This window comes from Ictalurus furcatus, chromosome 13, assembly GCF_023375685.1.
Source record: "Ictalurus furcatus strain D&B chromosome 13, Billie_1.0, whole genome shotgun sequence".
In the NCBI taxonomy this organism is placed as follows: Eukaryota; Metazoa; Chordata; class Actinopteri; order Siluriformes; family Ictaluridae; genus Ictalurus; species Ictalurus furcatus.
Window position 1 is genome coordinate 25,046,148 of NC_071267.1, and position 71,427 is coordinate 25,117,574.

General features: G+C 40.1%; 6 protein-coding genes across 6 annotated transcripts in view; 2 read left to right on the plus strand and 4 right to left on the minus strand.

Moving 5' to 3' along the window:
• Positions 1-672: 672 nt before the first annotated feature.
• btbd17a (BTB (POZ) domain containing 17a) lies at positions 673-6,161 on the minus strand. Its single transcript, XM_053639186.1, has 3 exons — positions 5,994-6,161; positions 2,585-2,946; positions 673-1,693 (listed from the first exon to the last, which is right to left on the minus strand). The coding sequence occupies exons 1-3, from the start codon at positions 6,159-6,161 to the stop codon at positions 673-675; spliced, it is 1,551 nt and encodes a 516-aa protein (XP_053495161.1).
• Positions 6,162-11,971: 5,810 nt separating this feature from the next.
• Positions 11,972-13,966, minus strand: LOC128617119 (uncharacterized). The gene is made up of 2 exons (XM_053640124.1): positions 12,343-13,966; positions 11,972-12,240 (listed from the first exon to the last, which is right to left on the minus strand). Exon 1 carries the CDS (start codon positions 13,964-13,966, stop codon positions 13,133-13,135), a length of 834 nt encoding a protein of 277 aa, XP_053496099.1. The 3' UTR covers positions 11,972-12,240; positions 12,343-13,132.
• A 3,862-nt stretch (positions 13,967-17,828) lies between these two features.
• Positions 17,829-34,109, minus strand: synpo2lb (synaptopodin 2-like b). Its single transcript, XM_053640123.1, has 4 exons — positions 33,909-34,109; positions 29,935-30,086; positions 27,525-28,246; positions 17,829-22,763 (listed from the first exon to the last, which is right to left on the minus strand). The coding sequence occupies exons 1-4, from the start codon at positions 34,008-34,010 to the stop codon at positions 20,128-20,130; spliced, it is 3,612 nt and encodes a 1,203-aa protein (XP_053496098.1). The 5' UTR covers positions 34,011-34,109; the 3' UTR covers positions 17,829-20,127.
• A 3,650-nt stretch (positions 34,110-37,759) lies between these two features.
• On the plus strand, positions 37,760-63,457 carry itgb3b (integrin beta 3b). The gene is made up of 15 exons (XM_053639757.1): positions 37,760-38,087; positions 40,479-40,564; positions 42,314-42,518; positions 44,409-44,661; positions 46,410-46,572; positions 46,671-46,832; positions 46,929-47,024; positions 48,039-48,128; positions 49,103-49,237; positions 51,849-52,275; positions 54,878-55,100; positions 57,055-57,155; positions 57,533-57,652; positions 60,279-60,445; positions 62,803-63,457. Exons 1-15 carry the CDS (start codon positions 38,003-38,005, stop codon positions 62,869-62,871), a joined length of 2,382 nt encoding a protein of 793 aa, XP_053495732.1. The 5' UTR covers positions 37,760-38,002; the 3' UTR covers positions 62,872-63,457.
• Positions 63,458-64,225: 768 nt separating this feature from the next.
• nat9 (N-acetyltransferase 9 (GCN5-related, putative)) lies at positions 64,226-70,019 on the plus strand. The gene is made up of 7 exons (XM_053639758.1): positions 64,226-64,736; positions 64,832-64,925; positions 66,307-66,416; positions 66,963-67,103; positions 67,656-67,715; positions 67,814-67,908; positions 68,614-70,019. Exons 2-7 carry the CDS (start codon positions 64,849-64,851, stop codon positions 68,785-68,787), a joined length of 657 nt encoding a protein of 218 aa, XP_053495733.1. The 5' UTR covers positions 64,226-64,736; positions 64,832-64,848; the 3' UTR covers positions 68,788-70,019.
• A 1,347-nt stretch (positions 70,020-71,366) lies between these two features.
• Positions 71,367-71,427, minus strand: part of lrrc59 (leucine rich repeat containing 59) — a 4,971-nt gene continuing 4,910 nt past the window's right edge. The window contains exon 8 of the mRNA XM_053640597.1: positions 71,367-71,427. This exon is cut by the window's right edge and continues 213 nt beyond it. Within this exon, the coding sequence (XP_053496572.1) occupies positions 71,378-71,427 (50 nt within the window). The 3' untranslated portion in view covers positions 71,367-71,377.

Genomic DNA, 71,427 nt, shown 5'->3' on the forward strand with positions numbered 1-71,427 from the left:
AGTGTGTGTATGTGTGATAGACTGGCACCCTGTCCAGTGTGTACCCTGCCTTGTGCCCGATGCTCCCTGAGATAGACTCCAGGTTCCCCACAACCTTGAAGGATAAACGGTATAGAAGATGGATGGACGGCTACATGGATGGCTGATGGTGTTTCTTCTGGGAAAAAAGAAAAAAGTTTATGTTGTTTATGTTAGAATCTAAGGTACATTAATCATGTCCCCAAAAATTTTAAGTCTCATTGACATCCGTCACAGTTTATTCTATCGTTTTCAATGCGGATGCTCGGAAATTTTGTATTTGTACATTTAAAAACATTATTTAATGAATGAATTACTATATTTTGTCATGGCATGAAAAACAATAGTGATTTGCTCTGTTCTTGTATATAAAGTCAAGTTTGTTGAGGAGAAATGAAAATATTAAGTAAAAACCTCAATAAGCTAATCTACGGTACATTCAGTTTATTATGTTTCATGAAAACATTTAGCTATCTCAAATTTATGAAGTAATTTTCTCAGGAAAACAATGTTTAACTGTCCTAAGACCTTTACAAATTTGCTGAGGGATCTCAAGAGAAACAGCATTTCTTACTTGCTGATTATCATGGGAAAACAGAGTAAATGAGACATGTAAATCATTCCATCGCTTGTATTTTTTATAGGAGACCATTTTTATTTTATTTTTGTGGAGATAAGTGTCTGATAGACGGGTTTGATAATAACGTGCAGGTGCAGCCAGCCGTCCACCAAATACTCAGAAGAGCTCTCATGTAGGTCGCTGTCAGTCAGGAAGTCACCGTTCTCTTCTGTGCTTTGGTGGAAGTTGTACACACGGCGTACCACCAGAAGCCCCTGCTGCCGCACACACACGATCACCGTCTTCTGGAAGATGACCCCGGCGAAGTCAGGGCTGGAGTTGGCAGGTGTGATTATGATACGTGGGTTACCATCAGAACGTGAGCGTGGTGAGAACAGTGCGTTCCAAATCACACGCTTGCTGGAGTCATGGGCACTCGGGCCCAGCTGTGTGTGGAAGGTGGCCGTGCGGTCGTCACGTGCTGGGTTGTTAATGAGCCACGCGCTGCCCCATGCTGATGCGAGGTAGTTGCGTGGGATGAACAGGCTGCAGTTCACATCAAAAAACTTGGCAAGCTGTGGTGGGGGTGCTGCATGGAACTGGTAGGCCATGTAGAGGAGATCACGCACTGACTCGTAGTAGCGCAAGAGCACCTGCGACTCACGCTGCAAGCGGAACAGCTCACGTGGTGGGATCATTGGGTAACGCACTGCACGCAGTACATTTTCCACTGTCACGTTGTCTGGCTCATTGTGCATCAGCCAGGTCTCGAGGGCCTTAAACAGCTCGAGCTCGCTGTACAGCACCAGATCAGAACGCTGCAGCAGCGCCATCAGCAGCTGGGAGCTGACCGATGGCCACTGCGAGCTCCGTAACACCGACGTCACGTTCCGCAACAGGAACTGCAGGCAGCTGGCACGAAGGCTGGCGTCGCCCTCTCCGGTTGCATACTCGTACCAGCGCACCACGTGACCGCCCAGAGAAGCACTGGCCAGATTCTGGATCATGTATTCAGTCAAGCCATGCTGGAGAACTGAGACACCGTATTTGGTGGCCAGCTCATGCAGAGCAGAGGTTTCATCCAAACGCAAATACAGTTCACCACAATACAAATACCTGCCGAGAGACAACACTGTGTTAAGACTCTGAAACAGGAATGCACCAAACACACTGTTTCAGCTGTTAATACAATACGAATATCAGAGTTCAGAGCACCCGAACCGACTCTTCCAGCTTATATTACCATGTCATGTGACCCATCGAAGGCTTTAAGACATGTGTCATAACACCTTCACCACATAAAATAGATCGTAGATGCAACTTACTATCAGTTTTGCATGTTTTTATATCTTGTTTTTGTATCTTGTTGGGGAACAAATGTTTCTGCAAATGTAGTTTTAATGTTGTGAGGGACATTTGGCTCATTTGTGTGGGTGGGTTAACCTCAAACCAAAATGTGGTCAATGTATATTTCTATTACCTGTTCCATTCTATTCATGTAAAAGAGAATATTATAGTTAGGAAAAATTGTTATTTTTTTTAAATAAACTGAATGGAAAAATGTACAAAAACTGATTGACTGAATAACTTTGTAATCAAACATAAACCTAATAAATCTAATCTAAGTTACGTTAAGGCTCTGGGTTACTGATCATAAGGTTGTGAGTTCAAGCACCAGCACTACCAAGCTGCCACTGTTGGGCCCTTGAGCAAGGCCTTTAACCCTCTCTGCCACAGGGGTGCCAAATCATGGCTGACCCTGCGCTCTGACCCCAGCTTCCTAACAAGCTGGGATATATGCAAAAAATTTCACTGTCCTGTAATTTATATGGGACAAATAAAGGGATATCAGATTCTCATCCTGGAGTTTAGTATCATACCTTCTTTAGCACACATGGCCAAGAAGGCCACAAATCTTTGTTTGTAAAGCCCTCCATGACCAAAGATGGACACTCCTAATCTATGTAAAACAGTAAATATTTTATTTGTCCTCTAACTTCCCTTCACCTGATAAACTTCTCGAAAACGGCGGTGCACTCTGGACTCTCTCTCAGCACCAGCGTGCTGCTGTTCCTCTTCTCAAGCAGCTTCAGGAAGGTACGGCTTTGCAGAGACAGCATGAGCTTGTGGGCTTGGATCACCTTCACCTCATCCCCGTCTGTCGTCTCCACACGCAGAGACACGTCGCTGTTGTTCCCGTGCAGCAGTAGAGCCTCCAGCTGTGCCTTTAAATGCTCAGAGTGACCGATCACGGAGACGCCGTTGTCCACTTCTTCGTCCAACCTCAACAGACCTGCATCGGATACAGAGCGATATGGCGAGTCTGTATCTGTTGAACTATACGGAATAGTACAGGTCCAAAAATGTGACTAGACCACTACTTCCTGTTTGTCATCTGAAATGAAAAGTAATATTAAACTAATAAAGCAAATAATGAAGAGCACTATGAGTAATGCATGATACATAATGCATACAGGATGTACTAAGAGTCAATAAAGTGATTGTTATTAGGATTAGACGAAAAGTATTTGCTCGAATTGAGAGTAACCTCTTCCAGCCAACCAGCAAGAAATACTAGATGGATTAAAAATATAGATCGTGAACAGTGAGATGAACAGGAAGAAACACCTTCGTACATAAACACTTATACGTGTAACTCTCCCCGTGTAAATATTTAAATAACGTTTGGACTTAAAGTCAGCCCACGGTGTCCACAAAAGTCATTTAATAAGCGGGAACCAGACAGCAATATTTCATTGAACAACATCCCATCCAGGGTGTATTCCCACTTTACGCCTGACCCTGGCTAGGATCAAGTTTTCACTGAAGATGAATTAAGGAATGGCTGTCTGAATGAAAAATGTGAGGTAGGTCATACAGTCAGGTCCATAAGTATTTGGACAGTGACAAAATTTTCATAATTCTGCCTGCTGTACACCACCTACACCACCATTCAAAATGGATTTGAAATGAAGCAATCAAGATGTCAGCGAAGTGTAGGCTTTCAGCTTTAATTCAAGGGGTTTTACAAAAATATTGCATTAACCGTTTAGGAATTTCAGCGATATTTTTACAGAGTCCCTCCATTTTCACAGACTCAAAAGTAATTGGACAATTGCCTGATAAGCAGTTTCATGGCCAGGTGTGACCTGTTTCCTCATTATTTCACTACAAATGAAGGAGTTAAAAAGGTCTGGAGTTGATTCTAAGTGTTGAATTTGCATTTGGTAGCTGTTCAAGGGAACTCTCAATATGCGGTCCAAAGAGGTGTCGATGCAAGTGAAGGAAGCCATCATTAGGCTGAAAATATACATGCAAAATAAACAGACCTATCAGACAGACAGCAGAAACTTTTGGAGTGGCCAAATCAACAATTTGGTACATTCTTAAAAAGAAGAAATGCACTGGCCAACACCGAAATGCCTGGAGTAAGTGTACAATTGTGTCACTGTCCAAATACTTATGGACCTGGCTGTATAAATAGCTACAGTACAGCTCTCCAGGAGTCAAGGTTAATACTGCTATTCAAAAACATGCAAAGTACAAAATACTATAGTTAAAATTAAATTAAGTTAAAATGATAGGTAAAATTTAATATTAAGTTTAAATTAGTTAAAATAAGATTGTTAACTAATTTAGCTAGCCTTCCAGTAAATAATCTCACACTCATGTCTAGGACAAACACGAGCTAATTTACTAGTAGCCAACATAACATTAGTGATGAAGAAAATAAAAAATGTATTTTGACAGATTTGACTACTGTTAAATCAAAAAAAAAAAAAAAAAAAAAAAAATCACTAAGAACATGACAATGCAAATCAAGCGTTTGATACTTGCTCGTGTCTATCTGTGACAAATGCTAGTGGTTAGCTAGCTGGCTAGGTACGTTAGCTAGTATTAATGATGCTAGGTTTAACATTGCCACAGAGAACACTAGATCTTTCAATACAGATTATGTATACTCTACACTGTGTGAAGAGATTATATTAAATGTAATTTGCTTTGTTTTTCTTAATCAGATATTTTGTATTTAAATCCAAATTGTTGTCAGTGTAATTGTTTTGTATTATTTGAAAAACAGCATAAGAGGTTAACGTCATAAATGCTGTGGATCAGGTGGTAGAGTGGGTGGTCCACTAATCATACGGTTGGCGGTTCGATTCCCGGCCCACGTGACTCCACATACCGAAGTGTCCTTGGGCAAGACACTGAACCCCAAGTTGCTCCCGATGGCAAGTTAGCTCCTTGCATGGCAGCTCTGCTACCATTGGTGTGTGTGTGTGTGTGAATGGGTGAATGAGAACCAGTGTAAAGCGCTTTGGAACCACTAAGGTTAAAAAAGCGCTATATAAGTGCAGACCATTTACCATAATAATGACACTCACAACAATATAATTAAATTGTCTAAGCCACAATGAATGTTCAGTGTGTCCTGCCTGCCCTTACTGATTTTCATAATTAAAATTACATGCTTGAGTGAACACGCTTCAGGCTGACTAGATTGATTTCTCTGTGCTGTGCATGAAGTTTCGAAGTTGTGCACTGGGGTGTGTTAATAGAAATTGGCTCTACCCATGGTGCACTTGTATGTGTGTGTGTGTGTGTGTGTGTGTGTGTGGTACCACACCCATGTGAGCAAACCTAGTGTGTCCTAGTTACCATTCACCTGTTATAAATAATCATATGATCATGAAATAACCACATGGTGTATCATAAACTAATCAGCACCAGCAAAAGGCAAACAGATTAAATAAATGTCCGTTTCTCACGTCACATAAAGTTTAGTCAAAGGAGTAAAATAAAAAATTCTATAACTTTCTATAGTTCTATAAAAATCGAAAGGAATATATTCTGCTTTAATATCTTAGACACACACTACTCACTGCAGATGGTAAGAGTAGCAGTGGTTGCTCAGTGGTTGCAAAAACAGTCAAAATTGAAAAAAAAAATCATTTAAAAAACCCTTTGCTTCTATTTTTTTTTTTTTTTGCACCATAGCTACAAGTCTAATGTAGCTAGCAAGTAAGAGGAGCATATAGCTACAAATTTATCATTGTGCAAGCTCCTACTAAAGCAGATCTTTTGGGGGGTTTTGCGACAACTTGTATATTAATCTTAATAATTAACACGTGGTCTTCAGTGTTGTCCGAGATTGACTTTGTAATGAAATCCTGAGGTGACTTTTGTTGTTGTTGTTTAAACTTCTTGCACTGACTGTTGTCACTTCTTTAAGGTTTACTACTTTACACACAATGCCATTCAACTACCTCCTAATAGTGGTGCAATGACATTTAGCCCTCTAGCTAAAGAGAGCAATGCAGCGGCGCTTTAGTCTTTTACTCTGTCCAGCTCTTTCACCTCCTCATCTGTACACTTTACTCAAACAGATCAGCTTCTAAACCTTCAACTTTCATACTTTTATGCTTATACTCTTATACTTTTCAACTTTCATGCCACTAGCAATGCCGTCCCGCTCGTCATCTTGCGGACGTAAATGAGTTGAGTCTCTGCCGTAACTCAGCGCAGCTGTGCCATATAGTTGCATGGCATTCTGGGACTTTGAGTCCAGCGTCTGCACCAACATCTCCACTACTTCTATGCTGGATTTCTCATTAATACGATGTTGAGCATCAGTGGAAAATGTTGCGTGGGGAAATAAATAACTATAAATAACATCAACTGGAATCTAATGCCATTTTAATGAAAATGGGCGGGAAGTTCAGAAATAATAATTAAAAAAAAAACGCTCTGGCTGATATATTGTGGCTAATTTGACTTTTTAAAGGTTTTTCTTAAAATAAATGTGTAAATCTGTACCAAGGGGGACATTTGTAAAAAAAAAAAATATATATATATATATATATATATATATATATATATATATATATATATATATATATATATATATAATTACTATTATTATTATTATTATTATTATTAAAATTAAAGGGGTCCCTGAATGTAAAGAGTATGAGAACCTCTGACATAATAAATATGAAATATGACCTTTTAAATATGAAAAAAACCACCAGATCAGCCCATATGCCTTCTTTCACAGGCAGATGATTACCATCAGAAAAAAGTAGACAAGCCACAGGAAGCATTACGATCAAAATGTTCCACTGTCTCACTACAGACCACCAGAAACTCATTAAAAACAGTTAGAACCACTACAAATCTCTGAAAAACTAATCGATTTTGCAGTACGGTAGATAAATTGTAGGTATTACGGTGTACTTTGATAGGTTTGATAGGCTAATGTTAACAAGAAAAAAGCTATAAGAATGTAATGCAAATTGAGCCGTCGATGCCGAAATCTGTTCGTATCAACATGCAACAAATGGTAGCAGTTAACTAGTTAGCTACTGTAAGTGATATTAGGCTATTTAGATAGCAGGTAGACATGGGGGAAGTTTTAGAAATTGCACATTCATGTACTGTATATTCTTTCTATTAAAGTTGTTGTTTTTATTTTGTTGCAGTCTTGGAAAACACAACCAGCTATTATTAAAGTTATTATATATTTTGTTTTATTGAGCACTTACAGTAGTACAGTAGTTATTAACCATGTTTGACATGTTACTTGAAACCTTAATACCTCAGAAATAAATCAGCTGGAATCTAATCACACTTTTAATAAATAATGTGCTCCATGGCGGAACGTTCAGGAATAGAAAGTTCTAGAGCTTTAATAAGTAGCCAAAATATTATTAGAGCGCTTTCCTTTTTTAAAAATCTATCTCCTTTTGTTTGATTGACGAAATGCCACACGGGAACTGGTAGGATCCTCTTACCTCCGCACAGAGGCCTGATGTAGTGCCACATGGACATCAGCAGGAACAACAGGTAGATGCGTGAATAGAGTCCAGGTCCAAACACACACATCATTCCTCTGTCTTTCATGCAATCTCTTACTTCTTACACACAAACTCTTGTTGTTTTTGCCCTGGCTGGAGGTTTGATGGCACCAAACAGTGCTATCACTTTTGGATGCTCTGGATTAATTGGGTCAGCCGTTCCAATGCACCAGTCCAGTGTTTGAGCCTCCACTGATGAGCAGATCTGAAAGTTACTGACAGTTACCATAGATTTGGACTTTTTCTGCCTGTCGGCATTGTACAATATCGATCAGTAGAGGCAGCAGCTGTGAAGAGGAAGTAGCATCAGAGGTCACTGTGTGTGTGTGTGTGTGTGTGTGTGTGTGTGTGTGTGTGTGTGTGTGTGTGTAGCAGTGTAGTATGTGTGCAAACACAAGAGAACATCATATCAGCATCAATAGTCAAATGGATCACCACTTATTTCAAAATGATTTAAAGAACACTGCATAAAGTGCCATCTCCGGTTGTGTTTTCATTTACACTATCTCTGACGGTGTAGTTTCATCTACTCACACAAGATAAGAGTTTTGTTTTGGGGTTTTTTTGCTGTTTTTTTACAATACTGTGGTATAATAAGTTGTCTCTCTGTCTTCATTAACCTGTTTAAGGCTCTGGATTACTGATCAGAAGGTTGGGGGTTCAAGCCCCAGCACCGCCAAGCTGCCACTGCTGGGCCTGTGATAACAAGCTGGGATATGCAAAGAAAAGAATTTCACTGCGCTGTAATGTACATGTGACCAATATTTTTGGCTCTAGATGACAAATTTCTCCTCACACACTTCCGGATGAAAAAAAAAAAATGAAGTCTGGGTATGTCGTACAGAAAAGTAGTGGAACTGACAGTCTTAGAGTAAATTAAATTAAATAACACTTACTATTTACTTACTGCAATACTGGGGGGTGGAGGGTTGCATTATGGGGGGGGGGGGGAAATTTGTTACAAAATATGATCGGGAAAAAAAATTTGTTACAAAATAGATCTGAAATTTTTTCCAATGTTCTGATAGACTGGGAAAAGTTCTTTCCTATTGTATAGCTCTACAAGAGCAGAAGTGTAGAAAACTTAACTTTTTTATTTATTTAATTATTTATATATATATATATATATATATATATATATATATATATATATATATATATATATATTTCCCCCTTTTAAACCTTTTTTTTTCTACCTGAGAAAACAAACTTCCTCTCACCCAGGAGTAATAACACAATTTCCGATCATTCTTGCTTGTAACTTATCTATCTTAAATCTGGGGTTAAGATAGATAGATAGGTTATTTATTTATTTATTTATTTTCCGAATAAAAAACAGGAAGTCATATGTTACATTTTAATTTATGCAATTTTACATTTGTGCATTATAACTGTCTGGTAGTTGTTATCGCAGACATTGTGATTTTGTTTTTTGGTTGTTGTTTTTTTTGTACTGTGCCACGACACATGGTGTCCATCGCTGTGCTATTTTAAGCGTTAAGCTTATGTGGGCAGGTGGAGAGTCAGAGCTGAGCCAGTGTAATATCCATTTCCCCAGTCCAGTGTGCGTAAGGATCTTTAGCTCCTTTTCATCTAGTCAAGCTGAAAGGACAGCAGCTGGAGGAAGCCCCTCTCTAGACGTGGAGCTTATGTTACTTGGTTACTGCCAGCTAGAGGATCAGAGACATGTGCTGAGTAGAAGACAGCTACGACACACACCGGAGAGAGAGTGAGGGAGAATAAAGAGTGAAATGCTCTGAGGTAAATGATGTGAGAAGGATCCTCACTGTCAGGCGCAGTCTGATCCTAATCTAAAGAGACACATTTAGACAACATCCTCTTTCCTGTTGTTCCACTAGTCAGTGATGTGAATATATGAGCACCGATTTAAATTTCCCTGACATGGCGTTCAGGCAGCGTCGAGGTCCAGGGTTATGTTTGTGTGTGTTTATATATTTGTGCATGGCATAATATTAGATAAGATTTACGTAAAATACAGTTTAGCACTGAACCTGATAGTGAGTCAAATGAAAACTTTATTTTTTTTATTTTGCATTGTTTATTGCAAATAGGTGCCACAAAAGTGTCATTTTTCTACAAAATCTACATTACGTTCAGTGTCACACTTTTAAGGTTTTTATTTGACTCACCCTTTATATAGAGAATTGATGCAATAGGAGGTGCACTTTATTTTTCTTTTAGGGTGTTTTCACATGTAGTTCGTTTTAAAAGAACCAAACCCAATTCACTTAAAATGAACCAGAAAGGGAACCAGCTGAAAGCGACCTCAGGGCTTTTGGTGTTCACAATATAGTGGACTCAAAAGAGAACCCGGTTCTTTTTTTGGTCATCTTCAGCAATGAAGTGATCTCAGACCCGTTCTTGTTCACACCACAACTTCATAAGAACTCAGACGTGAGCTCGAACCCAAAATTTCATCCGAGTCGAGACCACACGACCAAGCCACCTGACATGGTGAAAAGTTTTGTGTTGTTTTCAGCAGTGATGGAACATGGCTGCAGGTACGGCAAGCCTCCAGGTACACATGTCGAATCGAAAAGCAAAGCGGACCGGGATCTCGTTGCTTTCACATATCACGAAGAAATCGAACCACAAACGGACGCACAAACGAACCTCGGGAGGTGGTCAGAGTAAGGCGAGGCTTCGGTGGATTCAGGCGCCATGTCGTGGAGACACTTTGTGTTTCAGTGCAAAAGCAAAAACCCTTTGTTTAGCGTTCAAAAAAATGGACGAAATTAGGAATCAGTGGTTACTGTTTATTTATAACGCTGTTCCTGAGCAGTACAATCCAAACGTTTGCTTGTGCACAGCACATTTTACGGAGGACAGCTTCCTGAACCTGGGCGAGTACAAGGCAGGCTACACACAAAGGCTACTCCTGAGAAGTGTGGTGATTTTCTTTTTGCTCGGACAATCTTGTGCTTCTGAATCAGAACCTGTAAGTGTATTTGATTATTTTATGACGTATCTGCTGTTCAAATGCGGAGTTTTGTGTTGTGGCTCAGTTGTAGACCTCTGCTAACGTGCTAGCTAAAGTTTGCTAAGTTGCCCCAGTTTTGTAAGTGTTTGTTTGTATGTTAGTGGTCTGACAGAGACGCTGATTGTAGCTGTTGTTGTTGCGATTGTATTTTGAAACGGTTTATATCAATCGAATCAGAAGAATCTTAGCTTTCCAAAGGTATATCGCACGAGTACCTACGTACACACAGAAGCTGTGTATATAGCAAAGTTTAGCAGACCGCCGGAGGGGTGTCAGAATTTACATCGTATCTGAAAGGTGAGAGAGTTAGAAAATAAAAACTTAGCACTGTGAAACGTTCTGCTCAAGTCGTGCTTGCAAAGTTGGTTCCACTTGATCATCCATATTTTCTGACTCGGGCTCGAACTGATACGGTAAATCCAACAACATGTTGCTTAGGAGCGTAGAATTGCTTTAGAAGCTTTGGAGGCTACAGCTGAGCCAACGTGCGTTACATTTCCACCTCACTCGTGAGGCTTTTAGCCAATCAATACGCAATGGGTCAGCTGGCCAATTGGAGCTCTCTGGGCTTTTCAGAAGGAGGGGCTTTGGAGAAATCAGAGCGTTTCAGACAGCCTAGGAATAGAGGTACTGCAATAATGTACATTATTTGACAAATGATGTATGTTTTGAACATTAAAGCACATTAACCTATTCTATTACACCCAATAAAGAAGATAATTAACGTTTAAAAACATTTAAAAATCATATGACTCCTTTAAAGGACCATCTGTTGCAGGACTCCTTCTTGTTCTTGTGGCTGTAGATGGTTCTTGATTACTCTAAATGTTTGGACTGATTGTCATGGGGGATGTTAGTGGGAGAGGCGGGTGTTGGATGTCAAGTGTATGTTCAGACATCGGCATCCAGTCATAATTTGTTTCAGAAAAAAGTGTGAAAACTCGTTAAAATCACATTTGCAGTGGCCTTTTTGTATGATTGTATTACAGAACAACAATAATTATAATATTACATTGCTTTGCTATTGCTATCTTTTATTTATTATTGTTGTTGTTATTATTAAATATAAAAGTAGCAAGGCAATGAGGCAGGAAATAACCCAAAGTATAGGTAATATTTAACCCAGCAAGAGAGTTCATTTCACTCGTTGGTTGGGCCGAATGAAACCCCCCAGAATTTTGGGTTAAATGGTAAAACCCAGCATGCGTTCTGTATGATTCACTGGTAAAATATGAAGCTACAACTGGATTAGTAATCAGTTCTTTGCAACAAGATGCAATTTAACGTAAGTCTAATATGCCAAATAATTCTTATATTATTGGTCAATATGTTATGTGTGTGCGTGTGAGACAGAGAGAGAGAGAGAGAGAGAGAGAGAGAGAGAGAGAGAGATAACACAGATGTATATAAAAGTCCACAGTAAGGATATACTGTATAATAATATTACTGTGTTTTGTATGCAGTTCCCAATTTTCCTAAAATAGTAATAATAATATTCCACAAGAGGGCAGTGTTTACCCAGGTGAGATTGGGCAATATAACAGTACCACAAAAATGCAGACTGCTAATTTGGGTATAAAAACAACCCTCAGTGACCCTTTTTAACAACAACAACAACAACAACAACAACAATAATAATAAGTGGGAAAACAAGAAGAACATGAAAATATATTCATTTATTTGTTTTGTTGGTTCATTCATTAGGTGGGAGAGTTGTTCAGCAGGTAATGTTGTCTCCTCACAGCAGTCATCCAGGGTGTATTCCCCCAGAGTGTTCCCAGGATAAGCTCCGGATAAAGCGCTTACTAAAAGTGAGGGAGGGGGTATTTATTAATTAGAGATGATGTTAGTGTTAGCTCAGTATAGTGCACAGTAGAGGGAAAAAGAGAGCCTCAAATCAAACAAACCTGCTGGGCTTCACTCCTTCCCTCTGCAGCTGGATCCTGGACCTCCTGACTAAATGACCACACTGTTCAGATCGGATGGGACACTTCCTGCACGGTCATACTGAGCACTGGCACACCTCAGGTCTCCGTGCTCAACCAAGTGCTGTTCACACTGAAGACACTCACACAAACACACTGGTAGATTTTACTACAGTCAAAGTATTTGGGGGCGCACGTGCTTAGTGGTTAGCACGTTCGCCTCACACCTCCAGGGTCGGGGGTTCGATTCGCACCGTGGCCCTGTGTGTGCGGAGTTTGCATGTTCTCCCCGTGCTGCGGGGGTTTCCTCCGGGTACTCCGGTTTCCTCCCCCAGTCCAAAGACATGCATGGTAGGCTGATTGGCGTGTCCAAAGTGTCCGTAGTGTATGAATGGGTGTGTGAGTGTGTATGTGATTGTGCCCTGCGATGGATTGGCACCCTGTCCAGGGTGTACCCCGCCTTGTGCCCGATGCTCCCTGGGATGGACTCCAGGTTCCCCGTGACCCTGAAGAGGATTAAGCGGTATAGAAGATGGATGGATGGATGGATGGAAAGTATTTTGGGTCGTCAGATCCAGGCTTCTGCTCTAAGTTCAGTTCCTGGAAAGGCTGCGCTTTTCTTTTTAACAGCTGTCCTCTTTTCCTCCTCCACTGTTTTTCCTGGAAAAGATAATCATTCTTCCATCTCTGCATCCTTCCTCCTAATGATCTCTCTCTCTCTCTCTCTCTCTCGCCCTCTTTCTCTGTTATCATTGAAGAATCAAGTTAGTAGTTACGCAGTACAATCAGCAGTACGGAAAGGCACTCTAAGCTCCTCCACACTGTCCAGGATGACCTCAGTGCACGTGATGGCCAGGCTTTCTTCACAGCTGAATGGCAGTAAAACGGAGAAAATAAAGAAGAGCATGAAGATCAGTGTGAGGGCGAAGCAGCACACTGTAACCAGCATGCCATTCACTCTGGACTGTCTCACTTCACTCTGAACTGTCTTCACTGGAGCTGGAGGAGTCTTCTTCCACTTCACCTTGCATGCCTGTACGTCCCGCACGCGCAAAGGCTCCTTTACCTCGCGCTCCCTGACCGCGCGCACCGCTTTTTCTGCATCCTCGATGCGCGCTGCGATTTCCTCCGCGTGCACAGAGCAGTCCTTGAGAAAGGCGAATAGTTCCACTAACTCTGCGTCTTTCCTCCTGATGATCTCATCTCTCTCGTCGAGGCTGATCTGCATGTCCTCCACGCAACATTTGGCTGTGAGCACCTCTCGCTTGAGAGTCACTAATTTTATTTGCCTAGGCTTTTCAGATCTCAGGATGTACGTCAGATCCGCGAGCGCGTCCTCGATACACTCGTTCTCCCTCTCCTCCTCTTTCAAGCGCTCCTTCACGTTCGGCTCTCTCACGCAGGACTGATGGAGAGCCTCCAGCATGGTGCGCTTCTCTTCTTCAAAATGTGGGACGTCGGACAGTAAGATCTGCAGACGCTCCACGTGACTCTTCAGCGCTTTATTCTCCTGGCGCAGCTGCGCGTTCATGGAGCTCGCGCGCAGTTCATCGGACTCCTCCGACTCCGACTCCGACACGTAACCACCGTGTGTGTGTCTAATCATCCTGATTGACGGTAGCACTAATAATAATAATAATAATAATAATAATAATAATAAACAACTAATCGAGTAGTATCCGTAGTCGAGCTTAAACCAAATACAGAAAGTGCAGTGGAAAGGGGGTCAGCCGTTCCATTTCGAACTAGTCTGTGACGTCACAGCGGTGGCTATGGCAACATCACAAAAGTGATTTTTTTTTCTTCTAATACTATTACTACTACTAATAATGTCACTTTACATTTAGTCATGGCTGAAGTGTTTAATCTATTTGAACTGTCTCACTATCTCTTTCTTTCTCTTTCCCTCTGGATTTCCATTTAAAAGTATATAATTACAATAACTATACAAGTATAATTATACATTTCATACAATCTGTAAGGATATACAATAAGATATATAATAATATTGCTGTGTTTTGTATGCATGCTCCCAATTTTTTTAAATTAAGGCAACATTCCACAAGAGGGCAGTGTTTACCCAGGTGAGATTGGGAAATAAAACAGTACCTCAAAAATGCAGAGACTGCTAATTTGGGTACGAAAACAGCTGTAGCTGACCCTTGTACTACTACTACTACTACTACTACTACTACTACTACTACTACTAATAATAATAATAATAATAATAAAAAGAACAAGGGTGTACGATGGCTTCGTGGTTAGCACGTTCGCCTCACACGTCGGGGGTTCGATTCCCACCGTGGCCCTGTGTGTGTGGAGTTTGCATGTTCTCCCTGTGCAGTGGGGGTTTCCTCCCCCAGTCCAAAGACATGCATGGTAGGCTGATTGGCATACCACTTATCCTTTTCTTCAGGGTCACAGGGAATCTGGAGCCTATCCCAGGGATCATCGGGCACAAGGCGGGGTACACCCTGGACAGGGTGCCAATCCATCGCAGGGTACAATCACATACACATTCACACACCCATTCATACACTACGGACACTTTAGACATGCCAATCAGCCTACCATGCATGTCTTTGGACAGGGGGAGGAAACCGGAGTACCCGGAGGAAACCCCCGCAGCACGGGGAGAACATGCAAACTCCGCACACACAGGACCACGGTGGGAATCAAACCCCCGACCCTGGAGGTGTGAGGCAAATGTGCGAACCACTAAGCCACCGTGCGCTCGAAAAAGGACTTAATTTTTTAAACTGATGTGTAAATAATTGAAGAAGCTAGAAGGTGATTTGACTCTAACTCTTTTGAATACTTTTAATAACGTTAAAATAGTCATTCCCTACAGCGAAGTAGATTTGTCACGTAATGGAGGCTGAGACGGAAGCAAGTGCAGGTATGGCAGTTTAATAGAGCAATACGAAGAACAAAGGAACAGGCAGAAAACAAAGTCCAAGGCAGGCTAGGATCAAACGATCAGTGAAACAGGCAAAACTAGGCAGAACAGGGAATCGAGGTCAACAGGGTAAACAAAGTCCATAACCAGAAAAGCAACCACGGGATAAGGCTTGGAAATACGACATACTAAGCAACTGAGCGCAATACTTCGCAAAGTCCTTGTGTAGAACCACTCTCTCGTATGTGTGGTTGTGAGTGCTGTGAATAGGATGCAGGTGTGCGTGATTAGAGTGAACGTGAGTGTTCTGGGAATTGCAGCCCATGGCGGCAATGTTTGTAGACCGCAGTGCAGGATGGGAAATGTAGTCACTGGTTTGCTGTGATATGACAAGATTAACATCACTAGAATGTTTTATTCCTCTTATACCACAGTAATTTTCCAACATTAACAATTTTCTTTATGTGTTAATAAAATGACCATTTTTAAAAAAAATCAATTTATAGACCTTTAATGTTGTGCAATAAACTCAGCTACTGAAAAAAAATGTGTTAGTGATTTGTAATTCTTTTTTTTTTTACCAAGGTAAAAATATAATATATGTAAATAAATAAATAAATGTATAATATAATTCTATATTCATAATTCTAATAATCTAATTCATATACAGTATATAACCCCAGTTAAGCCCATTTTTAAGTCCCAGGTAGTAACATTACAAAATGTGGAAAAGGTTTTGTTTTTTTTTTTGGTAATGAAGTACATGATATACTGTATATTCAATCAATTTGTGCATTCAGAATGAAAATCTAAAATAAGTGCTGATAAATGAACACATTTATGAAATTGTTGATTCAGAATGCAGCAGCATGCCTCATATTCAACCAGCCCAAGAGAACCCATGTCACACCCCTCTTCATCTCCCTCCACTGGCTTCCTGTAGCCGCCCGCATCAAATTCAAGGCCTTGATGCTCACCTACAAGACCTTGTCTGGAACAGCGCCCCCGTACCTCAATACTCTCCTGAAGGCTTACGTTCCCTCACGCAATCTGCGATCAATCAATGACCGACGCTCAGTAGTGCCTACTCAGCGTGGCTCAAGGTCCCTTTCCAGAACCTTCACACTAATTGTCCCTCAGTAGTGCAATGAACTTCCAACCTCAATCCGGACCGCAGAATCTCTCACCATCTTCAAAAAACAGCTAAAGACCCACCTCTTCCGTGAACACCTAACCAACTCATAAAATAAATACATAAATACATAAAAACAGCTACTCTGGCACTTACACCGCCACTCTGTGCACTTTGCTTCTTCTAGAACTCAATTAAAAGATCTTGTATGGTAGCCCTACTTGTATTGTTCTCTGCTTGATATATCACTTTGCTTGTGTTTCCTCATTTGTAAGTCGCTTTGGATAAAAGCGTCTGCTAAATGAATAAATGTAAATGTTGATGTGATATTGGTCTAATAAACGGATCCTCTCTTTTTTGTGCTGGCCCACTTCACATTGAATTCATTTCCTGTTAACCTAAAATGAGTTTGACGCTCCTGCTCTTAAGGTTTATAGGTCTGTGAGGCTGTCTTACTGGACAAGCAAATGTGCTCAGCACACCTTTAGGGAGACGCCAGTGCCCAAAAATGGTTCTCAATTAATGTTTTTTAAAGACAGGGTCTCTCTGAACTTTGATGCAGAAATAGACATGAGTGTATAGTTACTTTTAGATGGCAATTGGATGTGGATATCCATGTAGATATGATACATGATTGTGTTTCAATAAAGTTCATTGGTATGGAGACAATGAAAGTGAATGTATTAATAAACTGACAAGAAACATGGATTATTATTATTATTATTATTATTTTATTTTATTGCTCTGCTAGAGATTTAGTGTCTCATCTAAACATGAAAGCAGTTGCTAAATGGCCAGACACAGAATACAATATCCAGAGCTTTCATATTTCTCTTAAACAAGCTCTCTTGCTGTGCTTTATTCACAGCAAAAGCTGTTGTTATGCAATTATAACAAAGCAAATATTTACCCTTAATACATATTTTAAAAGAAAACTAAAGGCAGATAATACAACAGGAAAATGAACATCTTGTAACATCTTATCTTGAATTGTAGGACACAAACACATCAATGTCAGTGTCCTACAAGCCAAAATAAAATAAAATAAAAATGAGGGACTACTACAATGGATGCTCTCAGCAATATAGCCAACAAGCAACTACCAAACCTCGGAGGAGAAATGGCACCAACCACAGATTTTGATTTTAGCTGACTATAATGCTTGTAATGCTATGCTGGTGAGACACAGTTATTTGTATGGGGGTTAGAATTGTTTCATAATTCCAAATAAATAGATTACGATCCACAAATAAATGTAGTAAGATTTACAAAAAAAAACACATTCACAAATGCATTCAATGAGATCCAGAAATATATGTTAATAGTTTCACACACAAAAAAAAATCATCAAATTGACAAATAAATAAAATGAGATTTGCAAATAAAAACGCTGCTCTTATGCTTCTGTTCTGTTTCCGCTTTGCTTTGTGTTTTCTTTGTTTTGTGCATTTTGGCACCGTGGTCGCTTAACTATTTCTGTTTTTGTTTCCTTCTTGCCGGCGTTCAAGCTTGCTCGTTGTTTGTTTGTTTGTTTTGTGTTTTCCAGTTATATAATTTGTTACTACTGCTGCTTGTGATGTTTGTTTGCTTGTGGGTTTAGCTGCTTTGTTGGTTATGTTATGTATTTGTTTTATTACCATTAATATTGGTTTTCGTCTTGTGCCCGTTGCTCCCTGGGATAGGCTCCAGGTTCCCCGTGACCCTGAAAAGGAGTAAGCAGTAGGAGATGAATGGATGGATGGATTATTGGTTTTCCCTTCAATCCTGGGGGGTGGGGTCCATGGGTCACTATTTGCACTCGTCTAGACTGCATTTTTGGTATCCGAGTGGATTGAATTTATTTCTGTGGTGCCACTAACTATTGGAGGTTGATATCCTCAGGTTTGAGTGTTAGTCTTCTCTTGTCTTTAATCGGTGCTGATTATAAGATTACTTTTCTGTGAGAAATTTTCTTAAATTTTGTTTTGATTCATTTGAGTGCTTTATTTTTGTATTGTGTAATTGATTTTGTTTTGGGGGGGGTTTTTCTTTTGTCTTCTTAGGAGCTGGGGGCCCAGAGTGGGCAGGCTAGGTGTCCCCGTGTGGTGCTGTGTATAGATCTTTGCAGTGGATCTCATTGGAGTGTGTGAATTTGATTTGGTGCACGTGTGGGCCTTTACTAGTGTAGACAACATTAAAGTCCTGTATCTAGTCTGCCTCGCTACTGGTAAGCCCCAGCTCAGTGTTATTTTGTAAATCTATGTTTTGCTTTGTTTTTCATTATATCACAGCATCTTGGCGCTGTTTGCCTTTATTGGCATTTTGTTCCTGCTAGATTACATTGCAGGCTCTTTTCCTCTTTTAAATTATTTATTGTGATTTAATAAAGATAAATATTTTTGGTATAAACATATCCATGTCTCATTGCCTCTCGGTGAGAAATACTGAAACTGTGTGTCCTTATTCGGTATTTCCCTGGGTAATTAAACCAGGTTGGCATATTCGCTACTTGTTGTGGAGGTAAACATCCTTAGTGGTGTACCATCTGGGAACCTCCTGAAACCCCTTGATCTGCTCGTGTATGCCACACTACAGTCTATACACTCAGGAAAAAATGACTAAGCTGTACCTATCTATATCACTGGGGTATGTATCTTACATGTCAAAGCATTTTAAAAATCTAACTTGAAAACTGATTTAAGTGGATTTGGATTTTAAGGACACTCTTGTAATTATTTTTTAGAGTAAATATTTAATGGTACAACACATGCACTATTCCAAGTAAAAGATGCACACTAAAGGTACAAAAGATGTATGCTTGAAGTCACCACCCCAGGGACAAGGAAATGTACTGAGTCTGTATCTACATACAAAGCAGCAGTTGATGGTGTTTAAAAATGACACAGGTTTTTTTTTCTTCCAAACCTGTCATGCAATCATCTCACCTCTCACAGGTGAAATCACATGCATTGCATATTGTAGAAGAAGGCAGCGGCAAGCGATTGGCAGGCTGAGTCAGCAACAGATGCAGATGTGCACATGCATCAAGTAGCCAAACTGATTTGTATCCAGATATGAGCAACTCTGGTTTGTACCATCTCTCCTGGTGAGGATGTCAATCGTGTTTCCACACAGAATCCTTCAAGCATCTTTCCTATATCTCTTTTGTCACAATAACTGTGTCTTGCTGTCCATCACTTCTTCGAATATATCCACGTTCTTTATAACATCCGATGACAAGTTTGACACATGTATACAAACCTTCTGGAGTCCTTGAGTCAGTCGCAGACAGTCCATAACTCTTTTGAAACTATCGGAACAGCAAGCTTCATCTTTCAAAGTTCCATCCATCTTTTTAATCTGTCAACCTTTTTTTTTTGTAGTGCTGCCATTTTCGACAGCTTAACCAATGTCCCTCGTTGTTCCTTCTCCTGATAGATACAGTTAATAAAATAGCATTAGAGCATTTGGTTGTTATTTAGCTGAGAAATTTCCCAGTATTAAGATTATACATCATTTTTGTGCATCACACATTCATAACATTAATAACAAGTGAAACAAGAGGAAATTTGCAGATCAAAGCTGCAGCTATTTAAAGTGATACACAAATGTTTGACAAATCATCTTCTGAAGAAATCATGTAATCAGTGTCTTGATCCTATTGTTGTGGTAAATGATTCACAATCAAAATGCAGCGTAATACATCCGCTTTAGGCAGGGTCTCTGATGGTGGCATTTGTTTATCACAGTGTATTGCTTAATAGAGCATGGAGCCTGGCCTCCACACATTGGGTTGCAGCCCCATACTAGAGGTGCTAAAGCGTGGTCTAGGTGCTTGCAGATTTTGGCTACTTGCAGACACTGCTGAGCGCATACCACTTGGGGAGAGGGGACTCAGATCCGGGGCACTTTTAAACTGCTTGGCTGCCTGAAAAGGTGCACTAGGTTGCATAGGAATGGGTCCCGGGATATGTGTTGCATTTGGTACAGGGGCAGTGGAAAGATTGGGGAGTGCTGGCAGGGCCCCTGTAGGGGCAGGAGGTGGTGGGGAGAAGGGTGCAGCAGAACGTGGAGTAAAAGGAGGAGGTGAAACAATGTCAGAACGCCACAGGGGCTCAGCCAGAGTGGTGGCAGAGCGTGGAACAATCACAGTGGGGTTCAGGGCTGTAGGTGCTGACATTGGGGTGGGAGTGGAAAAGCGCTTGATCTCATATATACGTGGTGCTTTGACAGGCACTTGTTTTGGTGAGGTTAGGGTTGTGCCAACTACCCCAACTCCATTTGACATGGGTGGCTGCTGCTGCTGTTGTTGGTAGGTGGTGATAGTCTGGGGAACACCTCCACCATAACTGAACAAGGAGGAATTGAGCTGATATGGCTGTCTGCTTAAGAAGTCCAGAGCTTTGATTCCTTGTTTGTGCTGACCAGGGTTCGACTTTATTCCACTTCTAGCAGCTTCATTGGCCTTACTACCTCGTTGGGCCACTAGGGGGCAGGAGGGGGACAGCAATGGGTTGTAGCTGATAGGTGGAGGGGCACGAACATTGGAGGAATATTTCCAGTGAGCTGGAAGAGATGGAGTGGGTGAGGGCTCTCGTGGCTTGGCTGGAGACTTAGGTTGCTTGTCCACCACGTATCGATCCATACGGCTCTGTCGACGAGCAAACAGATCTGCTCCTTTTCCTCCCATCTGGGGGATATCAATTGTGTTATTTGCTGGCTTAGGAGCGACCAGTGGAGGTATCTTGCTCCTTTGAGCCTGCATGAAGTTGCAAGCCTCAGCACCCAGGTTGAGGTAATCTTCCTCTGGACCTGACTCAAATCCAGGCTCTGCCCCAGGACGGGACCTCTCATCCAGGTTCTGCACTAGAGACAGTAGCTCAGGGTTGTAGGACACCGGTTTCTTCTCTTCAATTTTACTGAACATGGGCTTTTTAGTGCCATGGCGACGGGCTTCCTGCAGGATGCCTGTTCGGGCAGCAGGTACGGCGATCCGCTGCTCTCGAGAAGAAATCCCTGTACTTGAATTGGAAAGGGGATACTGATGGACTATGGGAGACTCTATTGTTCCAGATGTTGTGGTTGCCACTGAGATATATGGGTTGAAAGAAACTTTGTGAGGTGATGGTGGTGGTTGCATGTTTGAGCCCTGAGAGGCCGGTGCGGGTACTTGAACAGGGGCAGGGGCTGGGACATGGGGAAGGGATGGGCTAGGGGTATAAGTGGATAAAAATGACTGTGATGACACAGAGGGTAGTGGTGGTGGTTGAGCAATGATATGAGGTGGGCTAAAGGACATATTTGGTGGTGCAGAAAAAGACTGGCAACTCATAGCTGGGGCTAGATTAAAAGGTGGTGTAGAGGCAGCTGGAGGAGAGTGATAAGCAGGCATGCCTGAACTCTGTGATGTGAAAGGTGTAGCATTTGAAGAAGCCAGGGAAAATGGAGCAGAGGCTACAGAGGAGGATGGAGACAAGATAGAGGTGGGGACACTGACAGTGGATGGTCTTAGGGGGATGTACAGGGATGTACTGGCAATTGCTCTCTTCCCATCAGAACTAATAGGAGAGAAAGAAGCTGGTACTGTTGCCACAGACACTGCTTGGGCCTGAAGTGGGGGCTTCTTGGTGGTATTGGTCTTGAAGATGACTGGGGCTGTTGCAGCTCTGTGGCTGACACAGCCTGGGGCAAAAGGCCTTGCAGTTCTGTTGAGAACCAAGCTTCCAGAGCAAGCATCTGACTGCTCTGGAAAGGTTCCTGACATAGTGGGCATGGGAGTCTGGCCTGGTGAAGACAACACTACGCTGGTTCTGCTCACCACCATAGGCTCCCCATTCACCATGCTGCTATTGTGAGAGGAGACTGGGGTCATTGGAGTAATGGATGTGTAGGTCAACACAGTGTCAGGCTGTTGCTGGGGCATGGAGGTAAGTGTAGGAGTAATGGGTGTTGGTATATGTTTCTCAGTCTTCTTCCTCTGCTGCTCAAAGAGCTGTGCCCCTCTCCCTGAAGTGCCACTCAAGCCCAAGCTAGCCTCTGCTTCCCCATCAGACGACACACACGCTGATGTCCTTTTCTCTAAAACATCCAGATAGCCACTGTCCCAAGTAGGGTCTGGTGCTCCAGAAAGGCTGTCCTCATCAATGTCTGACTCACTGCCAAGGAAAAGGCTCTCGTCCTCCGTCTCTCCGTCTGTGTTGCTGCAGCTCTCGTTGTCAACACTGCCGAAACAGGTGAGTGTGTATTTTTTGGCCCTCTGTCGGCGCTTTTTGAACATAAGCACACCTTTAGAGTGAGGATTGGGAGCGTCTGTCAGCAAAGAGGCAATGGTGCGACACTTGGATCGAGCCTCCTTCACCTGCTTGTCCTGCACGCTCTCACTTCTGTGCAATCCTAAGGATGAAAAGAGACAGAGTTTCTACTACAGTCAAAACAAAGTCAAACTTATATTATATATATTTGAATATATTTATAGATAGATATAGATACGAAGTGAGACCACTCCCAGAATTTCCAAATGACAGATGCCTTCCTATAATGGCACAGGAAGCTTTAAATGCAAAACATCACTTCAACAGAATATATGGGTTTTGTGAACAGAGATACTTAATACTAAGCATCAGGCTAAAGTTTAGTAAAATTAATGCCTGGCAATCAGAGTTTTCATTGACCAGATGAATAGACAAAATTCCATTCAACTATTTATTGAAAAAATATATACGATTTAAAAAAATTTTAAACATTTGTTTTCACTACTGCTGAAAATGATTTAAATATCAAGTGTAATAAGAGAGCTGAAATAGAACATTGTAATGTGGTGAAGTAGTTGTTGAGAGCATGTCTGGCAAAGATATGCCTATGATAAATCTATGAGCTCACTCTTTACTACAAATAGCCCTACACATTCTAACAGTAGGAGAGCATGACCTCTAAAGAGAAAAACTGACAGTCTTCACAGTCAACAAAACTTTAACTATAATTTCCATAGATAAATAGGCTCGGCATGTGCTGCAACAGACATTTTTTTTTTTTTATACTTTCATATAATGTCTCACGCTGAAAATGTGAGGATAAGACAGACAGACTGTATTCTATATTCACTGAGATGCACACAGTGGCGATAAAGTAATCAAAACTTCTAACTGTATAAGACATCGATTCAGTTTTCAAACAACGTCTGATCCGTTATAATCTGAACGAGCAAAAAAGGTTCATCCAAACAACTCAGTAACCAAAAACTCAGGAGATAAAATATTTTGCCGTGTGCTTAAATTCTGTCCAAAAACCTTCCTTCCATTTTTTGTTTTGCTTTGGATTAAAACATAAGTCCCCATCCTAAAGTATGCCAGGATACTCAAAGTTATAAAAGAGCTCAGTTTTTACCTGTGTAGACAGTGGGTGCTACATGCGCAAGCTCGGAAAGTGATCTGAGGTTCTTCATGATGTGTTTGTTCTCCTACCTTCCCAATGTCAGTTTCGAATGGAATGACACACACACTCACATGCTAGTAGAGAGCAGGCAGTAGTCGGTGGAAACTCTGTCCACATCACCCCCAAAATCCTTCTGCCTATAGTCTGGGTTGAGACCTTTTAAAGAGCAATCATCTACCCACAAGATCCTGCCACAGGCCCAATGAAACCCCATTATGTCATTGAAACTATTTCAGTCGGTGAGTAGTGCTGAGGAACACTATCCACCTGTCTGGGCATACCACTGAGCACTGTCTGCCATGACTGCTTAGTAATACCCCATTGGCTTTAAGCATTGTTTGATTCACAGAGTTGTGAAGAATGAACTGCTCATGATTGCCATCATCATTCATTACTGTCGTCATCGGTGTCTGTGCTGACACATAACACCGTGCTGCGATGCACAGTTTCGTGCACCCTGTACCAGTCCTTGTAAACCATTATGAGACTAGCAATAAGAGAAGGATGTCTTTGAAAGCAAAAGGCTTAACATTATTTCTTGTCAACATCATTTGGCCATCTTATTATTTTCAGATGGACTAGTCTAATAATAATGCTTTAGACAATCTCCATCCTCACTTGGGACGCTATATTTCATTGTACCAACTACCGTAGCAAATTCCACCAAGGGTATTGATCAGCATTATTCCCTAATGCTGCTCCCAAATCACATTCTGTCTATTCACTATTAAATCTGACAATAAAGAGCTCCCAAACCTCCCAAATTGTTCTCACTTTGTGTTTTTTAAAAGAGCACAATTATACAAATGAGAATTTGAGAGAAAGTGACCCTGTATAAACCTACTGCATGACTGTCTAAACAGGGTTGGGGTTACAAATCTGTATAAAATTCTCTGAAGTAGTCTTTGACAGCAAGGTGACCTTCCATGATTAGATATGGCGCTGTACCCTGTACTGAGAGCCCGAACATTTCAGAGATAAGAGTTAGCACCTCATCATAGAAGGATACTAAATACACAGTATTAACCCCCGCATAATGGCTTCACATAGTTTAATCTAGTTCTTGTTTCTAAAGTATTATGGTCAAATCCAATCAACACTGACCGCACAGAAACAGTTAGCTTTGTGGATGTTTTTCGGAAAATTAGATTTTCTGGAGAAAAAAAAATCTACTCAGTGAATCTGTTCAGCACACATATTACACCTGTTTTTGTCTACCTTTAGGATATCTGTTTACACGGTGATCTAAATATACCTTGTGCAGATTTTACTGAAATGTGCCAAGCAAAGGAAATAACAAAACCTTGGGGACAGAAATTGATATAATATAGATAGATAATATGCAAAAAATACATATATATATAAAAGTCTGTCGTGCGTCTCTAGAAGATAAATATGAAAGTGGCCCAAAACAGAACAACACATGAAACAAAATCAGTGACAGAGGTGAAGCTCTTAAAACGTGCAACAGACACAGAGGAGCAACTGGACATGCCATTCCAGGCATGCAACAGAAGTACTTGCATTATTAGACTGAGTCAGATGGAAAATATAGCCTCAGGTTCTTCCTCTCTCCCTCCCGCCTTTCTCCTACTGCCTGTCACCATGAAGCTAATTCAATAGGGTTATGGAAGAACCCCCACTGCCACATATAAGAGCTCACCACTCCGCTATACTCCAGTTACAAAGTCACAGCACAGGAACTTATAGGGCAACCACTTCCTAGTGTACAGGTACTCTAAACTATATACCATAAGAGTATGTTTTTTATTAGTTTTTGTATGTATTATGTTTCACTTGTAAGGATAGTTATATGTATCTGAACTCTTTTGGAGTATAATATTAGTAATGGCAAACATGTCAGCACTATTGCATTATTATAACACTATCCAGGTCTAGATAAGTGCTAGTGATTTAGTCTGAAATTCATGGCTGCTCCTGCAAAATTATACTCAACTTTCAAAAAGTGGCCACTGGGGGACAACATGAGAACTGCTTGTTTCTAATTATAGTGTATGAGGTAAGACAGGAAAAGGCCTTAGAGGGGGGAAAAAGCAGCCATCAGCCCTTTTTAGATATATCTAAAAATCTCAAAAGAATTTTTGGTAGTGTTGCAAACCAGACCGCTAGCTTTTACTGAAGAGTTGGGTATGTTCCACCAATAAATGTGGCCAAGAATTGCCTACATGTACAGCTTAAGCCAGGTTCATTAACACTGCAAGAATCCAACTATAGGTACTCTTGACTGTCTTTAGCAGAAGCCAACATTCAAGATTCTGAAGGTTGTGGCCAGAAAAGTGTACAAATCATATGAATCATTTAAGGACTGATATACTGAATAGTGCCACAAAAATGTGTATATATTCAGCATGTGTACAAGGTATGTGCAGTGCTGTGAAAAAGTATTTGTCTAATAAAAGTTATTTATTGAAGCAAAAAAGTTATCCAATACCAACTGGGCCTGTGTGAAAATGTATTTGCCCCCATAGTTACTAATTCCCCATATCTATGAAACTGCATTCATAAAGGGGTTCAGCTGGACTAGACGCACCCAGGCCTGATTACTGCAAACCCTGTTCAATCAAATCAACACTTAAATAGAACTTTTTCAAAAGCATGAAGTTGGCTAAAAGGTCTTACTCAGTAACACACTATGCCAATGGTGAAGGAAATTCCAGAAATGATGAGGAAGGTGATTGAAATACATCAGTCTGGGAAGGGTTATAAAGCTATTTCAAAGGCTCTGGGACTCCAGATAACCACAATGAGAGCCGTTATCCCCAAATGGAAAAACTCAGCACAGTAGTGAACCTTCCCAGACGTGGCTGACCTTCCAAAATTCCAAAATTCCTCCAAGAGCACAGCGATGACTCATCCAGGAATTCACAAAAGAGCCAAGGGCAACATCAAAGGAACTACAGGTCTCTCTTGCATCCATAAAGGCCACTGTTCATGACTCCACTATCAGAAAGACACTGGGCAAAAATGGCACCCATGGAAGAGTGGCGAGGTGCTGACACTGCTAACCCAGAAGAACATTAAGGCTCATCTGAATTTTTCCAAAACACACCTTGATGATCCTCAAACCTTTTGGGAGAATGTTCTGTGGACTGATGAGTCCAAAGTGGAACTATTTGGAAGACAGGGATCCCGTTACATCTGGCATAAACCAAAGACAGAAATTCCACAAAAAGAACATCATACCTACGGTCAAGCATGGTGGAGGCAGTGTGATGGTGTGGGGATGCTTTGCTGCTTCAGGGCCTGGGCAACTTGAATTCTGTGCTTTACCAGAAAATCCTAAAGGAGAATGTCTAGTCTTCAGTTTGTAAGTTGAAACTCAAGCGCAACTGGATTATGCAGCAATACAATGATCCAAAGCGTAGGAGTAAATCCTAGTACAAGAAGTAAGTGAAAGACTGATCTCCAGTTATCAGAAGAGTTTGGTTGCAATTATTGTTGCTAAAGGTGGCACTACCAGATTTTAAGTTTAAGGGTGCAATTAGTTTTTCACATTGGTGATAGGTGATGGATAACTTTTTTTGCTTCAATAAAAAATAATAATAAATAAATAATGTATTGTGTGTTTACTCAGGTTGCCTTTATTTTATGTTGTATTTCGTTTGAAGATCTAAAACTATTTAGTATGAGATATAAACAGAAACAGAAGAAATCAGTATCAAATACTTTTTCACAGCAACGTACTGTGGTTTAGGTACTCACTGGCTTCCTTGGCTTTATCCATATATGTCATGGTGAGCTCTTCATCTACAGGATTATCCACAGGACCCACCATTGGCACAAGCTGTGTGTAGGATGTGCGCTTGAGTGCCTCTTTGGCCCGCACTGGGGACACAAGTGGAACTGTAGGGGGTTCCTGGAAACCACTATCCACCTCTACAGCGCCTGGTGGGCTTTGATCAGAGTTTTCGGAAGAGTGCTCAGCCTGAAGAGACCACTCCACCCCGTTGGGCTGGTAAACCACCTCTCGTCGTGCCACTCCAGGTAAACTCTTCTGCTGTGGAGGCTCCACCCCATCATATGTACCATTAGGAATGGCCCAGGATTGAGTCTGGGAGTATGCAGACATATCAGATGTGCTCTCACAGCCACTCATCTCAGAGTTGTCATCCTGATGGGGTGAGCTTCGGCCAAGGGCTTTGGCTGGGGAGCTGCTGGGACTGCGACGCCTCTGCTTGCGCTGTCTGTCCTGAGCTGCAACATCTGCATCACTGTCCGTCTCACCATAATATGCTTCACTCTCAGGAGGGGATCTCAGCCATTCTGGGCCATTGGTGGGTGACATGAGTGATCCTCTATGGACAGATGACACTTTCGAGGACACTGGAGGAGACAAAGCTCTGAGTGCTGCCCGGTATTCTTTATCGATGCGAGGAGACGGGGCTCGATCCAGTAGGACTACTGATGGGAACCCCACAGGGGCCCTGAAATGAAAATAAATGTTTAAAAATGGTCAATTAAATATAGAGAATGGTAGCTGTCGCATAACACTTTTTTTTTTAAAGCACTAAATTGTACAATTGCTTATCACTAATGGAGATAGAAATGAACGGATTCATTACTCAAGTAGAAGTGCAAATGCTCCTCTAACCAACATTTTTAAAAAAATACCACAAAAGAGAAAGGACTTGACTCTTTAAATCATGCCGATCATGATTTTAATTACTGAAAAGAAATGAACAAGAAATGTAGCAAAACATTTGCCAAGGCTGACTACCAACAGATTGATCTCTTAAATATTAACTAGCATGATGCAAACTATGGTAATAGCTAGCTGTGTTCCATCTTAGAGTGTTGTCACATTTCAGATTTGTTAACGGTTTGTGATCAACCGATTGAAGCTATCTAATGTCATTATACCTTAAAAATGTAAAGATTATAGAGAAATATGATGTTTGGAAATGCAATAAGTGGTAAGTATTGGGGGTTTTTTTAAGTAGTAAGTAAAAGTATTAAGTAAAAGAAACTCAAGTGAAGTACAGATGCTTGGAAACCGTACTTTTAGTACACTAATCAAGTAAATGTACTTTGATACTTCCCAGCTCTGGTCACTAGGGTATTATTATATAAACTAATTTATATAATCAGATCGTATATAATCAGTATCTATTGATGTGACAACCTTTGCTCGAGATGTCAATAAATGTGGCCAAGAATTACCTTCTGAGAAAAATCTTGGTTGTCTGACCCTCCAAACATCCAACTATGTGTATGCTTGAAATGCTGTGCACTTTTGCCAGCCTAGTGACTATATACAGTGCTGTGAAAAAGTATGTGCCTGATCCTGATTTCTGTTGTTTTTGTGTATATCTCACACTAGATTGCGTCAGAAATTAAAACAAAATCTAAGATAAAAACAAAGGCAACCTGAGTAAACACCAAATATAGTTTTTAAATAATAATGACATTTATTGAAGTTATCCAATACCAACTGGGCCTGTGTAGAAATTTACACACTTTATACATTTTTATTATTACAGATTTATACTTAAATTTACATACTTTTTCACAGCACCATATTCCTCTAAAAAGATCATCCTTTCATGTTTTTCAGAAGTTTGTTTTTAAGCATATGGAAAGTGTAGCGTGACAGTCAAAATTCACCCTTCATGATTCTGAAGCTTGTGGCCTGAAAAGTGTACAAAAGATATCAGACCTGCCGTGAGCTATGGACAATGCATTTGAGAACTGATACTACTTGAAGCTGTTTCATGCTAAAACATTATATTATAATGTGTTATTAAAAATATAGTGTTTGGTAATGTAGTGAATAGAAGGTATAGATTTCTTTTGTGAAAGTAAATATGCTTGAAAGTCATACTTTAGTATAGTAAATAAGTAATCCTATGTAGTATTGTAATACTTCCCAGGTAGGGTAGGTTGGTACCCTCTAGGGAACATCTTCTGTGTATAAATTAACTTATGGTCTATAATTTGCCTTTAATGACTATTGTTGTACTTTAAATAAGTAAAGCTACACTATATATTAACTTTTGTGGGCGAAAGGTACTAAAGGTATAAAGAAAATCCCATGGACAAGAAAGTACAGTTTGGTACCTTTTTCTGAAAGTGACGCCAGCTTTTTTTAATCATGTTTTAGACAAACATATACCTTTTAATCCGTAAATGAAGGGTTCCCCGGCCACTGTCGATCAGATTCATGGCCTCAGCGTGAGACAGTTCACCACAAAACACATCATTAATCGACACCAGTTCATCAGACTCCCGTAGACCTGCCCGACAAGCCTTACTGCGCTTCCTCACCTACACCAGCAGAGGGAGACAGTGTCAACACAAATAACACCTCGCACACAAAAGTCACACATTTTCAGCAAGTCATGAGGTCATGTGTTTTAATGAGGTCGCTCATTAAAACACATCCTCTTAAAAATATATGTAACAACAGATATTCACACGAAAGTCAAGTTACTTTGAGCAGAATATGTTGGCTCAGCTGATTTCTTCACCAAAGCACCACACGCGCTTCATTTTTAAAGCTATAATCAGCAGCTCTCTGTGCAAGTACACTCGAATCTAAATCTGTTACCTGTAATCATTAGACTCTGTCACCCAGCAGGGGACATAGTGAGGATGGAATCAATCCAAGCGTAACATAAAGTAATTTCAGCAAGTTCACACTAACGCTATTGTCAACTATCAGCTTTATTAGCTATATAAATAAAAGAAAAATGTCAATTTGAAGGTAAAATTTAGCATAAAATAACACACACAAAAGCAGTGTCATGTTTTTGAAAGCACAATGCTTCAAAAGTACATGTTCAAAACATGAACATGTTTCTACAGCTGTCTAAGTTTGTTTATCTACTTTCATGTAATTATTTGTTTGTTTGTTTATTACTTCCTCTCTTTCTTCCTTCAATTTCTTTCTGTCTACTATATGTAAATGGTGTGACTGCGTAAATCAGTAAATGCGCTAATGCTTAGGCTGTGTTCATACTCACACTTTGCTCCAAAGTTATAATATATTAATCAAATGATGTAATTCTCAGTTTCAAACGGCTGCCCTTACAGTTTTTATATGGATTTTTTTCCCCTCAGTAAAAGTGGGGCAGTGGACAGTTACGCACTGCCAAGCTGCCATTGTTGGGCCCTTGAGCAAAGCCCTTAATCTTTTCTGCTCCAGTGGCGTTGTATCATGGCTGACCCTGTACTCTGACACCTGCTTCCTTACAAGCTGGGATATGCAAGAAAAAAAAAAAAAAGCATTTCACTGTGCTGTAATATATATATATATATATGTGTGTGTGTGTGTGTGTGTGTGTGTGTGTGTGTGTGTGTGTGTGTGTGTGTGTGTGTGACATATAAAGGTTTCTTCTTCTTCATTAATGGTGATCATAAGATTTACATTTTAGCAATAGTTTTTAGTAAGTCCAAACCCAAAGAAGTAACAGACATGCCTCAGACATCATTTACATTTGTGATTATTCTAACACAAGTGAAATTGATCAAATTCAAATGAGCTCATTCTGTGACCGGAAACAATCTGTTATAGATTAATTCTCCTAAAAAGCAAGGACATACAATAACCTTTAGATTACAGCTCTTGGCTCTGTGTTCTCGTTTGCCATGACGTGCTAGAATCCACCTGTCAGATAGGAGCATGTTGTTCTATCACCCACTTCACCAGCACATGCCAGCTTTATCCGTTCACCCTGATATTAGTATCTGCTTCCAACAGTAGGGATTTTCCTTTTACAAAGTGCAGCAGTGTGGTTGATCATCTATAAATAACACAGTTCTTAGTACAGAAGTATTTCTAGATGCTTCTCAAACAAATGTGATGTCCAATAGTATTGTGTATTTGAGAATAATAAGAATGTGTTCATAATACACACAATACTCCAAAATGAGATCAGAATCAAACCAGGGATACTTTCTGTACGTATACTCTCACTGGCCACTTTAATAAGTACCCATGAACATTCAAGCCAATCACGTGGCAGCAATTCAGTGCTACGCTTGATGCAAGTTACTGTTAACATCAAATGTCAGATTGAGGGAAAAATGTGATCTCAGTGACGTTGACCATGGCATTGCTGTTGGTTGGCTTGAGTGATTACAAAAGTGTGGATCTCCTGAGATTTCCACCCAGAATAGTGTAGAGTTTACACAGAAGGGTGTGAAAAAACAACAACAAAAAAAAACATCGGTGAGTCGCGGTTCTACAGGCCGAAATGCCACGTTGATGAGAGAGATCCGAGGAAAATGGTCAGACTGCTTTGAGCTGACAGGAAGGCTACAGTAACTCAAATCACCACTCTTTATGACTGTGGTGAGCTGAAAAGCATCTCATATTGCACAACACATCGAACCTTGAAGGGGATGGGCTACAACAGCAGACGACCACATCAAGTTCCACACCTGTCAGTCTCACAGAATCTGGACAGATGAAGATTGGAATAACACTGCCTTTTCCCAGTTTTGGTGAGATTGTGCCCACTCTGGTTTCAGATTCCTTTTTTAACTTTTCCATTCGTGAGCAATTTGCACACCATATAACACCTTATATGAAGTCATTCACATTCCAGTTCTCAAAATCATGAACATACACTTCTAATTGGAAGCAAAAAGCTAAACGTTTAACGATGATTCACCTTGGCTTGATATTTAGTTTTATCTAATGGGCAAAGAATGTGGATTAAATAAACAACACACACACCTAGAGCCAGGGCAGCTGTTCCTTCTCTGCATGGGGCATGTCATGAATTTACCATGTGTTCCCCAAAGAGCCTAAATAAAGTACTCAGCATTTTGTCAGGAGGCAGTTGTCAATCGGCTACACCGGGTTCTTTTTGACAGTGCACTGCAGCTTGTGGTTTGAGTTGAGACCAGGGACTAACATCAAATCATGAAGTATGTAGGAGGAGGTGACATTGTTTTTGACTAGCTGTGGCTCACTGGAAGGTTTCAAAGACTAAATGTCACCAAGGTTGTTCCACATGTCTATGTTAAAAGAGACAATCAGGACAGCTGGAGGATCTGAATATTTCATTTAGAAACAGTACTGGCAGTGGGGGGGGGAAAAGGTCATGCCACAAGTGGAAAGACATAGGCAGAGGTGACCTTGTGTCTAACAGAAGAGACTAAAAGTGGAATGGTTTTTTTAAATATATATATATATATATATATATATATATATATATATATATATATATATATAAAATTGTCATAAAACTGGGATCATAAGAGCATGAACACACACTACCATTTATTAACCTACAAGTGCAGACTAGACCATATACCCAACTATGGCTCATCACTCCAAAATAGCTCCTAGATCAGGGAAAATGTACCACACATCATCTAAGTCATCGTTTAGCAGATGTGCCATGGTGTATAAATATACAAAAGCAAATATAAATCTGAGGCTGTAATTTTACTCAGTCCTGAGATAACATCCGCATTTAGACAAGCCATTGGAAAGTTTTGGGTTTCAGAGAACGCCAAATAAAAAGCTGACAATGTGATAAGAGCAAAGAGATATGCTGTAAAGGGCCTGGTTGATCTGGTGCACACAAACTCTCTGACCTTAGATCAAGAGTGTATCTAAAGTTGAATGGAAACTTGTAAATAAATCTGGCATCACATAAGACTACACATATGACTATCCAAATCTGTGGTTCTTCTAATAGTTCTATAATAGTAATTGTAGTAGTAATAATAGCCTATGATACACCATTTTATTTTCTTTAATAGCTAATCACTGTGTTCTTTTACATTCTTTATCATAGTCATGACCAAATGAGTGGTTAAATGTTCAGCAAAATCACAGACACTGATGGATCAACTGAAAAATACCCTCATCTTCCCTGAAGGTAATACCTAGAGCATGAGTTTGAAGATTAAACCTATTAAGCTCCATAGATTCATTTGAATGGTGTGGGCCTCAATGGTTTGGCTCGCTCTCTCTCTATCTCTCTCTCCCACACACACATACACACACACACACACACATGCACACAGAAGACCAAATTTAGCATCCTGAAACAGGATCTACATGCAATAGAACTGTAAATACGTTTACAGTAGTGAAAAGGAGATCATCAATATTGAATGGCCTCTCACCTTAGATACTTGAAGGGGTTGCTTCTGCTCTGTTCCTCCTTGCAGTCGAAACCCCCAAGGAGCTCCACCTGAGAGGGTGACCACTACTTCTTCTGCCACCATTTTGCCAGTATTCGTCTGAATGCGCGCCTCTCTGATCACGCTCAGTCTTCACGTCCCATCCCTGGAACCGTGGCCGTAATCAGTGGCCCTGTGTGCTGCGCTTCTGCCGGTTCAGTTCATTATCAGTGTGAGAAGGTTGGGCAAAATGAGAGGGGGGTAATGGAGTGGGGTGGGGGGGTAATGAAGGATTTCCATGACTGCTCTCTCTCTCTCTCTCTCTCTCTCTCTCTCTCTCTTCTCTGGAATGCCATGTTGGAGGGTGGGCTGTTGGGGAACATGGTGTGGATCCAGTCCCTCGTTCATGGCCACACTTGTCCTGTCAATCCACAGCTAGAGGATGCTGATAGACCCTCTAAAGATAGCCTAAAGGCCACCTAAAAGGCTTTGGGTTTTGTCTATGATAGCCCTGAGTTAGCAACTGCGATAAGTATATGTGTTTCAAAAGGCCATGGAGTGAAAACATTTTTTGAACTAATATAATACATGTTTTATACAGTTGTTTCTCACATTTTTTTCTCACTTGTTCACTAACTTCTTTTTACAGTGCCTTATATAAATAGCCGATAATATTGAAGTGGGGGGGTGGGGGGGTGGGGGTGAAGCTAACATGGACATAGTCATGGTCATAGCATGGACACTCCATAAAACCAGGCTTTAGCGTGTTATTGAAGGGCGAGAAGACTTTTTTGGCTTTGTCGCAAAGCACTTTGTTTGATAAAAACCAAACACTGTTCATCACACTGAGAACAGCATCCTCACGATGAAGCACAGTGGTGGTAGCATAATGTTGTGGGCAAGCTTTTCATTAGTAGTGACTGGGAAACTGGTGAGGGTCGAGGGCAAGATGGATGGAGCTCAGTACATGGCAAATCCTACAACCCCAATTCCAAAAAAGTTGGGACGCTGTGTAAAATGTAAATAAAAACAGAATGCATTGATTTATAAATCTCATAAACCCATATGTTATTCACAATAGAAGATAGAAAACATATCAAATGTTTAAACTGAGGAAATGTACCATTTGAAGGGAAAAATCAAGGTAATTTTGAATGTGATGGCCACAACACATCTCAAAAATGTTGGAACGGGGGCAACAAAAGGCCAGAAAAGTAAGTGTTACTAAAAAGAACATTTCCTCAGTTTAAACATTTGATATGTTTCCTATGTTCTATTATGAATAACATATGGGTTTATGTGATTTGCAAGTCAGTGCATTCTGTTTTTATTTACATTTTACGCAGTGTCCCAACTTTTTTGGTATTGTGGTACTTGTCCATTTAATCTTGACACATCTGTTAAACCCCAAATATCACACACGCCGCTTTTTCAGATCAGGTCTGGAGACATGGAGTCATGGCAAATCTTTTGAAAACTATTTTCCCATTTAATTTTTTTTTAGGTCTAGTTGCAGGATGCATCCACACCTATAATTTTCTTTTCTATGCTGTGAGTGCATTGTCCATTTTCTTTTGCCCAGAAATGACTGTGGACGCAAACGTTTGCCCCTACATGTAATCTATTGTTATGCAGTCATAACTGTCTAACATTCCTCCTGCACGTGTACTTTTGGGTTAGAATTTATTATATATTTTTTTAATTAATGAGTACTGTTAGAGCATGGAAGACACTAAAATGTGACAAGCAGAAAACTCATCTTAAAGGTTTAAAAATAGTTTTTAAAACTCTGTCAAAACTGTGGTTTGCAATATTGCCATGCAGTGGCTCTCGCTTCCCAATTTCCCCAAAAATTACCCCACCCAGAACAGGGGTGACATAGCAACTCTGGTTGCTTGGGGAAGTAACAAGTCTGTTCCATGTTTTTATTGCAACAGAGAGTTCTAAAAGTTACAAACCATTCCTTTAGAATATGAATGTTCTGTACATATTCAGTAACCTGCATATCACAGGCATGACTTATATTCAACAAGTAATGATTTGAAAATTATTATTATAATTCATTTATTCATTTTCAGTAAGTGCTTTATCCTGGTCAGGGTCGTGGTGGATCTGGACTCTATCCCGAGAACAATGGGAATGGGAAAGGAATACACCCTGGAGGAGACGCCAGTCCACCTCAAGGCACCATGCATACATACATTCACACTTTTACTCACATCTAGGGGAAAGTTCAAGTAGCCAATTCTGTCTGTATTCTGATTTAAACCTGAAGTGAGCATGGTCTTAACTTTTTTAAATTAAATATGAACATTACCGCGGGGGTTTCCTCCGGGTACTCCGGTTTCCTCCCCCAGTCCAAAGACATGCATGGTAGGCTGATTGTCGTGTCCAAAGTGTCCGTAGTGTATGACTGGGTGTGTGAGTGTGCCCTGCGATGGATTGGCACCCTGTCCAGGGTGTACCCCACCTTGTGCCTGATGCTCCCTGGGATTGGCTCCAGGTTCCTCCGCGACCCTGAAGAAGGAGTAAGCGGTAGAAGATGGACGGATGGATGGATATGAACATTACCACTATGCCCATGGTCACTGGAAAACATTGAGGTAAAAACCCAGATGTGGAAATGTCAACTTGGTGTGTGAATCCTCTGACAGTTCCTCAAACTCAGCTACATCATTCATCCATCCATCTTCTACCACTTACTCACGGGGAACCTGGAGCCTATCCCAGGGAGCATACACATTCACACACTACAGACACTTTAGACACACCAGTCAGCCTACCATGCATGTCTTTGGACTGGGGAGGAAACCCCCGCATCACAGGGAGAACTCCGCAGACACATGGCCCCGGCAGGACTCGAACGCCGGACCCTGGAGGTGTGAGGCGAACGTGCTAACCACTAAGCTACTGTGCACCCCAGCTACATCATTCCAGTCCATAATTGCTCGCAACTGCACAGAACTAGGTTTTTTTTTTTTGTGCTTGCACACTTATTATTTTTGTTTGTACATACCTGTGCACCAACAGACTTATTTGGTTCTATTTCCCACAATATAACAATTAGCCTGATTTAAACCTCTGAGACCCTGACCAGGCAGCTACTAAAGATGCTGTAAATGCATCATGCAATGCTTCACGTTCATGGTGGTCTTTCTTCATCCTGGATGAAAGTAAAAACCACTTATTGCAACAACAATGTGCAGCTCCTACTCATATCCTTTTAGAGCACTTTCCAAATCATCTGTATTTGAGTTCAGGATCAAGCCTGGAGTTGTGAGGAGGCAATGACAAACGAATGATCTGTAAGGCATTCGGTGAGAACCAGTGGCGTAGTGGTTCGCATGTTCGCCTCACACCTCCAGGGTCGGGGGTTCGATTCTTGCCGCTGCCCTGTGTCTGCAGAGTTTCCACGTTCTCCCTGTGCTGCGGGGGTTTCCTCCGGGTACTCCGGTTTCCTCCCCCAATCCAAAGACGTGGTAGGCTGATTGGCATGTCCAAAGTGTCCGTAGTGTATGAATGTGAGTGTGTATTGGATTGGACTGGCACCCTGTCCAGGGTGTACCCCACCTTGTGCCTGATGCTCCCTGTAGGATAAGTGGTACAGAAAATAGATGAATGTGAAATTAATTAGAGTTAATTAATTATAGTTAGCTATAATAATAATAATAATAATAATAATAATAAGTATGCTAGTCCATGTGTGTGTGTGTGCTTTTCCATTACAAATAGTCATTTATGCCACTAGAGGGAAGAAAATAATAAAAACAACAATGCCAGGCTGAAATGCTCGAGCTGTGCCAATGAACTGACGTTAGAAAACCAGTCACTCCCTAATCCTAATCCACACACTTTCTGTGCGTTATCCTGTGGTTCTCTGTTCACTTACTAAAACCTGAACGAGCAGTTGATGTACAGTTGATGGAGTCTCTGTCTCTCTCTTTCTACACGCCCCACCTCGCGTTTTCATAAAAGAAACGACAGCTTTACTCCACTTTCCAGCTGTTTTTTTGGCTGTTCCTCTCTGCCACAGCTCGGTCAGAGGAGCTGCGCGTTCAGGACGCCAGGTGCGGAAGATTTACGCAAAAAGGACCAAAATGGCAAAAACTCCGACATTCCTCGCGTCACATTTACGGATTTATTATCTCCTTTTATTCTATTTGATATCAAACCACGTGCTTGGTGAGTCCTACGAACTTTATCCCACACTGTGTTAATTGAGCATTTCCACTTTCACTTATTTTTTATTTCATTTGAATATTATCATTCATAAAGGTTTTTTAAACATACAGGACATTTGAATGACCAGAAAGGTGATTGGACAAGGTGTTCATCATCATCAACATTATGTCCATCATCTTTCCCTATACCCATGTCATTCAGATACATTCATGTATATTAAAAATTGATCCAAATTCACTGCATATGTATACTTGGAATGGAGTGGACTAAGTCAAGTATAAGTCAATTATGCCTATTGTTTACTCTAGAAATACTATTATACCAAAGAGAAGTAAACTAAGTGCGAAGTCAATTCTGTTTTCTAATGTTATATGTAATAGCAGTAATGAAGAACCTTCAAGGGTGCCATAAACTTTTTTAAAATGAATAAAGATTATATATATATATATATATATATATATATATATATATATATATATATATATATATATATATATATATATATATAAACTTTTTTTTTTTAATAAAAAATTGTAAATATTATTTGGACAAGAAATTTGGATGAGCTAATTAGTGAACTAATGATATCAATTTTTCAAATATCAAAACTATTTAATGCAAACTTCAGAATTCATCCAAAACTTTTGAAACCAGTCTACGAGCCCCCAAGTGGTGATCAGACCATGTTAGCTCATGTCGAAAGAATCGGTGTGTTGAATTGTGCTGTGATGCTATATGAGCAGCAGTGTAAAAAGATGCAGGGGCTTCATATGTCTCAGAGGAAGAATCCTCACACTCTCAGATTGGTAGATTTCACTTAAAGTGTAAAAGGTGTACACTCAATGCAGTCGTTAGAGAATTCATCAGCTTAATGTGCACTTTCGAGTTAAATCCAGTCTTACAGTCTCATACAATAACTTTTGAACCTGTAAGGCATCATCGGTTTGCCCCACCCTTCTTCGGGTGGCTCTATGTAGAACTCTACTGCAGTGTGTTTTCTTTTTAGAGATTGTTTAAAGTAGAATCATTTTATAAAACTAAAAAAAAACTACCCAAACAGCCTTTGAAGAACTCCTTTTGCTCCATATTGTAACTATGTACTAATAGCTTCAAAGTGTCCTCCAGAATAAATAAATAAAAATATATGAAATGATGAAAAACATGAAGTTCCTTTATTAATTCATGCTTCATTTTTGTCCCAATTAAGCCTGTAGCAAATATAATACATCAGTACATGGAAAATATAGTACATAGATAGTGTATCCTTTCAGTATGCTATCATAGGCTATTTAAGGAATAAAACACTCGGTCTCATACTGTTGTAGGAAAATAATCAACAGTGAGGTGGTATGATGCGTCCCAATACTAAGTGGAGTTACTGTTATAACCATGAAGTTGATTATTTTCCAATAACAGCACATCCCAAAGTGTTTTATTCCTCTTATACACCAGCAATGCTAATAATTTTTTTTTAAAGAGTTTATAATTATATTTAATGTTGTTTAACATCTGGGAGACATGTTACTGTCGTTCCTATCCTCACTTATGTTATAGCAGCTACAATGGGTCATTCCCTCACAAGCATGACTTTTTTTTTCTCTCTCTTTCTTGATGAAGGAAGTAACATGCAGATATTTATATTACTGAGAAACTTGAAAGTGGCAAGTCCTCTGCCTTAAAGTCTTTCCCTTGTTGGAAATCTTAAGTTACAGCTTTACTTCTGACTGTTACAAAGTGCTGACACTGGAGACTCCTTCCAAAAATGCTAAATAAACATCTCCTTACAGAAAACTTGAGCTCCTTATCAACAGTTACACACAATGTTTAATCTGGATACATTAGGGAATTCAAAACATGTCTCGGCATCGAGGCCATATAAGGTGAAGATATGCCTAGATGCTTTTGTTTGTGGCATTATGCCAACCTCAAGACACTGCAACAGAAAAGACGCATCAGTATTAAACCATTTACTTAGCCATTTATTTATTTAATTTTTGATGTATCTCAGATTTAATTTTACACCCCTCTTTTGTAGTTGGACATTTTGGGATACTGCCTTTTTCCATTCCAAGATGAAATAACCATCAGTGGGTTTAAAATGATATTCACCCTTGTGATAGTTTGGCACCATCACTATCATGAAATGAGGTTTTATAATCATCAGCCTCTGATAAGATAAATGCCATGAGAAATTGTACAAAATGTGTGCATGAAAATGAAATGCCATTTGTTTTTTCTTTCATCAAATTACTCATATGTCTGGAGAATGTCGTTTGCCTGTTCCTGGAATAGCTCACTCAAAAGTGGTTAAGCGTAGAGTATTTAGTAGATATAGTAGATTAAGGTATGCGTAGAACAAACAAACTGCACATGTTCTCTCGTCTGTTTCAGGCTCTAATATCTGCACGTCTCGGGGAGCTAGCACGTGTCAGCAGTGTTTGGCAGTGCACCATTCCTGTGCCTGGTGCTTCCAAGAGGTGTGGTTCATACTCACTGTGTTCAATCATAAGACTACATCTGACCCTGTGAACCTGGAGATAAAACATAAACGCCAAACAGCAAAAACTGATAGCACCATGTAGTGTTTACATTGGTCCTTATCTAGGGAAAAAAATGATTAAAGATTTAAAACACTAGCAGTTCCTTGTGTGCTTATGGTTCTGTGCTAGTATCAGGAAAGATTTGAAGAAGGGTTCTATAACCTTCTTTGCATAAAATTATATATATATATATATACACATACTGTACAATCAGTTACTGTACAGGAAGTTTGGTTGATGCCTGTCACTCATATTTACTTAAGGCTGTATTCAGAGTTTTGCTATGTTGACATCCCACTTTAAGGTAATTCTTAAATTTATTTATAATAAAATTCATCAAAGGCATTGTCTCTGAAAATAACGTCCCATTTTCTGGGATTTTAAAGGGATTATACTATTTAATAATTAATAAATAGTGTCATATTTATATCTTGAATATTGGCCTGAAGTAGCATTACGTACAGTGTGCTGCATCCCAATTTGCATACTTATACCATGCACTGAACGTATGTACTCTTTTTGTGAAGACAAACTACATACTTTTGAGTGTGTAGCAAAAGCATATGCTTAAGTACTGGACATACTAACACGTCATGTAACGAAAGAGAATGCTGTTGCCTGGTTACGCACACTGTCACCGTAAACAAACTCCTTGTTGCATTTCAGCTTTTCTTCAATCATTATTTCTTATATAATTTATACGATATCATGTAATTTACCATCGCCTTGATTTATTTTTCCACATTTCATTTACACCTCTATAAAATGCGTCAAACCGTCACAAAACTCCTCTCTCATGCAAGGAGTAGTGGGCAATATTAGCTGAAAAAGTGTCCACGGATCCATACGTTGAAAATCTCCCAGAAACTGTAGACCATGGGATACTCAATTCAACATAATACGATTTGTGGGACACTAATTCTAATTTCTGATACTATTTATTAGGATAGATAGAAGGCGAATTGGGATGCAGCAGTAGTTTTGAGGTGTATTTCCAGTGTGAAATATTGTGGTTACATCGAACTGTCAGACAGTGGTGCAGGACTAAATACTACTCCTTATTGAGCAGATATTGCACAAGACAAATGTCAGAATCACACATAACAGAAAAATGCCTCTGTTTTTTGGCACATTCCACCCTGCTTGCAAATCTGGTCTCACTTCATAAAAAAAAAAAAAAATTGTTACTTCTGAGGTCTGAATGCTGATGTACACAGTTTCTAAATTAAATCCTCACTGCACAATCCTAACTAAACATGAACAGCCCTTTGTGCTGGTTACATACATGTATTTACACTTTATAGTTTTATTTTATTATTATCTTACTAGGCCTATTTAATATAGATAGACTGGTGTTCCATCCAGAGTGTTTTTCTGTTATTTTGCCAATAAAACATCTGCTTAGAAGAAAATCTCCAGTATCTGTGACTCTTTAAATAGGGAAACCCTTTACACTAATGTGTACCACTAAAGTTCAAACAATTAGGACAAAGAGTCGTCTTTACTTTCCTGTCAATCATGCAGCTGATCATTTCAGAGAGCTGTGTTTCTTGTACTGGCATGCAGGTATTCTAGTCCCAGGCAGTATTCTTTTGTGGATGTGGCTCAAAATATGTGATAATAGGTTTTTTATGAAAGAAATGAATGGCTATAGAGCTCAGTCTCTGTGTTTGTATGACACATCAGGATTTTGGGTTAAATGGGCCAGGAGCATCACGCTGTGACTTAAAGGAAAACCTGATAGAAGCAGGATGCAATGGAGAAGAACTGGAGTATCCCATCAGCCAGGTGACTGTTACGGAGAACAAGCCTCTTAGCGACAAGGCCTCGGGGTCCACCACTGACGTCACGCAGATCCAACCACAGAAATTGCACATCAGTCTGAGACCTGGTGAGTCTTTAATGTTTTACAGTTACATCTTGGATGAGATCTGAACTCACAACCTTCTAATCAATACCATGAAACCTTAACGACTGAGCCACCATGGCCTAAGCTGGCCTCATCAGTCAAACACATTCATTAATGATGTCTGTGTAGAACTAGTTATTAATTAATCCAGAACTAGTGATAAAGCTTCTAAAAAACTTTACAACCATTATGGGCTACTCTGTATTTGAGTGCAAAGACACCTTTTAATGAATCAGATTCAGGAATCTTTTAAAATATAATTTTATAACCATTTTTGTAAAATGCAATATACTCCAAAAATGCCATCTTAGCAAGTGGAAATACCTTGAATATAGTCAACATTGGAGGAGTCTTTTGAAAACTTCTGTAGGTGGCACGTTCCCAAATTGAAGGAGAAGTCAGAGGTGTAGTGGGTGAACAAGAATGGAGACAGTACAGTTCCATGGGGTGCTCCAGTGTTGCTAGTCACCACATTTGACAATCAGCCTTTCAACCTGACATACTGCGGCCTGTCAGTGAGGTAGTCTGTAATCCAGGCCACAAGGTCCTGGTTCATTTGCATCACAGAAAGTTTATCAGCCAGCCAGAGTGGCAGAACCCTGTTAAAAGCACTAGAGAAATAAAAGAACATGAAATCAAAGAACAGTGCATTGTAGACTCTCCAGGTCTGTGTACGCTCTTTGAAGCAGGTAGATGATGGCATCCTCCACACCAATATCAGCCTGGTATGCAAACTGCAGCGGATCCAGGCAGTTATGTACCATGGGCCTGAGGTACTGCAGAACCAGGGTCTTCATTACATGTGCCGTTAAAACCACAGGCTGAAGTCGTTGAGAGCACTCGGATGTCCTTTCTTGGGTACAGGGACTATGCAGGATGTCTTCCAGATCTTAGGTACCTTCTTTAGCCTCAGGGAGAGGTTAAAAACATGCCGAAACACTCTTGCCAGCTGCTCTGCACACACTTTAAGCACCTTTGGGTTGATGTTGTCAGGTACTCTGGCTTTGTTAATCCAGGTCTTAGTGAGCTGTCTGTCGTCTCACCTGGCTGGTCGTGATCTTGATGACTTGGGTAGTTGGAGATATGGTGAGGGTGGGGATATGGGGAGGGGGTGATGGTAATGCTGTCTTCCTGGGTGTAGGATGTGTATTGATGTCATTTTCTGTCTTTGCATTGTCTGCTGGTGAGAAGAGGTAGGCTGTGGCTGTCATGCCCCAATCTTGTGGTGTAGCAGGAAAGCCTGTGAAGGAGGGGGCAGCCGAGGTGTGAAAGGGGACAGCCACCTTGGAGGTGTGAATGGGGACATTTGAGGAGGTGGAGGGATGTTCAGCCTGCATTGGTGAGTCAAACCTGTTGAAAAACTGGTTTAACTCGTTGGTGCAACCCTTTGTCCCCTCAATTGTTCCTTATTGTCAATTGTCCCCTCAATTGCTCCCCCCACACACACCTCTCTCGGATTGTTCTGTTGCAGCTTCCCCTCAATCATGTTCTTATATCAGTCTTTAGCCCGCCTCAGCTCCCTCCTCAGCTTCTTCTGTATTCCCTTCTTGGCCTCGTCAGTGTCCACTGCCATGAAGGCTCTCTTCTTTCTTTTCAGCGGGGCTTTGATGTCCCTGTTGATCCAAGGCTTGTTGTTGAGGAAGCAGCATACCTTCTTGGTGGGGACAAGAATTGTAACCTTATAATTGTAACCTTTTAATTAGAAATACTAGAAAAATTTATTATTCAAGATATTTTCACTGTCCACAAGGATTTTTTTCAGCGTATTGAAAGACCTTTTCATACTTTTGCATCTAACTGTATATATTTTTGTCATTACAACTCACAGTTAGCAGTCGACTACTTCTCACATTAGCGTCCTTCTTTCCATAGATGACTCGCGGACATTCACGCTGCAGGTGCGGCAGGTCGCAGACTACCCTGTGGATCTGTACTATCTGATGGACTTGTCCTACTCCATGAATGATGACCTAACACAGCTGAGAAAGCTGGGAAATGGACTGGCTGAGGAGATGAGCAAAACCACCAGTAACCTGCGTATGGGCTTCGGTGCTTTCGTGGACAAACCTGTATCACCGTATATGTACATCTCCCCACCAGAAGCTGTGAAGAACCCATGCTACTCGTGAGTGAATAACCAGACTGGGAGAACCTGGCATAACACATATAACAGCTGCTACATATAATGGCTGTCTTGTAAACCTTAATAAGATGACTGTGTGTGTGTTGACAATGTTTTGGCTTAACTTTTCTCTATATTTTCCATTTTGTGAGTGACCAGAAATACATCAAACGATGTGTGACACTACGTACCATACAAGTAACCGTTAAAAGTCTTACTTGAGCATGGTTATTTAAGGCACGCATGTCAGTCATGACTCAGCAGCTTCATTAAGGGTTCAGGGAATGACTTGCACTCTTGCCACAAGTTAGCTGATCTAAATATACTCCTCTGTGCTTTTTTTCCCCCTGGCAAAACTTGTGCTGACTGTGTCAGGATACACATTCAGAGGTGTTTAATTTGAAAAAAAACAGTCCACAGTCCAAATACAGGCAAAAAGATAATTAACGCTGGAAGATAAAAAGTGATAGGTCTGCAGAATAACATTGGAATGAATTTGCAAAGACAAACTTGTAACATTTTCTATGAAGCTCATATTCCTTATTCACTATAACTATGCTTATAATCTTTGTAAATTGGTAATGATTCATTGTTAGCATTTCTATTCACTCTAATAATGCCTCATGAAGCTCTAATAATGTACTATCAGTTAAGTTATGCAATAACATTAGTGTCACTATTAATTACAATGAGTTAACTCGGAAATTGGGAACTCAGAACGTAAGCTAGCCAGCTAACATTACTGATCATGAGTTGATGATGTTTTTATTGTTTTAAAACAGTGAACTGTATAGCCAGTTTTATAGATTTAACCACCCAATGTGTCTACAGTATGTTGATTGATCTAAAGGAAATAAGTAGTGAAGTGATAATTTATTTACCACTGACATTTTGAGCCACCATGTTGACATGTCATCATATGCTGAACTCGTGGTTGAGTTGACCTTCCGGACTTTCCAATAATTATAAAGCCAACTGTATAATAATATCAGTATTAAAATTTTCTCTCATAATATTGATGGTTCCAGACTTACATTCCATACTGGTAACAACATACCTTTCCTATTAATTTGACTGTAGTTACCAAATAATTCATAGTTTTATATGTTTTAAAGGTAAATAACTGAATAATGACCCAGGGGATTAAGTGGTTAAGTGGTCCATCACCCTGTCAAGAACATTGAACATTGGGCTTAGTGGTCAGCATGTTTGCCTCACACCTCTGGGGTTAGGCGCTCGATTCCCACCTCCACCCTCTGTGCACAGAGCTTGCATGTTCTCCCCATGCTTTGGGATTTTCCTCTGGGTACTCCGGTTTCCTCCTCCAGTCCAAAGACATTTGTTGCAGCATCTCTAAATTGTCCATAGTGTGTGAATGGGTGTGTGAGTATGTGTACGATTGTGTCCTGCAATGGGTTGATGCCCCGTCCAGGGTGTCCCTCACCTTGTGCCCCGAGTCCTCTTGGATAGGCTTCAGGCTTAATGGATGGTATACAGTACTTTTAGTACACGGTTTTAAACATGGCTTGGGATGTGATAGCCAAACCGGTCCAAAACCGCAAGCTATTTTACAATTAGTAATGTCTGAAAGCATAGTGGAGAATATCCTGTAGATAGAATCCAAACAATAAAGCTTAGGGGATGCATGACAGATAAAGTGCACTTTGTAGGGAATAGGGAATAGGCGTGGTGTCAGATCCTAAATCAAACGTAAAACTAAATCTCAGCTATTTCTCCTCTAATGGTGACAGGATACCATACAAATGCCAGCCGCAGTTTGGCTACAGACATGTTCTGTCTCTGACGGATGAAGTGAGCCGCTTCACAGAGGAAGTAAAGAAGCAGAAGGTATCTCGGAACAGAGATGCCCCTGAAGGAGGCTTTGATGCCATCATCCAGGCAGCCGTATGCAACGTAGGTTAACTCAAAAGCTCCAAAATACATGATGCAACTGGAAAAAAAAAAAGCTGCTATTTATATTTTCACTGCTTTTCTTTTGCATCTCTTGTCAGGAGAAGATCGGTTGGCGTCCGGGTGCTTCTCACTTGCTGGTGTTTACCACAGATGCCAAGACTCATGTAGCACTGGATGGACGCTTGGCTGGCATTGTGCAGCCTAACGACGGCCAGTGTCACATGGGTCCGGATAACGTATACAGCATGTCCACTACAATGGTACTACCTTATAACACTTTGATTCTACATGACAGCGTTTACATTGATGTTAATGTAGAAACTTTGTCATTTTAATATTTGTATATTATCCCACAGGACTACCCATCTCTGGCACTGATCACAGAGAAGATGTCAGAGAATAATATAAATCTCATATTTGCTGTGACCAGGCCTGTACTGTCACTTTACAAGGTAGAATTTAAGACTACTAATGTTTTGTGTCAACACAAAATGTGTTTTAGTGTTCGATATCGAAACTAAATATTTACCAAATGAGTTTTGGTGTCTAGAACAGTCCTGTTTATTAATGAATTATTTTTTTCAAAGGTTTGGACAAGCAACTAGCATGACTGGAGAGCAACCACAGTTACTTTTTATTTTTAACCATTAAATGATTCATTCATGGCTATAAATAAGACAATTTGAAGTTGTTTCACAATACCACTTTTGACTAATGCCACAGACTCTGAACAGATGAGACACCTGTTTTTAATTTGATGTGGTGAGAATAAAAGCATACGTCCCTGTCCATTTGATGTTTTTTTTAAACATCAAAAACGTTAAACATAAAAATGTTTAAAAAAAACTCTATTAGATTCTTTTCAATCTAATACCAGGTAATACCAAGACTAATATTCTGATACTGATACTGTACAATTCTTCTTGTATGCATAAAAAGGAGAAATTTGCAATTTCAACTGTGAATATTTGCATAAGGTGAATATCATGAAAATGAACAATAATTATTTAATTATTGTATAGTTTTAAATTTTCAAAGGTACAAATGTACTCAATCCAACCAGACTGACTGACTCTTCAAAGCCAACATGACTCTTTAAATGATTAAATGGTTGTATGTGATATAAAAACCTGAGCAAAAAAAACATAGTAAAATTGGATCTGTCCAGATCTGGCCATTTGCTGACAAGATAACATGCATAAAACAAGGGTTAATGAGCTTATAACTTCTGTTAATTACATAACGTGCTAAATTAGCCACATCCAATAGCACAAATGGTTGCTGAAACAGCTTCATTTAGCACTTCTTTTTGCACTAGTTGCTTATAGTGGGATTGGTTTATATTTTGTATACAGGTCTACAAGAAATTGGTGTTCTTATTATACTCTTCATTATGCTTTCTCTCTCTCTCTCTCTCTCTCTCTCTCTCTCTCTCTCTCTCTGCTGTTTTTCTATTCTCTTCACAGAATTACAGTGATCTGATACCCGGTACTGTGGTGGGGACTCTGTCTCAGGACTCACGCAATGTGATCCAGCTGATCCAAGACGCCTACACTGTAAGTGCATTACAGTGGTTGCTTAAAGTAGTTTCTGTGTTATCGTACCAATTTGTTTTCCATTTTGAGTCTAGGTTGTTGCTCCAATTGACTCTACATGCTTGATTTTTATGCAAGCGCTAAGAAACACATTGGATTAACACCGACATATTAGCTAGTTTGATGGGTGGAATCTGTTGTCACTTATTTTCTACTCTTTGAGACAGAAATGAACACAGCTACACTGACGTTGGTGCAATAGCGCAACAGGAAATACCAACACGGTGATACTTCCGAACTCAATTTTGGTCCAAACTTGGCAAAACACTATTTATCTGACTTCCTGCCCCAGTTTTAAGGATGTACACTTTTATTTGCCACCCCATTTCAACATAAATAAGCTACTTCACCCACATATTAATGGAATACAACTGGATTGTAAAATTTATCTGTAAACATAAGAAGAAATAACTCAGTTCTGGCCACTAGATCCAAATAAGATGGTTCACATGTCTCTGTATAACTAGTACAACAATATAATGTTTAGCAAAACTAATTAATTACCGGACTCACCAAATTTATTGCTCTTCTTAAAGAAAAAAGAGGAATTAGCCGATATAAGCACTGTCATACAAGAACACATAAACACACTGATAAGCTCTACTGATCCTCTACTAACATATTAATGGAAAATCTATAAAGGAAATCTTATAATTTGTCGTTACGAAAATATCACTGTGCTGATCCATCAGTTTTTTAAAAAAAAATCACAAGTTGCGGTTCAGGTTTCCGTAGTTTAGAATCTGCCATGTGCAAATATTCACAAGATTGTCTTATTTGCATTTTGAGTTCTGCATGTTTGTATTTTGATTTCTGATCACTGTCCACACCCACTCTCATTAACTCTGTGATTTCACTCCGTATTTTTGCATTTAATGATATTCATGAAATGAATGCGCGTTTGTAAATAAAATCTAATTGTCTTTCACGGTCAGAAACTTCGATCTAAGGTTGAGCTCGAGCTCCTGAACGTGCCTGAAGAATTGAGCTTGTCCTTCAATGCCACATGTTTAAACAACGAGTTTATCCCTGGACTCAGGTCTTGCTCTGGGCTCAAGAGAGGAGACCAGGTTAGTTTCTTATTCTCTATGCTCACATAAACTCTCTCTCTCTCTCTCTCTCCCTCTCTCTCTCTCTCTCTCTCTCTCTAACCCCTCTGTATCGCTGGTCAAATTTCTTTTTAACAGCTCATTTCAGAAGTAGTTTACTACATTCCTATTTCCCATAAAAAGTTTACTCCTCCTTATTCACTCATTCCACATTGCAGAATTTGTTCTCACATATCCCAAATAAGGAAGAACCAAAAAGAACAGGAAAAGGCCTTTCTGATGTATGCTCACCATGATAAATGACTTGTGTTAAGCTATGTGGTTCACAGCTTGTTATTTCAGTCAGTGATTAAACACCCATTTGCACGTATGTTTCACACAGGAAGGGTGGGAAGAAGTTGTTACTCATTTTGCTGAGTATGTCTGGCAATCAGAAGTGTCTGTTTCCTTCAGTTTATCCTGTTCTCTTCATGTGAATCATTTTGTCCAGCATGATAACTCAGCCTGTCTGTCAGAACGTCCCATCATGCCGTTCCCCGCTCACTCATGTTTGTAAACTGGGAAATAAAAATGAGTCACTGTCTGCATGCACCTGGATGCATGGTTAATATTTAATCCAATTAAATTTTAACAATAGGCATTATCATGAAGCAGCTTTACAGCTGTAGGTTTAGATCCCTAATGAACAAGATGTGCCAGACGTGACAACACTGAGGAAAAATTCCCTGAGACGACATGAGGGAGAAACACTGAGAGGAACAAGAATCAAAAGGAATTCCCATCTTCTTCTCCCTGACACTGGATAGTGAGATTTTAAGTCATTACATTGCAGTGGATATAAAAAGTCTACACACCCCTGTTAAAATGGCAGGTTTAGGAAAAAAAACAAAAAAAAACTTACAATAATCTGGTTGAAGAAGTATGCACACCCCTAAAGTAATACTTTGTTGAAGCAGCTTTTGATTTTATTACACCACTCAGTCTTTTTGGATAAGAGTTTTGACATGGCAATATATTTCCCCTCTTTCTTAGAAAAACATTCTAGATCTATCAAATTGTAAGGGCATCTCCTGTGCACAGCCACATCAGGTGACCCCACAGATTTTTTTTTGTTGGATTCATTGATCGTCTTTTGGTTAAGCGGTTCCTTTGTTGATTTGGATGTGCTTTGGGTCATTCTCATGCCAGAAGGTGAAATTCCTTTTCATCTTACTAGCAGACACCTGAAGGTTTTGTACTAAAATCGACTGATATTTGTAGCTATTCATGATTCCTTCCAAATTGATAAAAACCCCAGTTCTGGCTGAAGAAAAGCAGGCCTAAAGCACGATGCCGCCACCACCATGCTTCACCATGGGTATGGTGTTCTCTTGGTGATGTGCTTTTATTTTTGCACCAAACAAACTGTGATAAACTTTAACGATGGGCAAAGAACCTGGACTGCCTTGATGAGCAACGCAGGGCGGTGGCACTGGACCTACTCTGTTGTCCCTTCCAGGACAAACTGCTACAGCACCACAAGGTCTATCACAGCCTCTGTGCCGTGTCCCTCGGCCAGCAACCACTTCCAGCAGGTGTACCTGAGCTTCTGGGCGAAGGGAAACGGGCGGCTGAGCTCGCTCGCTGAAGGTCAGCGACTCAAAGTGCTGATGGTGTTGTTCTTGGGTTCGGCCGAGCCACTGCAAAATCAGCTGTTTCAGGTCTGGATACTCCTGCATGTTGGCGACCGATAACTGTTGGGCCGCGAGTTGGACTTCGCCGGACAGACGCGGCAACAGGCAGCTCCACACCACTGCCAAGAAGGTCATACTGGGGTCCCATCTTGGTGAGGGTGATGTGGGGTGTGACCACGGTGGCCGCTGGGGCCGCGGCTGGAATACCGGCCTGCTGTATCAGACCCTGGAGTACCCGCTGGTCCTCTGCCTGGGGGTCGAGCAAGTCTTTAATCCGCTGCTCTTGATCACGAAGCAGATGTAGGGAGGCCTGATGTTGGGTCTGGTGGAGGTTGGCAAGGGAGGTCCACCAGCGGTGAGGCCTCCCTGACGGCGACTTCCTTTTCTCCCGGGTTTTGGCACCAGTGCGATAAACTTTAACGAGAAGCAAGGCGGAGGCAGACTTGCAACAACTTAGCTCTCTTTATTTTGCTCCTTTTTTCCTCTTTTTTCCCCACTTTTCAGCATTCACTTTCATGCACACACATACACACACTTGCGCCGTGCTTGTGGCTCTCTCTCTCGAAGCGCATGTCTCTCTCCATCTTATACTTGTCTCGTCTCACTGCAACAGAGAACCATCATTAAGACAATTCCCCGCAGGTGTGCATTCCTTACTACTCGCCTTCTCTGGCTCCGCCCTCCATTCACAAACCGGCGCTCGTACACGCCCCTGCCTCCACACAAACTTTTTGGAATTATGGAATTGTTATACCTTTTGGAATTGGTCTCATGAGACCATAACACATTTTGCCACATGGTTTGGGGTGATTTAGTTGAGCATGGACATTTTTTGTAAGACAGAGATTTTAAGTACAAATCTACATTATCCAGGTGAGATTATTCACACACACACACACACGCAGTTTATGTATGTAACAATACATCACATTATTATTGTGTATTTGCTGTTATTATAGGTATCTTTCAGTGTTGAGGTACGTGCCAGGGGCTGCCCAAAGGAGAGGACCAAAACTTTCACTATCAAACCTGTGGGCTTCAAAGACACACTCCAGATCACCGTTGACTTCGAGTGTGAGTGTAAGTGCCAGGCTCAGGGGCAGCCCGACAGCCCTAAGTGTCACCAAGGCAATGGCACCTACGAGTGTGGCATCTGCCAGTGCCATCCAGGACGACTGGGTCCGAGGTGTGAGTGCGCCGAGGGTGATTACAGCCTACATGAGCAGGATACATGCACTGGCCCTAACAAAGTGATCTGCAGCGGGCGCGGGGACTGTGTGTGCGGTCAGTGTGTGTGTCACAACAACGACTTTGGAAAGGTCTGGGGGAAGCGGTGCGACTGTGATGACTTCAGCTGCCTGCGTTATAAAGGAGAGCTGTGCTCAGGTAAGAGACTTTCATATTCATTTCTTACTACTACAACAAGATGGCTGCCTGTTCACACTATGACAAACTGTATGTAAACTGGGATTGGGTTTATAGTCACAGTTTGGCCATTTTTTCGTTATTGTAAGAACAATTTTTTTAAGAAGCTGGGAAAAAAAACGTATGTACACCGATCATAACCTCACTAATGTCCAGTAAGCTACACAAACATGAGTGGCTTGCTCTTCCACGTAAACAGGACGGCAAAGATGATTTAAAAAAAATTATTGTTCCTTTATTTTTTCTGACTTAGAAGAGAGAATTTTGCGCGTTGTGGTTTCTTTGTGGTAACATGACAAGCTGCATAATTTTTGTCTTATTAACTTCAAGATGAGAATAAAAGAAACACTGGTGAAAGAATAACTGTTTATAGCTGCTATAATGTAAGCGATAACAGGAACTATTTTGTCTTTCGGTCCACAACATTAATGGTAACTATAAATGGATAAAAAGCATGACGTGCTTCTTATTAATTAACCCAAAAATATCATTGTTGGCAAATTACTGAGAAATAAGAGAAATAAAACACTTAAGAATGTGCTGTTATTGGAAAATAATCAACTTCAGGATGGTAATATAATCTGTTGTTTATCCTTTTCCTATCAGAGCATGCCTTCATGTGTTTTATTCCTTATTCATTGACCTGCCAGTAGTGGGAAAACCTTTAAAAAAACAAAAACGACCATGTACTCAAAAACCTTTAACTCTCAGGTTCATTTGAAGTATTTATTTGAAGTATTTCAGTATGGATGAAATTGTCAGTGTTCTCCTGTGTTTCATGAAGACCTCATTGGAGAGGAGTTACGTGGAATAACACAATGAGTGTCTCTTTATGTAGCAAACATTGGAAATAAACATACCATGTAGAAGGGTGTAGACCCGGCAGTGTGAGTGTGCCGAGTGTGTTTGTGTTATTGGAGCCGGTCAGCAGTTCATGTAACGTAGTGGAATGTCTCAGCAGAGACGACTCCTTCAGCTGCGGGGTAGAAATATAACTGCGTCTCATTCTACTACCCTTAACGTCAGCTTTAAATACCATCTGTCTTTTTGTTTTGTCTATCTGGCTTTAACACTGAATAGTATTTTATTATGTTTTCATTCTAAACAGGCTTGCTTGCTTGGACGCATTGCTTTACTCAGTAATCACAGCCATATTTACCTTATTCCCTAAACATTCAGTGATTATAGTGAACATGCCTTTCTGCATTACTACACGCCGATGATGTCATAGCACTAAAATAGCTGGACGCTTTGAGGGAGGTGAGTGGGTTTCAGACTTATTGAGCTGGAATGGGATTGAGGTCTTTATGTGGGATGCATGATTATAGGGCGTGTGGTGTTTCTCATGTGGTATGGACTATTTGTTTTTTTCGTGTCTAAGTTATTTTCCTCAGGTTGATCTGAGTGTGTTATGTGATTGTCTTGAACATGAACTGGAAAAAAACAGTGCAAAAGTTTGATTCCCCTAAGGTTTTGTTTTTTTTTAATGTGGCATGTGTGTGCACCAAATCCAAATAATAATAATTTAAAAAACTGCCATGACTCTCTCACTGTCCAGACCTGATCGGGAAAAGGCTGTGTTTTAACACATGGAGGTTTTTTTGGGAAATAAAATAAGGAATAAATAATTTTCAGTTGCTTTTGTTTGATTTGTTCATCACAAACAGCTGAAAGTCTGTAAATTTTGACAATAAAGCTGATTTGCACTGGGGGTTGAATAATTTTGATTACAACTGTATAAGATTTTAGAATGATCCAGATCCAGAGTACCAATTACATCTTTTTTTTTCTTTAAAATAGAATGACAAGATGTTAGAAAATATTTACATCACATATTATATATATATATATATATATATATAAATAAATTTTAAAGCAATACTTTGAACTGGTATAATTTTGTGATTTTTTTTTCACCATTTGTATCTTAACATACACTGATAAGTTTTTTGTTAATTGTGATAATGTGAAAATTTCTGTCTTATTCAGGTTGATTTAAGGGTGTACAAACTTTTGAACTCAACTCTTGGACATGGACCAATGTGCTTTCATTTGCAACACTGGCATCGTTCAAAAACAGGGTTGTTACTATGCTTTATGTGAAATTCCAGAGATTCCATAACATTTCCATTTTTAGTAAACCATGCCATGTACAATAAGGTTAAAGCATTTTGGCATTTGGACAGCAGTGTTGTTCTTCTGGGATTTCATTCTCTAAACCGTATCCAGCCTAAAAGGACAGCTCGGCCGTGAGCTTTGTTTCTGTGCATGTGTGGAATGTGCAGCTCGTCTACATGGTGTATTTTTACAGGCAAACTATTAACTAAACAGGCTGAAACATTGCGTGCTTTCACAGAAAACATTACAAGACTGATGTTCTTCACGTGTGCCGTTGAGTATCGGTAAATCTTTAGCAGCTTTATACCGTTCACCTCAGGCAGCAAACACTCTTTCTTTCATTTACTGAAAAGCATATCTACTGTATGATCTCAACTGTTCACAATCTGGTGATCTAATTCCTGCCTAGCATGGTCATATTGATGTTACGGATTTGCCTTTACAGGTCATGGCACATGCTTCTGTGGTTTCTGCCAGTGTTACCCAGACTGGTCAGGGGAAAACTGTAACTGCTCCACCCGCACAGATACCTGCATGTCCAGCCTGGGATTGCTGTGTAGTGGCCGTGGTCAGTGTGTGTGTGGAAGCTGTGAGTGTACTCAACCCGGGGCTTATGGCTCAACCTGTGACAAGTGTCCCACCTGCCCTGATGCCTGCACTATGAAAAAGTGAGTTACCTTGACCTGGTTTAGAAAGCTGAGACAAAAATTTTGACTTTTAGACACTGAAATGCTAAGCACAAACTTCGGCCTCTGTATCTGGCTGGTCTGTATACAGCCTGAAATAATTATGGCTTCACTCCTCACTGGGACTAAATAAATAAAAAGAGTTTGTTAACTTTTTAACAGCCTCTTATTGCAAATGTTTAATATGAAGCCAACTTCACTGTGGTGAAATGTACCCATAATTTTGAAAACCACTCTCATTATGCTGATATACAGAGACATAATTTGGAGACTCTTTAATAAATTTAATTTTGTTACATGGTGAAAACAAGCTTTCACAAATTTACTACATGCCCGTCGGTTGTATTATTTGCCACATACAATCTCTGTCCCTTTCAGCTAAAGGGCGCTGAATTCATCTTTTTGCCTAAACACGGCCATATTTCATGCGATACAGGGTCTCAACATACAGAAATCAAGATTTCACATATAGGAAGCAGAAAAAGAATTAACCTGTCACTGCAAACGATTCATAAATTTGACCACGGAGCTTCATCTCGTCAACATTCACATCATTTTCCATCTTGTAAAACTTATAATAAAGACACACTGTTTGGTGGAGTTCGTTTGCTAAATTAAATATTCAGAGCCGGAGTAAAGTGTCTTGCATAAGTATTCACCCCCCTTGAACTTCTCCAACGTTTGTGGTGTTTCAACCTGAAACTGAAGTGGATTTAACTGGGATTATACGTCATGAATCTACACAAAATAACCCGTAATATTGAAATGGTGGGGAAATGAATATAGTTTGCGGAATTATTTACAAAGAAAAAAAAAATGTAAAAGTTAAATATTTATGGAATTCACCCCTTCATTCACTTCTGTTCCTGCCAGTTGCTTTCAGAAGTGACATAATTAGATGAATGGGGGTCAGCGGTGTGCAAGTAAAGTGTCATTTGATCTCAGTATAAATACACCTGTTCCTAGAAGAACCCAGAGTTTGTGACATGAAAACCAAGGAGCTATCAAAAAAAGTCCAAATCAAAGTTCTGGAAAAGTATCCATCAGGGTTTAGTTTTTTGAATATTTAAATCTATGGTAACACTTAACAATAACAGTACATGAATAATCATGCATTAAAACCTGAATCAATACTTACTTAAATATGAACTAATGATGAGTTAAGGCATGTACTAATCACCAACTAATGAAGAGCGAACCTTAACTACAACTTACTGAGTCTTATGAATTTATATGTGAATAACGACCACCTTAAATACATGTTAGTACATGTTTATATTGATAAGAAAGAATATGAATTTAACCTGCATAATTTCAAATTGTTTATATAATTAACCATATGCAGCTGCGTACACAAACGTCATGAGATGGTGCTGGATTAGGTTCATAATTTACACTGATCCAACTTATTATTAGTGCGTCTTTCTATGTTCGATAAGGAGGATCAGTGTAAATTATGTTTAATTTAAGTAATTCAGAACGTTCATGATTAGTACATGTCTTGACTCATCATTAGTTCATAGTTAAGTAAGTATTAATTCAGGTATTAGCGCATGATTATTCATGGACTGTTATTTTAAAGTGTTAGCAACTCAGTTATTAAAAAATTGAAAGAAGAATCATGACTTTGCCTAGAGGAGACCATCCACCAGAAGTCAGTAAATGGTGAAAGAAGGGATTAGTCCGAGAATCAAACGATACCAATGGTAAATTTGAAGAAGATGGAGTGAATCATCCTGGATATTCCGGTCAACGGGGTGAATATTCATGCAAGGCACTGTAAAGAAGCAAATGTTGGTGGCCAGGTTGACTCATTTTGTTTGGTTCAAGTGGAGCGAAACTGTGTGAATTTGATCTTTTTTTGCCTGTTCCTGTGCAGTAGTGACTTACGATGTGTTTTTTGTGTGTTGTGTGACTTGCTGTGTGATGTCTACAGGGATTGTGTGGAGTGTAAGCATTTTCAGAGAGGCAGGCTCCTCGAGGATGAGAGCTGTGCCCGAATTTGCAGAGACGAGATTAGGCTGGTTGATGATCTGGGTAAGAGACAAAACGCTAGTCTGTATGTAACATAAGGCTGATGATAAATGTCTTTCAAATGGCAGTTCATATGGCAATAGGGGCGGCTGTGGTTCAGGTGGTAGAGCGGGTTGTCCACTAATCGTAGGGTTGGCGGTTCGATTCCCGGCCCACGTGACTCAACATGCCGAAGTGTCCTTGGGCAAGACACTGAACCCCAAGTTGCTCCCAATGGCAAGTTAGCGCCTTGCATGGCAGCTCTGCTACCATTGGTGTGTGAGTGTGTGTGTGAATGGGTGAATGAGATACAGTGTAAAGCGCTTTGGATAAAAGCGCTATATAAGTGCGCCATTTACAAAATGACTTCCTGAGTTTTCTGGTGTTTTCCTGCTCCACAGTTTTGCATGATAAGAATGCCGTGAACTGCACATACAAGGACGAGAACGATTGTGTCCAGAGGTTCCAGTACTATGAGGACAACAGCGGGAAGTCCATTTTATCTGTGGTAAAAGAGCCAGGTAACAATCCCAGCACTTTCAGGCTGCATTTTTACAGGTTTGCATGTGACTTACAAAAAAAGAAATGTGCACATGATGTTCGAGAATAAATTCAAGTAGAAAATAATATTTAAAGACAACCTGAAATCAAAATCTACTATTTGTTTTACATGGTTAGCTCATGACCATGATTAGATTTAACTATGTTTCGTGTGTACGATTCACTTCAAAAGACAAAATTCTTCTTTGTATATAATTGCAGCAACTTCAGACTTTTGAACATTTCACTGTAGAGTAGCGATGTGTCGTTCACAAATGGGGCGGCTCTTCGAAGATAGCATCCAGATGTGGGCCACTTCAGGCAGTGATATGTCACTTTTGGCTTTCTTTCGACCCGGACAAAATGCATACGAGCCTGAAGTGGCCCACATGTAAAATAGCAAATATGGCCCAAATATCCCAAATCACAAGTGGGCCTTTTTAGGCAAAGATGCGGTGCTCACGATATGTGCAATGTGTAATATGGATGTGACCCTAAAGTGGCCAATGTGGTAAATAGTAAATATGGCCCAAATATCAGAAAACAAATGAGTGCCACCTTTGGCAGAAATGTGGCACATTGCTATGGCTTGCTTGTGGCCCAAATCTGGGAAACAGGACCGGCCCACCCAGGTGCCATCATTCCACTTGGTATGTGGGCCGGATGTGAGGGCCAGAAGTGTCAGGTGTGGGCCAGATCTGGGCCACAGCAATTTTGCTACCTGGGTTTGAACCGACTCTTTTAGTTGAACCCTGAAAACTACTCACATACAGTATCTCATGAAAGTGAGTACACCCCTCACATTTTTGTAAATATTTGATTATATCTTTTCATGTGACAACACTGAAGAAATGACACTTTGCTACAATGTAAAGTAGTGAGTGTACAGCTTGTGTAACAGTGTAAATTTGCCGTTCCCTCAAAATAACTCAACACACAGCCGTTAATGTCTAAACCGCTGCCAACAAAAGTGAGTACACCCCTAAGTGAAAATGTCCAATGTGTATTAGAAGTTATATATCCTTTTTTTGTTGTTGTTGTTCATGTAGGCAATACAATTACTCTTACAGTTTAATTTAATAAAAATAACTAAACAGAAATGTCACATTTCAATGAAATTTCCGGCCTAGTCAGGCAAAGAAGAACAATAACATTGTCCAGATTAGAAAAAAAAAAAAAAAAGTTGATTCTTGCTGGTGAGCTGAGCCAAGTAATCTGACTAACTGAAAACAGTTGGAATTTCCATCATTGCAACAGTCAAAGCTGGGACAAACATTATTAACCAAAAGACACGTCAAGATGCTAAGCACAAACTTTGGCCTCAGCTTTTGACTCACTACCTCCATTCCCATACTGAGATACAGTATACATGGCCTCATCTGCCATCCTAAACATTCAACAGCCTTTTTTAATGTTGTGCTGTAAATATCTAACACTATCTAACAATATCCAACTCTACCGTAGTAAAATTAAGTCATACATTTAAAAGCATTCTCATTATCATGATATACTGAGACGTGATATTGAGAACCTTTAATAAATTCATTGTGTTGTTTTTGTCGAATGGTGAAAAATAACTTCTACAAATTGACTACCTGCCCTTCGGTTGGACTAATTTGCACACAAATCTCTGTTCCTTTCAGCTATATCATACTTGTGAGTGCTAAATGAATCTATTTGCATAAACACGGCCCTGAGTTTTGCACTTTTGGGTAGAAACGCACCAAAACAGACATGCACATTTTTGAAGACCAAATCCTCCATAGACCCTGTTTGGGAAATTAGCTCAGACGTTTGGTAGGTGTTTATGATTACACACGTTTTAAGCAAATAAATGATGAAATCACTGCCTCAGACAGACACTTAGACCAACAAGCGTATGTGGCAGTGGGTGCTGTGGTTAAACCTAACGAATGAAGAATGCGTAACAGTGTGCTGTGTGATATTTAAGCTCGGGTTGACTATCAGACTGCGGTTTACTTCCCGGGGTTCCAGGTACACGGTGGTGGGTGGATGAGTGCGTGTGTGTCTGAGCCTATGCGCATTTCTGCTTCTGAAGCGGCAGTGGTGAGGGTGTGGGTCGTTAAAACGGCAAATGGCTGGAGCCTGCAGTGAGAGCTGAGCCCCTTTACTTTAACAAACCCACATGTGAAACATGGGCTCCATTAAACACTCAAACACACAGGCCAGGAACACAGAAAGGAGACCGGTCTAGTAAAGCAAGGCAATAAACAGCATCCGAGCTACTGAGGAACACGCTGACATTGCACAATGTGCATGTGTAATCACACAGGAAGAGGCGACACACATCTACACACACATCTGATATAAGTATGACACTGCAAGGAAGTTCATTCAGTGGGTCAGTCGACTTGGTTTTTGCTTTCAAACCTTTTGACCCCATACAATGTATAAAAAAGAAGTGAAAAAAATGCAATACATCTGAAAATAATCGTATAATCTGTACTTTTTTTCTTGCTGTTGAAAATTTGTTTGAAACTTTTTACATATGGGGTTTCATACTCAGAGCAACAGTGTCATTTTGACTTCATCCCCTCATCCTTATGGTCTTTCCTGACCTCTGCCCCACTTCCTGCTGTGTCCTAGACTGCCCTAAAGGGCCTGACATCCTGGTCGTTCTCCTCTTCGTTGCCGGAGCTATACTAATCCTGGGTCTCGTCGCTTTGCTCATCTGGAAGCTGCTGGTGACGATTCACGACCGCCGTGAGTTTGCCAAGTTCGAGGAGGAACGAGCACAAGCCAAGTGGGAAACGGTGAGTCTGGGACATTATACACAAAGCAAATTAACACTCATATTTATAACAGGGTTGCATTTATACATGTGGTATATGTGATCCATGCACACGTTATCCTACACATCCTGCCTAGTTTACGTTAATGTGAAAATGAGCATTAGTCTTGTTTAAAAGTCATCTGGTAAATCATAGAAGAGGGCGGGATGATTTTATTGTCCCTGTGGCATGCTGTTTTCCCCACAGAACAAAGCAACGCCTCCATTCCCTAAGGCACATTTGGCTTTAAATTATGCCTTGCTAATTAGGCTTTCCTGGTGAGGTCTGTAGGCTTGCACTCACACAACGTTATTCCAACCACATGTGGGACTGCGTGTGCGTAAAAACTCTTCCTCAGCCCTCTTTACAGCCCTCTCCCACTTCCATTACTGCTCAAAGGTAGAGATGAACAACTACGTTTTCTTTCATATTTATTTATGCATTTCTTACAAGTGACGTAGAATAGAGTGCTAGCATTGCGCAGCAATCACAAACCAGACATACACTCTTAAAATAAAGGTTCTTCTATGGTTCTTTACAGCACCATAGGTTCTGGAAAGACCCTTCTTCTTGCCAAGAACCATTTTTCAATGTATAGCGTTCTTTGGAGATTAAAGAAGTTCTTTATGTTTCATTATAGGTTCGTCAGAGCAGTGTATTATATACCTTAATAGGTTGACGTGAATCTTAAAAGGTTAATGTTCGTTGTGGGACTGGCAAAGGTTCTCCTGGCATCACGCTACAGAACCTTACTTTGTTTTTTTTAAAGCACTAACTAAGTTTTTTTTTTTTTTAGAGAACTTATGATTACATGGTTCCTTGTGGGTCTCCTATGAAGCACCAGTAAATAGATGGTTCTCTTTGGAACTTGAGAGTAAAAGGTTCTTTGTGCAACTTTAAAGGGTTCTCCTATGGCATCAGACTGAAGAAAAAAAAAAACCCTTTTTTGGTTCAAAACAGAACCTTTATTTTAAGAGTGTAATTGTGAGGCACTTGTTAGGTATTTCAACACTGCATTCAATCTTGAGAGCGAAATCCGTTTATAAAAGTGCAGTAACTCAGTCATTTGTACGATTTGAAGCCGATCAATCGAAACACATATATGTCTTTATACATCAATTTGCACAGACTCAGTAGTTCAAGTTGGATAGGAAAGTTTTTCCTGATTTTTACATATTTTTCATATCCACATTTCTTAACAAAATGTTCCTGCAAACGAATTATGAATAAATGTATCTGTATCCAGCTTGATAAATTATCTGTGTCCAAAATATTGTCTTATTCCCAAATAAGGCACCACACACTCAGTTGCCACTTTATTAGGCTGTACTTACATCGTATCTACAGACATTTTATTAGGTAGTAAATCAACCACACCGGTCATTCTGTACGCATAAAATCGCTGACTGTAGTCCATCTATTTCTATACACAATGTATCAGCTCTCCTTTATGTCATCAAGGGATAAAAAAAAAAAATGACCGCCATTGAGATGATACTGAGGATTCAACTCCTCGTGGTGATGAATTATGGAAGGATTTTACATGTGTCTGAATTCACATTTGGTCAACACAAACTGTAGTTTCTGGAAATGTAGAGAAATTCACTTTCAATTCAATTTGGTTCTTTTAAGACAATTTGTCCAACACTTTTGTAACTGTCTAATACTGACAATGCGTTTGCATGTGGTAATTTCAGTATCATTTAGTCAATCCACATATATACCACTTAAAATCCTTGAAGATGGCTTTGGACTGCAATTGATACGCACAGTTTTTTGCACTCAAGTTTCCATCAGTGAACAGTTGATAACTTCAACAAAACAGACTTCATGTGAAAGCTATAATGAAGTTCCTGCTTACACAACTGCACTTTTTGACCATGTAGTGCACAGTTATAGAAGGGATTTATTTATATTCACACTATCCGGTGTTACTCAGATGAGGACCGGTTCCCTTTTGAGTCTGGTTCCTCTCAAGGTTTATTCTTCATACCATCTCAGGGAGGTTTTCCTCACCACCGTCGCCTCTGGATGGCTCGTTAGGGATAAATGTATACATTTCAAATGTATTTCCTGAATTTATATATTTCTGTAAAGCTGCTTTGTGACAATATTTAACCACTGTGAAAAACTATATACAAATAAAATGGAACTGAATTGAGTTGCGTATATTTTGTATAAGTGTTTTCTCACATATTTTGCAAAGTGTGGAAAATCTGAATTATCGTTTGTAATTTCTACTTTAAGCAACCAAATTTGCTCGCTACCTTAACGAGTTCCAATAATTCTAAGGCTTCAATTGGAAATGTTATTCTAACTCGATGCTCTCTTCATTTCAGGGCCACAATCCTCTCTACAAAGGTGCTACTTCTACTTTCATGAACATTACCTATCGAGGAAAGGAGTGATCATCACTGGAGCTACCTGAGATCATCTTTTTTTTTTGTTTGTTTCCTTTATGTTATTTTCTTCCAGTTGTAGCTCTGTTGTTGTCATTTCTGATGTGCAGGATGTACATTTTCTTGTGTGTAAATATGACAGTTGTGTGTAGAGACAGATAAACATCTTGACCTATGCCGAACCGCCTCCTTATTTCGCTTCCTGACGAGGGGAACATAATTGTGATGAAATTCTGTGCTGTGTTTTGAAGTTGTTTCTGTCAGAGGTTACATGTGGTAACATTGACCTGGTAAAATGTGGTGTCACCCATGTAGAAAGAGCTTTTTATGTTGTTCAATGTTCTGTAAATACAAATGCATATGTTAAGTATGGAATAGAACACTTAAATAGGAAAATAACTGATGATGGGTTGGTGTGAAGTGTGATTATTTTCCAGAAACAGTCCATCTGGAAGTGTGTTATTCCTCTTATACCACAGCAATTTTTTTTTTTTTAATGTACTAAAGATCTTCCAGAAAAACTTTACCTCTGCCTGTTACAAAAGCACTGACACTGGAGACTCCTTCCACAAATAAACATCTCCTTGCCTTTGTTCTTCTTTGTTAAATAACATCATGTTGTTTTAAATCCATTTATTATTATGTTTAGATTATGTGGAGCATCCTGCATACAAGTCCTTGTAAATGAGCTGTTGTTACTATAGAAACGGCAACATATCAGAAGGAGCGCATTAATGTAAACCTGTGATTTGAATTAGAGCCAGAACTACGCACATAAGGCTTCACGGGTTATTAATTCTGGTGTGGTGATCATTTTAAAACTAGTGTTTTGCAGCGAAAAACTTATGTTTAAAGCTTTTATGTTGAAATACTGGGTTAAAATAAAAGTATACAACCTCCCTGTATGTTTAAGTTCAAAATGTCACGCAGTATAAGTTATATTTTTAATATTGATCATTTTCATGAAGGATGACAATGATTCTGGTGAAAGACACAAAAGCTGTGAAAACACCCTGTTAGTTAAAAAAAAAAAAAAAAATTCTGTGTATGATCTTTACATTTTGTTCAGTGCATTTCTTTACAGTGTCCATCAAGCCTGTCTTATCCAAAAGTCTTTTCCATAAATCCATGGCAAAATCTTCATATTTACTTCAAGCAGCATTGGTTACATGTTGCATCATATTAATTTTAATTAAACAATGTTGTACAATATCATATACAGGGTGTATTTCCAAATTTAAATGAACCAAAACACATTATGTATACGTATCCATTTATTATCTACCAACTTTCTGGTAAAATTTCATCTTTTGTTGATTAACAGGTGAGTAGGGAGCACGGAAAATGTGTAGGACAGGGAGTTCCTCAGGACCAGGTTTGGGAACCTATCGTGTAGCCTACTGTGTCTACGGCAGTGTCCATGGATTGGGAACGTTACCGACATAATTGTATAGCTCATATAGATTTCCTGTGATATGCAGAAATATTTGACGTCTCTAACGGTGCAGATTTGATCAAATAAATAAATAAATCGGTTAAACATAACACGAGTTGCATCTCCAAAATTTCTTCCACAGGTTTACAGTCGAACCCACGGCTAACACGACGATTTGCACTGTATTATAGCAAGTGAAATTAAAGCGCCATCGTGTGTTCACCATAAGTAAGAACAACCAAGTGCTCTTTTTAGGCGCACCTTGATGACGTCAGTGTGAAATTGTTATGCGTGTTCCTTGCATGGATTTTTAAACCGTTGCGACAGAAACCGTGTCGGTTTGGTTATTTATATTAAGTTTGAGCGTTAAACTGTTATATTCATTTATTTCTATTTGAATGAGTAATAAGAATACTTGAAAACACGCCGTTAAAAGCAGGTATGCTAGCTTTGTGCTAAAAACAATGAAAGTAGTAAGATTAAAAGGTGCGTTATTGAATGTTGTTTTGATTTTTTTTTTTTTTTTCCTTCCAGGATAACATTTCAGGAAAATGCGGATAAATGAAGACACTTTACTGGAAGGAAGTAAGGTTGTGTTGGTTCCCTACAACGCTGAACATGTTCCCAGGTATCAGTCTCTCTCACAGCACCATAACCTGATAGAAAACCTTCAAATTCATTTTATTCTCAGCTTTACTCATTTGGTCCCTTCTAATAGATGTGCTTTTACATTTCTAGGTCATGTTAATGCTGGTGTTTATGACGACAAGCTCTGAAAAATAACTGCTAACTAGTCAAATAGATCTCTGTTGAAATTCCAAGTGGAGATGTTAACCTTTAACGCAGTGTCTCTTAAAATCCTACCTGTCCTGAGAGAACTGAGCTTGTCTGGTCTCACTGGGGCGCGTTTACTTTTGCACACCTTGCAGGTTCATAATAATCATACAATAAATATTTAAAAGTGAGTACACCCAGCAGTACTCTTTATGTGGTGAGGAAGAACAATGTACATTTCCCTAGGCCTGTTTCTCTTGTTTTACAGTGGCGTGCAAAAGTTTGCACACCCTTAGAATGAAATTAAGAAGACGAAATCGTTTATTTGGTGCACGTTTGCGCACGTTCCGTTATCACAAGTAATAAAGCAGGTCAAATAGCAAATGGTCAGATATTAATTGTCAAAACAAAATATTGTGTCCGTATAACAATAAAGGTTTTCCAAATAAATGTCATGTGCTACTATTTTCTAATTTGTTCTGGACATTGATCGATCGAGCGATCGGGTGATTGGTTATCTTTCTTTCTTTTGAAGAAAATAATCCACACAAATCAAGTAACATAACTAGGTAAATAATGTATGTTGAGATATTAGAAGTAGATTATAGTTGGAAAAATGCTAATATTGTTCATATGTTCAAAACTTTCTATATTTGATATTAACACACTCCCTTCGTGAAATCCGATCTGGAGACCAAACGGATCATCGGAAAACTTCGACGTCTTACCTTTGGTTGTTTACCCCCCCACCGCCTTTATGTTTAAAGCCGCGTTCACAAATTTAGAGAATCCTAAAAGAGACCTATAATCCTAGGCCAAAATCTGTAGTCCCCGACAGACGATTAACGGCCATTGCGATCAAAGTTTTCCTCTGATTAAATTCTGGCAGTGTCAGAAGATCTGAGGCACAACCCTGTAGTGTGGCTTCTCCTACTCCGTACGAGTCTTCTTGCGTGTGCCCGTTTTTTCGTGTCTTGATAACTGAGATCCTACAGTGTGCCATGGCTTACAGCGGGGATCGTGTTCGTACAGTCTGACCAGCAACAGTCGCAAAGGACTATTAAAAATCGCACCGTGTGCACCTGACTTTAGATTGTTAGATGTTCAGCTGTATTTAAATCTCTTGGAGTCATTTCAAAGAAAACAAATGTGTGGAAAGATCTTTGTGTGCTTCGAAACGAAGTGTGTCCCGTTCTGTGAGAGGAGGTGAATGAATTTGATCTGTAATCATACAGGTATCATCAGTGGATGATGTCCGTGGAGCTGCAGAAACTGACAGCGTCTGAACCTTTAACCCTGGAGCAGGAATATGACATGCAGAGAAGCTGGAGAGAGGATGAGGATAGTGAGGTTCACACACACACACACACACACACACACACACACACACACACACACGCTGTTAAATGTCATCATGGTGTTTAATCAGATGTGTGTCGCTTAAGGCTGCTTTCGCACCAGGAGTTTTTTTGTTTTTTTTTAGCGAATTGCTAAAACGGTTACCATTTTTAATCTGACGTGAACATTTTTATCATTTCATAGTTACATTTAGTATTGCGGAACATTACATCATCTTATCAGCCAACAACCAATAAAAAGGTTTCACAAAAGCACCACATGACATCAAGCACTGTTTGTTTAACATGGACGACAAAGTGTTTGTGGAAAAAAATTGTCTTGGTATTGAGGAGATTAACAACATGGTGAACTGGTTTATTTTGTGAGCTGATTTAAATCCCCTCCCCCCCCCCCCCCCATACTAGTACAAATGGTGTGTTCTGGTCAGCACTTTTTCTGTAAAAGCCTAAAAGGTCATATGGCATAAAGAATATGATTGCAGCACACCGTGAACAGCAGTCCATTAATAAACATCTTACACCTGTAAATGCAGAGTGCACGTTCATCATCCTGGACAAGCAGCGATGGACAGATCCGAGCATCTCAGAGGAAGAGTGCATGGTGGGAGACATCAACCTCTTCCTGACGGACCCCAGTGACCTGTCACTGGCTGAGCTGGAGATTATGATAGCAGGTGATAGTCTTGATGATTCAGTGATTCATCATGATTCGGGTAGCGGCCCAGACGATTCACTGATTCTTTACGATTCATGTGGCGGTCGTAATGCTTTACTGATTCATTTCGATTCAGGTGGAGGTCGTAATGATTTACTGATTCATTTTGATTCAGGTGGAGGTCATAATGATTTACTGATTTATTTTGATTCTGATGGCGGTCCTAATGCTTTACTGATTCATTTAGAGATCCTAATGATTTACTGATTCATTATGATTCCACTGGAGGTCCTAATGATTCATGTATTCATTATGATTCAGTTGATAGCGCTAAGGATTCACAGATTCATTATGATTCCTGTAGAGGTCCTGATTATTCACTGATTCATTATGATTCAGGTGGAGGTCCAATAGATTCGCTGATTCATTTTGATTCAAGCAGAGATCCTAATGATGCATTGTGAGCTATGGCGCAACCTTTGGACTCAGCTTTATTCCCTTAACTGTATTTAAACCACTTAAAGGAAACTAAAACTTTTTTATAATTTAAATCATGCCTTGCTTTCCGTAGAGCCCAGCTACAGAGGCAGAGGATTTGGCAAAGAAGTGACGTGCATGATGATGCATTACGGTGAGCTGGAGAGGAGAATTTTTTTTTTTTTAAACTCAGAAACCTTCATGCTGTACTGATTTGATGTTTTACTCTGTGACTGTAATAAACCTCCACAGGCATCAACAAACTCGGCATCAAGAAATTCGAAGTGAAGATCGGTTTGGAAAACCGGATCAGCGTAGACATGTTCAAGAAGCTCCAGTTTCAAGAGGTACGAATGACTAGAAATTTAAAATAATGAAATCATAGTGTGAGGTGGTGTTGATTAATTTTGTATAACAGCAGCTCTGACTAGAGGTCAACCAATTGATTGGTTTTGTTGATCGATTATCGGCAAATATCCACACCGATCATTTTTCCCGGTTGCGTCCATTGCGTGAGCGGCTGAGAAGGTACATCATTGTACGAGAGCGGCCTCTACAGGCGAAATAAAAACTATCACTGACTAATTTTGTTGTGTTTTTTGATTCATTTTGGACGTCTCTATATATACAGTTTTCTGTTGTTTACATTTTGTGGAAGGAGTCTCCAGCGTCAGCACTCTGTAACAGCACTTTTTTTTTTTAAGTCTAGGAAAATGAACGGTCTCCAACATGAATTGTAACTATAAACGGATAAAACATTATTTATTAGAAATGAATGAACGTCTGGGTGGGAACAGTGACTCGACTTTGTGCCACGGTGTGTCACACCACCTCATGGTTGATCATGTTCCTACACCAATACACCCCCCCCCCCCCCCCCCCCAAGTGTTTTATTCCTTAGCTGTCGTATTTACTGACCTGTCGCTTTATCGTCATGTCTGCTGCTGCTGCTGCTGTAAACGTAGGACTCGTTGATAGTTTCTTCCTCATTCAGCCCACAGGGACTGACAGTAAATCTCAGCCTAACCTGATCTTTCTTCTCTCCTCACCAGCTCTCCATCAGCGAGGTGTTTCAGGAAGTGACTCTCGGCCTGACTGTGAGTGAGGCATCATGGGAAGAGCTGCTGGGCAGCACGGATATCGCACAGGAGAGGGAGTACGGAAAAACACGGGACTCTAGGCACGATGCGAAACATTCCTTAACCACCGGAGCTGAGGGGAACTGAGAGGAGAGTTGGTTTTAATAACAGCCAGAGAGTAGATGGAGAAATGGTTCACACACGAGTGTCAGAGGATTATCTAAACATCATTTATTTTGCTGCTAAAAGTAAATCTGATTTGTTATATTGCACTTTTAACACAGCCTTTGCGTTCTCTCCAGGCCAAAATGATCCGCTTTACAGTGCAACAAAACTCCGAATGATTGTTCCACCTTCAAGCATTTGAAGTGCCTGGCTCAAAATGAACATCTTCGTTCTATATAATCTCATGATTTAATATTATCTGCCTTTGAAGTCCCCATGAAATCAAAATCGACGTTTTGTGGCTTTTTAGTACGAAAATGTTCGCCTTAAGGTTATCCATAAGCTAGTGCGCTCCAAAACTGTAACAAAATTCACATGTAACATCAACAGTTTTGATGACATCATTCTGCACTTCAGCTTCTCATCAGATTTTCTGTCCAATCAAAGAATAGAATTCGACGTGTCCCGCCCCCGACGTTATAAAAATCACCTTGCCGAAGTCGCCGTCGTTGAGCAAGATAAATAATTTCAACGAGCGCGTGGCTGTTCGGACGCGTTCAGTTTTATCCAAGTGTAAGTCGGTTAAGAAGGAAATAAGAAGCTTGAATTCATTCACTTTGAAGGAAGAGATATTTGTGACAGCCATGTTTCTATGGTACTAACTGTCAAGTACGGCTTAGCCAGGGGCTGTGAGGTAAGCTAAACGCTATTGGTTGTTTAAAAAGGGGGAGGAGCCACTCGATACATCCCATCCCTGACTTCCTGTTTCAGTGGAAATTACGTAAACACATCGAATAGCACTGCATGTTTCAAGGCACTTCACGGGGACTTTAAGAAGCAAGTTTACACCAATGACATGGATATTGGGGGGGGTTGTTGTGGGGGGTATATTCGAAGTGTTACAATCTGATCTTTTTTTTTCTTTTCATCACATGTAAAATGACACGTTTGTGTAAAATATGAAACTCAAAGTCACCTTCCCTTTGTCTCTTCTTTACACTCCCATCTCTGCACACACACACACACACACACACACACACACACACAGAGTGTTTCGAGTGTTTGGTTTTTATGCCTTCACAACTGTTTCCGGTTTGTACATCTGCCCGTCCTTAAAGATTTTCTCGTCAGTGCGATATCAAGAACAAGCGGTCGAATGTTAGTAGGATTTCTATGGAATAATCATCGAAACCAGCAGACGAACTGATCCTGAAGCTGATCCAAACAGGGTCAAATGCTGTAAGTTTTTTTTTTGGGGGGGGGGGTTAGGGGTGTGCCGTTATAGGAAAATAATCGACGACGTGGTAGTGCGATGTGGCGTCATGCGAAGTACAATTACCCAACACCCCAAAGTTGATTATTTGCATGTCCTGAAGTATTTTATTCCTTGTACACCACTGCAATTGGCCAGCGATTAATTGTACTTTTTATCCATTAAAAGTTACATTTAATTATGTGGAGGAACATTGAGAGAAGTTTGTTCCTGTTGTGACTTATACACGTTATAGCAGATATAAGCAGTCATACCGTCATTCCCAGCATCTCTTAAAGTTAATAAGACAAAAACAAAACCCCACAACTTACCTACTGATTGTTACACAGCGCTGACAGTGGAGACTCCTTCCATAATCTTTCCAAACGTGTCACCATCTCACCGGTTATATGATTTATTTTCCTCTTTCTTAAATAAAATGCGATTTCATCCGTTTTGTATTAATTATAGGTTACGTAGAGAATTAGCGTACGAGTCCCTGCGTACAAGCTGTTACTATAGAAATGACAACGTTAGAACCAGGTCTTTAATACACATCTGTGACTTGCAGCTGCACTACTGTCAGAGCTGCGGTTATAGAAAATTAAAAAACACCTTCTGACCAATCAGAATCAAGAATTCAACACTGCTATTGTATATCAAATCGCAAACGACGGCACATAAAGGAACACGGACGCAGGATGGCCATACGGTGACGTTTATTCATGCCGTTAAACCCCCCCCCCCTTTTAAACGTTTAAAATCCATTTTTTTGTTTCTAAAAATTACAAAATGTATACAATTCCATAATTTTAGCACATATACAGCACTGTGGAAGTTCGCTCATGTTCATAGCACAGATGTGTCTTAGTCAAGAAAGTGAAAGACATAAGCAAGGGAGGTTTGTTTGTTTTTTTTATCTGAATTGTATTGGGAGAGAAAATGGCACAGTTTGTACATCCCATGTTTGTTTGTTTTTCCCCTACATGATTATAAATAGTAAGCATGCTCCCAATTCAGCAGCTGTTTGCTTTAATAAGACATTTATGAACAGTACGTAAGGCGCTAAAAGGTCACGTTTGAAGGCGAGCGTCTTTGTTCAGTAGCTCGAATGCAGCCATAAAGACCCAAAGTCCACTTTCTGCTGTTTCTGTTCTGGAAATCTGATTTTTTTTTTCCCCCCCTATACAGCCATGCCATGATTTTAAAACGAGATACTGAAACAAGGGGAACAGCATTCCTTGTAGTGCCTGAGTGCACACATCTTCCTCTCCAGACGCCCCAAGATGGATGCCGTGTCGCCGGTCAGCCAGCGAGAGGTCATTGTTGAAGGTCAGAGATTTTCTGAATGACTTGTTGCACCACGTCCA

Excerpts from the sequence above, each read along its gene's own strand:
- LOC128617119 (XM_053640124.1), bottom strand. The coding sequence starts at position 13,966 with ATGATTAGACACACACACGGTGGTTACGTGTCGGAGTCGGAGTCGGAG.
- synpo2lb (XM_053640123.1), bottom strand. The coding sequence starts at position 34,010 with ATGGTGGCAGAAGAAGTAGTGGTCACCCTCTCAGGTGGAGCTCCTTGG. Across the intron at positions 28,247-29,934 it reads CTTCATTTACGGATTAAAAG|GGCCCCTGTGGGGTTCCCAT; the intron begins GTATATGTTTGT and ends TTTTCATTTCAG. Across the intron at positions 22,764-27,524 it reads GGATAAAGCCAAGGAAGCCA|GATTGCACAGAAGTGAGAGC; the intron begins GTGAGTACCTAA and ends TTTCATCCTTAG.
- btbd17a (XM_053639186.1), bottom strand. The coding sequence starts at position 6,161 with ATGTTGGTGCAGACGCTGGACTCAAAGTCCCAGAATGCCATGCAACTA. Across the intron at positions 2,947-5,993 it reads ATAAGAGTATAAGCATAAAA|TCACATTTTTGGACCTGTAC; the intron begins GTATGAAAGTTG and ends GTAGTGGTCTAG. Across the intron at positions 1,694-2,584 it reads GTTTTCGAGAAGTTTATCAG|GTATTTGTATTGTGGTGAAC; the intron begins GTGAAGGGAAGT and ends GTCTCTCGGCAG.
- nat9 (XM_053639758.1), top strand. The coding sequence starts at position 64,849 with ATGCGGATAAATGAAGACACTTTACTGGAAGGAAGTAAGGTTGTGTTG. Across the intron at positions 67,716-67,813 it reads GTGCATGATGATGCATTACG|GCATCAACAAACTCGGCATC; the intron begins GTGAGCTGGAGA and ends AAACCTCCACAG. Across the intron at positions 67,909-68,613 it reads AGAAGCTCCAGTTTCAAGAG|CTCTCCATCAGCGAGGTGTT; the intron begins GTACGAATGACT and ends TCTCCTCACCAG.
- itgb3b (XM_053639757.1), top strand. The coding sequence starts at position 38,003 with ATGGCAAAAACTCCGACATTCCTCGCGTCACATTTACGGATTTATTAT. Across the intron at positions 44,662-46,409 it reads GTGAAGAACCCATGCTACTC|GATACCATACAAATGCCAGC; the intron begins GTGAGTGAATAA and ends TAATGGTGACAG. Across the intron at positions 46,573-46,670 it reads TCCAGGCAGCCGTATGCAAC|GAGAAGATCGGTTGGCGTCC; the intron begins GTAGGTTAACTC and ends ATCTCTTGTCAG.